We start from the raw sequence: 72,089 nt of genomic DNA on the forward strand, positions 1-72,089 counted from the left end.
TACTCTTTTAAATGGAGTTGAATTAAACATGTTTTAATCACACAGACCCATGTTTAATTCACATGGACAAACGATTCAAATAGACGACAGACGATAAGACAGGTTAACCACTTACACAAAGCTACAGGCAAAGTAACACTTGATCTAATCCTGGATAAAAATCCAATCTCAAGTAGTACTGCATTGTACTTTGATATCCTGCATTCTATGAATGCTAAAACAAATGAAAAGGTCAGCACAACTTCCTGTTGAGGGTTGAGAAGTTTTTAAGAAAACAGTAACCTCAGACGATGTATTATTTCGGAATCAAGTTCATGTGCACATGTGGCACACTCCATAACCTTTCGTATACATATCTGCACCTGTGCATGAGCCAAACCGCTCCATTAGGCTTATTGCTGCTACCAGATACCGGATCATCTAGACAGGAGGCGGTCAGGGGGGAAGGAGATTAAGGAAGGGGATTGGACAGGAGGGAAAGAGATCGGGCATAATAATCTTCATATCTCTATAATCAACTGTCTGATGATACCCAATCCACAAATGACTGCAGATAGTCAGGTCTCGTCTCAGCAGTTAACCGCAGAGCATATCTAAAAATAGCTACATGATTGACTGATTGATTTGTTTTATTATTATAGTGTTGGTCATCTTCAGGATGCCCAGCCCACATGGACTTATAAAACACTGCATTTGCTGTAGCTAAATAAATAAATAATGTATATATATATATGTTCACCACAGGAGGTTGGTGTCACCTTAATTGGGGAGGAGAAGCTCGTGGTAATGGCTGGAGCTGATTTCCATGTGTTTGATGCCATTCCATTTGCTCAGTTCCAGCCATTATTGTGAGCGGACCTCCCCTCAGCAGCCTCCATTGATGTTCACATACAGTATACAGTATATACGGCAGTGACATACAATTGAGAAAACAAAACAAAAACCTTTTAAGTATAGAACTTCTCTTGTCGCGTCTTCCAAGATTTGGAGATCAAATTTGCAACCAGGAACACTTCTTCTGAATTGTCATTTAAGGTTTTCTTCAGCACTACTACAGAATAGTTCTGTTTTTGTTGTTACCAGTTTTTTCAAACAAGGTTTCTCTTAAATCATCATATAATGTACAGTAAAATAAAAAGTGCAGTTCATCGCAGACTGTACTGTACATAGCCACTCTTCTTTGTTTGTGGCATTGCACCTACCTACTTCCATTTCCAGAGGAGGTATCCCGGTTCTCAACTGGACACACAAGGACCTTTGGTTTCTGGTTAGGTGAGAGGTGACATGAGGTTCTGGATCCTAGCTGTCAGTTGACCATTTCTCTTTCTAGTTTAGGGTTCATTTGTGTTTGATCACTTTGATATTGCATCATAACTTATTTCTAAATACAGTATGTGTTGTAGATCAGCTTCCTTAAATATGTCATTGAGTTCCTTTGTCCAAGGGTAGTTGTGTTTTATCCTAGTTGAAAACCATGTTTGTTATTCTGTCTTCTGGCATATCAATAACATGGTTCCATAACCTAATCATTTCACTCCTCTGACCCCCCTTTCATGGGCTCCAAAACCATGTCTCATTGAATAGCAAGGCTTGGGGCAAACTTCTGCACTGCTAAAAAGCATTGTATGGCTCTATTCTGAATAGAGGTTGCTGTTTTGGCTTTTTTTTACAAACCCAGATTCCAGCAGCATAGTTCAATATAGGACACACATATGAATTATAGAGCTGTGAATATGTACCAAGGTCTTTAGAGATGTTCAATTTACTAAGAATGGACCCCAACACTCTACTTTCAGAGTCAGATATGGACTTGATACCCTCCTCAAAGGCCATATATTGATCAAAAAGGAAACCAGGGTATTTACAATGCACTCAGGAAGTATTCAGACCTGTTCCCTTCTACCACGTTTTGTTACATAACAGCCTTTTTCTAGAATGGATGAAACAATACGTTTTCCTCATCAATCTACACACAATAGCCCATAATGACAAAGCGAAAACTGCTTTTTAGAATATTTTTCAAATGCATATAAAAATATTTAGGAAAACCTGTTTTTGCTTTGTCATTATCAGCTATTGTAGGTAGATTGATGAGCGGAAAAAAACAATTGAATAAATTTTAAGAACAAGGCTGTAACGTAACAAAAGTCTGAAAAGGTCTGAATACATTCCGAATGCACTGTATATGAGCAAGTGTCCTTTAGAGGTATTGCTCCAAAATAAAAGTCATGAATACTTCTTACTCTACCCTTTACTCTGAAGTGCATTATCTGGGTTTTATTTTGGTGTGGGTTTTACTCTGGTGTACCAGATCTCCATACTACAGTCTCCAGTCAGGCCAATACACTCAGGACCTTTACTTTCCACAAGCTCTGTTGAGGTAATCACATTCAACCCCACACATGTATTCAGACAGTTGTGGGATGTTACAAAACAGTTGACGACTAGTTTTCCCTTTGTTGATATTGATGTGAAATGTATCATTTTGTGGTGATAATCTACCATTCAGAATGTCTCACTTGGAATCCTTTAAGAAGCCAATGAACTTTTCCCCATGCCTATTTCCCCACATTTCGAAAACAATTCTTACACATTTTCAAACTTGAGTAAAACCCCATACACAGTATCGTAACACAACTACATGTGCTAACAAAGCACCATACACACCTGGAGCGGCAGGTAGCCTAGTGGTTAGAGTGGTGGGCCAGTAAGCCAAAGGGTGATAGATAAAATCCCCAAGCTGACAAGGTAAAAATCTGTTGTTCTACCCCTGAACAAGGCAGTTAATCCACTGTTCCTTGGCCTTCATTGTAAGTAAGAATTTGTTCTTAACTGACTTGCCTAGTTAAATTTTAAAAACACCATACAAAAAAGGTGCTATCCAGAATGTTAAAGGGTTCTTTGGCTGTCCCCATAGGAGAACCCTTTTTGATTCTGTAGAAAGGGTTCTACATGGAATCCAAAAGGGTTCTACTTGGAACCAAAAAGGGTTTTCCTATGAGGACAGCCAAAGAACACTTTTGGAACCCATCATTAACAAATCATTAATTTCTTACCTTCTTAAGGACTTACCTCTTCATCCATATCCTATCAACTGCTGATCATCACAATCAATGTGACGACCTGCATCTACACAACTGGATAACTGCTCACCTGTATCCCTACCCGACCTCTTCATTTTCTTTATAACCGTGCTGACTTCTCTGAATCTTCTCCTCCGTACCTGCTATTGAGGTGACCTGAAGATCACGAGGTCAATCCCTTGTACTCTGCTCCCTTTATACCCCATGTCACCTCTTTAAATAAGCATGAGAACACCATTCAGTGGAAAGTGAACTTGGATTTAATTAGAACAGGTGAAAACAGAGAAAGCTTTGTGATTATACTGTAAGAGGAGAGACACAGTGATTGAAGTTTACTTGGTTAGGATTCAGACAGGTTGGTTATGTTGAAAGGTCTATGTTTAAAGGGGAATATTGTGATTCTTGTGGCTTCTCGGTCAGTGTCAAATGTTTTGGGCAGATATTGACTGTGGTTTATTCCTCTAAAAGCTACACGGAGCTTGATACATAGTGTATGTAGGATCTGGAAAACTTAATTACACACATTCTCAATTCAAATACGCTTTTTTGCTGCACAGGATATGGTTTTAACTTGTTTCAGGGGCCTACCCTGTAAATACCTAGTGGTTCTGACAGCTCAACGGTTTCAGTATTATGCTAGGCCTGTGAAATGCATTAGTGCATTCGGGAAGATATTCAGACCTCTTGACTTTTTTCACATTTCGTTACTTTACAGCCTTATTCTAAAATTGATTCAATTGTTGTTTTTCCTCATCAATCTACACACAATACCACATAATGCCAAACCAAAAACAGGTTTTTCGACATTTTTGAAAATGTATAAAACCTATTAACCTGAAATATCAAATTTACATAAGAATTCAGACCCTTTACTCAGTACTTGAAGCATCTTTGGCGAGTGATTACAGCCTCAAGTTTTCTTGGGTATGACGCTACAAACTTGACACACCTGTATTTTTGGAGTTTTTCTCATTCTTCTCTGCAGATCCTCTCAGGTTCTGTCAGGTTGGATGGGAGCGTTGCTGCACAGCTATTTTCAGGTCTCTCCAGAGATGTTCGATCTGGTTCAAGTGGCTGGGCCACTCAAGGACATATGAAGACTTGTCCCGAAGCCACCCCTGCATTGTCTTGGCTGTGTGCTTAGGGTCGTTGTCCTGTTGGAAGGTGAACCTTCTTCCCAGTCTGAGGTCCTGAGCAGGCTTTCATCAAGGATCTCTCTATACTTTTCTCCATTCATATTTTCCTTGATTCTAACTAGTCTCTCAGTCCCTGCCGCTGAAAAACATTCCCACAGCATGATGCTGCCACCACCATGTTGTACAGTAGAGATGCTGCCAGGTTTCCTCCAGACGTGACACTTGGCATTCAGGTCAGAGTTCAATCTTGGTTTCATCAGACCAGAGAATTTTGTTTCTTATGGTCTGAGAATCCTTTAGGTGCCTTTTGGCAAACTCCAAACGGGCTGTCATGTGCCTTTCACTGAGGAGTGGCTTCTGTCTGGCAACTCTACCATAAAGGCCTGATTGGTGGAGTGCTACAAAGATGGTTGTCATTATGGAAGGTTCTCCCATCTCCACAGAGGAACTCTGGAGCTCTGTCAGAATGACCATCGGGTTCTTGGTCACCTCCTTGACCAAGGCCCTTCTCCCCCGATTGCTCAGTTTGGACGGGCAGCCAGCTCTCGGGAATCTTGATGGTTCCAAACTTCTTCCAATTAAGAATGATGGAGGCCACTGTGTTCTTGGGGACCTTCAATGCTGCAGAAATGTTTTGGTACACTTCCCCAGACCTGTGCCTCGACACGAGCCTGTCTCGGAGCTCTACGGACAATTCCTTCGACCTCGTTTTTGCTCTGACGTGCATTATCAACTGTGGGACCTTATATAGACAGATGTGTGCCTTTCCAAATCATGCCCAATTAATTAAATTCACCACAGGTGGACTCCAATCCAGTTGTAGAAACATCTAAAGGATGATCAATGGAAACAGGATGCACCTGAGTCTCATTGCAAAGGGTCTGTTTTTTATTTCAAAAAATTTCTAAGGCTGTAATGTAACAAAATGTGGAAAAAGTAAAAGGGTCGGAATACTTTCCGAATGCACAGTATATGGTGCACATGGTGGTGGATACTATACTGTAGGCCAGGTCTGCCTTGATACCTCATTCATGGTGTGTAGGTATGAAGTGTATCACATCACCTACAGATGTAGGATCTTAATTTGATCACCTTGTTGCAGGAGAACTTTCCTGCAATGCATTTGTATTTGAGGTCAAAAAGGTTTTTTAAGCTTGTAATTTCTGGTTTGACATTTCAGAGTTGATTTTCCCTTATGAAAAGTATATTAATTATAATCCACATAATAATTCACATTTCCTGTTACTACAGGATTATTTTCCTGCTGTAGCAAACTGGCTCAAATTAAGATCCTACACCTGTAAGAGTTTCATTGCTTTATCCATGTCATGTGTGTCCAACATTACTTGATAGATGATACGTGTGGGGTCCCAACATCTCGTATATATAAGCATGGTCTTTCTCAGATTTCACTGCCATGGCAGGTGTATTCCTATTGCACCTAATAGTTATGGTATATGGTGACTCAGTGGGACTTGATCATGATATACAGATGCCATATCTACATTTTAGCCAGTTTCAGACAGCAGGAAAATAATCCTGCAGCAATAGGAAATTTGCATTTTTATGTGGATTATAATTTATGATTATAAAATATAAAATGTTAAAGTGGAAATTACAAACTTTAGAAGCCTTTTTAAACCTTGATTACACTACAAGTTTGCATTTCCTTCAACAACAGGATGGTCAAATTATGATCCTACATCTGTAAAGGCAGCAGTAGCTGCCTTCCGTTAGTGATTCAGTGAGCGGACAGGACATAGACACCACGTCTGCTTAATTATTGAGGCACTGACAGTAGCTTTGCTTAAGGAGCTAATTGGAGCAGACAAACCAGAGGTCAACTGACCCGAAACGAGACGGTAAATTGGTAAATTCTACACCATGTGGTTGCGGACCATCCATTTGGAGCACATACAGGTTTATTTTCATTATGCACTAAACGGAAGAAAACTGACTGAAACACGGAGGAACTACTTGGACTTGTCATAAGAGACGTTCATTTTCTGTTGCATGCCCTAATGATCATGGCCCGGATGTGCCCATCAACTGGAGACAGAAGATGAAAAGATAGCATTAGCTGTCCTTCATTGGGAGAAACTTCATTTTCCTGTCATGTTTAATTTCACTCCCTCAAACAGATTATAGTTTGATAAATACTCCAAATGCTACGCACAGGGCACACACTGGTTGAATTACATTGAACCAATGTGGAATACAAGCTGAATTGACATCTGTGCCCAGTGTGTGTATTCAATTGCCTATAATGCTATGCTGCATTTCCCATTTGCAGTGTTAGTACAGTAGATTTTGGCTGTGTGGTGATTGGAGGGTTAAAATGATTGGTTGAGAAAAATGCCTGACCAAAATCCATATTTCTGTGTAAATCAGATGTTTATATATAGAAACAAAATGAGCAAGACAAGCAGAAAAGCCAAACAAATTTATTTACAGACACAATATAAAGATGATCCAGAATATAGGTTTTGTATCACTGTTCAAGCTGTATTCATTCTATCCATTCATTTTCAGACCAATTCTTCTACTTAGTTCTTTTTTTACTCTATAAAATGTATGATATTTTGTGATTCTGAGTCAAACTGAAAAGGTTTAATGTGCTCATACAGATTGAATAAATGTACCTTGTGCATTTTATCTTTTACACACAATCTGTGTGACTGAGTTACAGGTGAAAGAATCGTCCACATTTTTTAGGAGTAATGTCTTTTAAATATCATGGTAATTTGGGGCATTGCATGTACAGAAGAACAGTCCTATGTTTTCAGTTCAGTCAGCAACGTTCCTCTTCTCTGTCACAGTTAAACACAATAAATATTCATAGAAACATACAGCATTCCAAGGCCGAGATCCACAATGCTTTCAAGGGTACATTGTCACAAAGGGAAAATGACACGATGCAGTGACAATAATTATCTTATTTCAAAATGGGCCGATAATAGTCATTCCTTTCCATCATCTGTGAAAAAGTGCATCCATCACTCAATTCTCTTTTAAAATCTATTCAAGGTTCGGTGATGTAAAAGGTTCCATCTCTCGCCGTGCACTGGGAGCTTTAGCAGAAGCTGATCATTGTAAACATATTTCAGTGGTGGTTGCAGGCACACACAAAGCAAATAATACAGTATCATCATGCACAGCATCACGAGTATGCAAATGGAATTATAGAATATTAAGTCATTTCAACAGCAGAAGTGAGCCTTTTCTTAATGAGGTTACACTGTCAGCAGACAGTTAGACCAAGAGTTTGTTTGATATGATCATCCGTTAGATAAGTGATGCAGGGGTGAATTGCATATCTGAGAGAGGATTTGTACAGTAAGGCAGCGTGGTTTTAAGACATGAATGACAGCGACAAATCAGATTGCTCAACAGTACCCAATAACTAGGGCCAGGGTATCTTTTTTTGACTATGTGACCTGACCAGGAAAACCTCAAAGCCCTAGTTACAGGCTATAACATAATATAGGCTACAACTAGGACCTAGAGTGTTCCCAGTCAGGTCCCAAGGTGAGGAAACACTCCTGGCCATGCAGAGTGACTAGGACTGTCTGTTCTGGAGGTCAGAGATTTTACTATAGTGGTGGAGATTATAAAATATTAAATCATCTGGCCTTTGTCCAAAAACAGCGAGCAATTAAAACACCACCATTTCACATCAATAATATCCAAGGATATATTCCAGCGTTTGGCAAGGTAGTTATACAGAAGAAAGTGGACCTGTGAAAAAGGTAATCTCTGGTCAGGAGTGTTAACAGTGTTTTATATGAAATATTTACCCATGTAAAACAGGTTAATGTAGCTGGACAACAGAAAGTTGAACTGTTGGATCTTTGAAGATATATTTTGGATTTGCTACAACATCAATAGTGTTCAGGCTTTTTACACAGACATACATAAAAGCTGCCTCACCCACAGTGTCTGAGAAAGATAGCACATAGGTGGGTGGGAATCACAACACAGGAAGTGGCAAAGACAAGGTACAGGAGGAGGTGAGGGACACACAGAGTGGCCCTATATCAGTGTAAATACTTGTGCAACGTTGAGTTCAAATCTGTACAGCAGTAGTACCACCGAGCCACTAAGATTTCACAAAAACGACATCACTAGGAAAGACCACTTTACATTAAAACAAGCAACCTACATTAACAGAATCAGAAATACCGGCGGTCATTGGAGTTGCTTTTTCAGCAAGAGAGTAAGAAACACATTAAGTAGACAGTGTTTGCATTAAAGCAAGCAACCTCCAATTCATGGAGCTACTGTAGAGAGCCCAGATATACGGTGTGAGTTTAAAAGGCTCTTGTCAACTGTAAGAAAAAAAACTTTGTACCTTTCAATTAAGATATGAAAAATGTACAACAGACAAAAACAGATGGTGACAGACAACAGACAAAAACAAATGGTGACTCCCCACGATACATTGCGGTTTGGGCGTGACTCTGGTTCACAATCACGTGCAGGCTCCCGAGTGTACATGGAGGATGCCTCGCGTGTGCATGTGCAGGAAGTTAAAGATCTCGTGGGGCATAGCGTGGAACCCGGGGCGGGGCTTGACGTTGTCGTAGTAATGGTGCGTGATGAAGATGCCTGAGGGGTTCATGGGAAATGCCCAGAAGCCGTATAGGTGGACCTCCTCGCACAGTTCCATGGCGGCGGTGACCAGCATCAGGCCGCTGCTGAGGCGTTTGGCGCGGACACCCTGGACACCCCAGAAGCGCTGGACGTTGAGCAGGTACTGAGGATGGAAGAAGAACACACCCCTCTGGGAGTCAAAGTCGTCTAGCATGTACTTTACTCGGAAGGAGACATCAGTGTTACGCGTGTTGTAGAAGGCGGGTAGGACCACCGACGAGTTCTCATAGTTCTGAAGAACCTCATAAAATGGCCGCCGCCACTTCTCTAGCTTCTGGAACCTGGTGGAGGAGGAGAGTCGAGGTAAGTGATTCGTGTTTAAAAGGAGGGAAAGGGGGTGTGTGTTTGAGAGGAGCAGATGTGAGTGCTGCAGCTCTGTACCCCAACATTACATTTCACTAAGTGCACACCCATTGTAACTGCCTCTGTTAATACATTTCAAGTCTAGATGTTCTGTCTGTCTGTGTGTGTGTGTGTATGTGTGTGGCACAATGACAATGCAATGGCAATATACTTTTTTTGGTGACATAGCCTACAGTACCTCTCTGTTATAATACTTGGATTAATCGTCACCAGATCTGTTTTGGAGCCAACATCAGCAGAATACTTCTCGCTGATGGGTGGTATGTTGCATCTTTGAAGGAAGGAGAATTATTCACATTATTCAATGCAGATTCTGAGAAGACCTGAGCAGATTGAAAGTCGTTCAATACTAGATCTTGCCATGTGAAATCTGCAGACCAAAATAAATCAGCTCAAGTGATGCTGGTAAATATTTTTAGCACTACGGGATGAAGATGCTGTGTACCTAAACACAAAATCTGCTGAGTCAATTTCCTTCCCACATTTGCTGTTCTTGATGATTCCTCCGTTTCCAACAACAGCACATTTCTTGAACTGGGACTTGGAGTACGGCATGTCCTTTAAATGAAACGGAACCAGTGTCAGTTCCATCACTTTAGGGTGGAAGGTATAGCATTGGATGCATGGATGACAGGTAGTCTTACAGGATGCTATACTATATATTGTTATAGTTGGAACACTCACGTCGGGGAACATCTTGAAGACCTCAGTAGTGATGGGCAGGATGCCACTGGTGTCCACCTCATACCTCAGCTTGGTGCCTGCTGGGGTGTTCCTCTTGGTGGTGAACAAGAAGGAGGGTGCATTACAGCAACGCGACAGAGACATCCTAGTGGAGAGAACAAAAGAAGGACGGCGTTCCTGTCGGATCCAAACAAACTGTAGTCGAACAAGGCTGCTGGAGAAACGAGCAACACAGCAGGCCTGGTCCTTGAGGAACAGAACGTTGCACCCCTGCAATAGAAAGTCTCTCTAGAAGTTGGGTTACAGTCACACAATAAAGATTGCTCAGATGTCTCTCTCTATATATCAGGCTATGCGATTGGTACTATAGGTCGATCTCAAATAAAACGTCACAATAAGGTGCAGAGCGTTGGATTTTCCTGCTGGGGGGCAAGCTGACCCCTAACTTTACTAAAACCATTGACAACTGTGTGCCGTTTTCAAGGGATTGCTAAATAAAAGTTAACTATTAGGTTGTAATGTTTATATTTTAATATACTTGAATTACCATGCAAAACAATTGTGCACATTTAGCTCCGTCAGACTTATACAGTAAGTAGCTGCATGCTTTTCAGTGAACATCAATTGATCATGTAATTTCAGATATGTGAGGGACGATAGGCTATCATTAATTGGATATTTGAGTGATATAAAATAAAAAGTGAACTATACCTGACAAGTATGAGTGGTTTAGGTTTTTCCCATCCTTTGTGGGCTCTGAAATTTTGTACAGTTGGCTAAACATAGTAATAATTCGATATTTTGTTGTAGGCAGAACACATCGGAGTAGGATTCTATTGCATTGAAATGCATGTCCCAGCCCGTACTCTACACAGACCGGCATAGCATAACCAATCAGAGCTTCAGTATCCCTATATGCAAAAATACCATTGCCATATATGGATCTGTGCCATTCACTTTGAATTGGACTGTGTTTACAGAATAAGCTGTCGTGAGTAAGCCGTTTTGAGATCAGAGCGAGAGCTGTATGTAGCTGTGTGTGCACATTTGATCATATCCTTTGCTAGTTAGTGAGTTATTAACCCAGTTATAGCTAGTAGTCAGCAATGGGGGAGTGATTGCTTCCTAAAAGAGCACAAAACATTACATTCCTAGACCTCTTTGAAAAGCAAGTCAGGTAAAGGGCTTGCTTCTCTTAAAGGTGCCGTATTGAATAAGCGAAGTAGCCAATAAGCAGAGGGTAGCATCATTTGTCTGATTTTCTACAATAATGGTATCGAATAATAATGCATTTTATTGTGTAAAGTGGTTTCTTGCATCAAACAACATTTTCAATCACCTCCTTGTCTGAAGGACAAGTGGATAAACAGGTTAATGTGAATCCCTACAATCCCTTTTTAAAAAGTCTCATGGAATGTAGGCCTACATTGAACACCACACATTTGCTGCTACTGTAGACTGAATGATAGAACAGCTATTGTCGTGTTAAAATGTTATGGGATGCATTTTCTCTGTTGTTTTTGATGGTAGGTCACTCTGGTAGGCCTACATTATGATCAAATAGCCACAGTAGTCTACTTGATCAGTGTCTGAAACTGTAACTTAAAGCGGGTACAGCCTCAGTGTTCACAGTAAATGTGCGCTGGAAGTTGCACAGAATTTTCACAACGTTCAAGTTGTGCTCAGCAGACCTGAAATTTGCTCAGTGCCCAAAAAATGTGGGGGAACATTGGGCTAAATTAACTTTTTGTCCAACCAGCGTAGGCTTACTAATCATGAAAAGCATTCAGCTACTTGAGGTGTAGCTCTGATGATAGAAATAAATGTGGAATAATAGGACATGTGTAGCTCTGATGATAGAAATAAATGTGGAATAATAGGACATGTGTCGCTCTGATGATAAAACTAAATGTGGAATAATAGGACATGTGTAGCTCTGATGATATAAATAAATGTGGAATAATAGGACATGTGTCGCTCTGATGATATAAATCAATGTGGAATAATAGGACATGTGTAGCTCTGATGATATAAATAAATGTGGAATAATAGGACATGTGTCGCTCTGATGATATAAATAAATGTGGAATAATAGGACATGTGTAGCTCTGATGATAGAACTAAATGTGGAATAATAGGACATGTGTAGCTCTGATGATAGAACTAAATGTGGAATAATAGGACATGTGTAGCTCTGATGATAGAACTAAATGTGGAATAATAGGACATGTGTTGCTCTGATGATAGAACTAAATGTGGAATAATAGGACATGTGTAGCTCTGATGATAGAACTAAATGTGGAATAATAGGACATGTGTAGCTCTGATGATAGAACTAAATGTGGAATAATAGGACATGTGTAGCTCTGATGATAGAACTAAATGTGGAATAATAGGACATGTGTAGCTCTGATGATAGAACTAAATGTGGAATAATAGGACATGTGTAGCTCTGATGATAGAACTAAATGTGGAATAATAGGACATGTGTAGCTCTGATGATAGAACTAAATGTGGAATAATAGGACATGTGTAGCTCTGATGATAGAACTAAATGTGGAATAATAGGACGTGTAGCTCTGATGATAGAACTAAATGTGGAATAATAGGACATGTGTAGCTCTGATGATAGAACTAAATGTGGAATAATAGGACATGTGTAGCTCTGATGATATAAATAAATGTGGAATAATAGGACATGTGTCGCTCTGATGATATAAATAAATGTGGAATAATAGGACATGTGTCGCTCTGATGATATAAATAAATGTGGAATAATAGGACATGTGTAGCTCTGATGATAGAACTAAATGTGGAATAATAGGACATGTGTAGCTCTGATGATAGAACTAAATGTGGAATAATAGGACATGTGTAGCTCTGATGATAGAACTAAATGTGGAATAATAGGACATGTGTAGCTCTGATGATAGAACTAAATGTGGAATAATAGGACATGTGTAGCTCTGATGATAGAACTAAATGTGGAATAATAGGACATGTGTAGCTCTGATGATAGAACTAAATGTGGAATAATAGGACATGTGTAGCTCTGATGATAGAACTAAATGTGGAATAATAGGACATGTGTAGCTCTGATGATAGAACTAAATGTGGAATAATAGGACATGTGTAGCTCTGATGATAGAACTAAATGTGGAATAATAGGACATGTGTAGCTCTGATGATAGAACTAAATGTGGAATAATAGGACATGTGTAGCTCTGATGATAGAACTAAATGTGGAATAATAGGACATGTGTAGCTCTGATGATAGAACTAAATGTGGAATAATAGGACATGTGTAGCTCTGATGATAGAACTAAATGTGGAATAATAGGACATGTGTAGCTCTGATGATAGAACTAAATGTGGAATAATAGGACATGTGTAGCTCTGATGATAGAACTAAATGTGGAATAATAGGACATGTGTAGCACTGATGATAGAACTAAATGTGGAATAATAGGACATGTGTAGCACTGATGATAGAACTAAATGTGGAATAATAGGACATGTGTAGCTCTGATGATAGAACTAAATGTGGAATAATAGGACATGTGTAGCTCTGATGATAGAACTAAATGTGGAATAATAGGACATGTGTAGCTCTGATGATAGAACTAAATGTGGAATAATAGGACATGTGTAGCTCTGATGATAGAACTAAATGTGGAATAATAGGACATGTGTAGCTCTGATGATAGAACTAAATGTGGAATAATAGGACATGTGTAGCTCTGATGATAGAACTAAATGTGGAATAATAGGACATGTGTAGCTCTGATGATAGAACTAAATGTGGAATAATAGGACATGTGTAGCTCTGATGATAGAACTAAATGTGGAATAATAGGACATGTGTAGCTCTGATGATAGAACTAAATGTGGAATAATAGGACATGTGTAGCTCTGATGATAGAACTAAATGTGGAATAATAGGACATGTGTAGCTCTGATGATAGAACTAAATGTGGAATAATAGGACATGTGTAGCTCTGATGATAGAACTAAATGTGGAATAATAGGACATGTGTAGCTCTGATGATAGAACTAAATGTGGAATAATAGGACATGTGTAGCACTGATGATAGAACTAAATGTGGAATAATAGGACATGTGTAGCACTGATGATAGAACTAAATGTGGAATAATAGGACATGTGTAGCTCTGATGATAGAACTAAATGTGGAATAATAGGACATGTGTAGCTCTGATGATAGAACTAAATGTGGAATAATAGGACATGTGTAGCACTGATGATAGAACTAAATGTGGAATAATAGGACATGTGTAGCACTGATGATAGAACTAAATGTGGAATAATAGGACATGTGTAGCTCTGATGATAGAACTAAATGTGGAATAATAGGACATGGAGGATTCCAGATTTCCTGCATATTACCTACTGATTCCTTTTTATTGAAAACTAGTTCCTGGAATTTTGCAACGCTAGTCAAACTAGATGGAGATGGATCAGGTTGATAATGAGTAGAAGTACAACAAAGGAGGAGGCTAATGTGTGTGATGTACGGTAGAAGACCATTAATAACGCAATCTCTGTGATGCCTTGAGGGTCAATTGTGCTTACTTGAAGTTGTTAGTCTCCACCATGTTCTGCTGCCACTTGCACACCTGCAGGTTCCTCCATCTCTCAAACAGCTCCGACGTCTTCACCCTGGCAGGCAGCCAGGGAAACCCCACATAAACACCAGACAAAGAGAAGAGTCAAGTGATCCATGTATGTTTAAGAATAAGGAAATGGTCCTATACCAGACACTGAGTGTATAAAACACTAAGGACACCTTCCTAATATTGAGTTGCACCCACTTTTGCTCTCATAACAGCCTCAATTTATTGGGGCATGGACTCTACAAGGTGTCGAAAGCGTTCCACAGGGATGCTGGCCCATGTTGACTCCAATGCTTCCCACAGTTGTGTTAAGTTGGCTGGATGTCCTTTGGGTGGTGGACCATTCTTGATATGCATGGGAAACTGTTGAGCGTGAAAAACCCAGCAGCGCTGCAGTTCTTGACACAAGCCAGTGCGTCTTGCATCTACTAACATACCCCGTTTAAAGACACAAATCTTTGTCTTGCCCATTCACCCTCTGAATGGCACACACACAATCCAGGTCTCAGTTGTCTCAAGGCTTAAAAATCCAGCTTTAACCCGTCTACTCCCCTTCATCTACATCATAGCTTTCACCTGAAGTCACCTAGTCAGTCTATGTCATGGAAAGAGCAGGTGTTCTTAAATGTTTTGTACACTCAGTGTAGGTTCAGTATATGGTCACAATGAGGGGGTGGAAACTGCACAGGTATATAAAACTGACCAACAGGGGGACAGGGCTGCATGGGGCTACACTACAGCATGCTACGTGGCTCTGCTCTATAATATGAATATTAAACACGCGCTGAGGTGTAACATGAGAATGACACTGGATTTTGTGGCTCTGGGATTAGCATTGCGCCCAGGCACTCCCTCTGACTGACGCCTTGAGTCCACCGTCTTGAGGAGAAGATGGTGATAGCCAGAAATAGGTCTCTGAATATCTCCCCTTGAACTGACATTCCCCCTTGATGACTGTGGCATTTGACTTGCTCAGGGAGGTAAAGCACCAGAGGGCTTGATGTAGTGTAATGAAAGCCAGTCACTGTACTGTCACTGCTGGCAGAGCCATGGGTGGTTGTCTGTCTGCTTCCTGGCACACTGCCCCTCAGCAAGCTCCTCTTACAGGTGTGATAACTAGCTGGAACAGCCTCAAGAACACGTAGGACGGTGTGGAACAGCTTCAAGAACACGTAGGACGGTGTGGAACAGCCTCAAGAACACGTAGGACGGTGTGGAACAGCCTCAAGAACACGTAGGCCTGTGTGGAACAGTCTTAAGAACACGTAGGACTGTGTGGAACAGTCTTAAGAACACGTAGGACTGTGTGGAACAGTCTTAAGAACACGTAGGCCTGTGCGGAACAGTCTTAAGAACACGTAGGACTGTGTGGAACAGTCTTAAGAACACGTAGGCCTGTGCGGAGCAGTCTTAAGAACACGTAGGCCTGTGCGGAACAGTCTTAAGAACACGTAGACCTGTGCCGGAGTCTGTTCTAGAGGTAGAGCTGCTGCTGATTGTACATCTCCATGGCGACAGCAGCTCAAAGCCAGTCTGGACCACTTTCCCATCTATCTTATTTGTCTGTATCTACCACACTATCATCAAATCATTCTTTACAACAATAACAAATAAAAGAACAAGGGATGGGCCTGAATGTTGGAACTGAGTGCACAGGCTTTGTTGTTTCATCTAAGATCTGAATTAGAAACTAATTTCAGAAAGAACACAAACCAGCAAGACACACAGCCCCTGGAGGACCATATCTGCCCATCACTGCATTCCTAACACAGGCGATACACTCACATGGTCAGGACTTTGACATCCATAATCTCCTGTCTGAGCTCTTTACATGCAGTGGAGTTGTAGTCATAGGATCCATCGTATGAATCCAGATACCTGGAGGGATTGTCACAGTCAACATAACGATTACACAATAATCAACAATAATATGGAACAGACTGGGCCACAAAACACATAGCACAGTGGGTTCTGGAAAATATGTGATAAATTGTGATACACTTAACTGTATTCCATTACAATTGGCTATACTTTATGTATTATTATTATTCATCTTTAATGTAAAGACATTGTTGTGAGATGAGTGGCAGGTGTGATATCATTCCTATGGGTAGGGGACCCACAATATGTATCCTGGACACTTTTTTGTCACCAACTACCAAAGTTGGTGACAAAACAGAAAGTGATACAATTTCTCTGTTTTGTTTTCAGATTTTAAACATTCATTATTGTATTTTGACATGGGAATTTGGACTTGACATGGGGTACAACAATTAACACTGACATTCTCTTAACAAAAACAAGAGTCATTGTAAACAACAAAAAGTGTGAAATACATAGTGAGAAAGGGGGGGTGGGGGGGGGGGGGGTAGAAAAACCTTGTGGTAAATTGTGAGAAAATATGATCAGATCCTGATGGCAGGAGCACCTAGAACGCACAACCTTTATCATGGAGGTGTGTCTGTGTCTTATGACATGTACAGTATGTTGGTTAGAGTGAACTGCACAACTGTACAGTATGGAAAATGACTATTGTATGATGCCAATGGCGAATAATGGGCAGGCTGTTTCACTGCATAGGGCAGACACAGAAAACTTACCCACATGGCACAACTGGTTACAACGACGTCATTAGGACGTCGCTTATGCCGCTATAGTCAAGTTGCACACAGCTTTTATTTTCCATGTCTTTTGAACAACCAAGAAGGCCTCTTTGTCTGGTTGTATTAGATCTGATTGTCTGACCAGATAACAACCAAAATATGACATCTTTCCCATGATGGCTTGGTCTTGTCATGAAAGGGCGTCTTTATCCAGTTGTAACAAATACCTATTTGTTGTACTCTGGTTATAAGATGTGTTCTCCACCAGTTTACAACAAGAACATTACATCTTTAAGACTTCATGTGCCACATGTTGCTTGCTGGGTAGCCTGAGGTCATCAGTCCCTGTGTGGGCTAACCATAGCGTGGTCTCGTTTTTCTACAGATCTCTATGCATGTAGAAATAAAACTGAGGAAGATCACATGAAAATCGGTTGGTCCTACATTTGTACTTATTACCTATCTGGTATGAAAAGCACACCCACATACATACACATATACATGCACATGCATACACAATTATCATGTACATACTGTACACAGTCATCATTCTCACTCAGATTCAAACCATTTCAGAAGATTTTACACCTCATTGAACTATACAAATACTTATCATAGATATATTGAGAAATCTTGATTGGACAGATACAACCTTTTACATGCTTGAGAGGCTTGAAAACCTCTTAACAAGAGGTTTCGGACAAGGAAATAAAGAAACATTATACAGGAAATGGTATAAAACAAAACAAACATATAATAACATCTGTTTAATATGGTGGTAGTGATTGTGTGACATTTGAGACAAACACAATGACATATAAAGAGAAGTAAACTAAAGAAAAGTGAAGACATGGTCGTCATTTTAGATGACAGAAAGGATTCGACCAAGATTTCGCAACTTCTCCTCCCTTTTGAGATCATCATCACCAGCTGCAGAAACAAACCCAAATCTGTGCATCCCTGTCAGGCCAGGCGGAGAGCCACACGAGAGAGTCAAATCTCCCTCTAGGTGTATTTAAATAGGTTTGTAATGGATAATGCTATTGATCCATGTATAAGCTTTGGAAAGGGCTGCCCTCTCTGGCGCCTGGGCTGGTGGAGTCAGCCTCAGGGGCACCAGGAAAGGTGGAACGCTAAGGGCTCCTAATACATATTGAGAAGGTGCTTTCTATTCGGAGCATCTTTGAAAGTAGATAGCAAATAGGTGATGTTGAGTATCTCACTACAGTCACTCCCAACAAATGGAATTCTGTCTACTGGAGGGACAGAGGGAGTGGCTGCCCAGCGGGCAAAACTGGTTGCAATGACATTTTGTACTGTTGTTTTTTTTACCAACCATCAAAATATGTCCATCTGGTTGTAATTTGGCTATACGACCAGATAACAACCAAAAAATGTATTTCCAATCACATCTTCATGTCGTCTTTACCTGGTTGTAATCTCTACCATACCAGAAAAACTATTTACAGCCAAAAAAATTATATCACGTATCAAACTTTGTCCGCTGGGTGAGGGGTAAATCAGTTGAATCCAAGATGGCAGTGATCACAAATGTACAACACCAATGGATGAATTTGTAGAGCAAATACTATCTCAGTGAGATAGGATGAGGTGGAGAATGCTTGTGAAAAATATGACTGGTGTGGTAAAGCATGATTGATGTGGCTGTTGAAATACATTTCATTGAGGTTAAAACACAAAAGGACAACATGGGTGACATGACAGAAAAATGCATTTGAACAAGATGCTGGGACAAAATCAAAATGAGAAAGGAAAAATGAAGCTGGTAATGCAGTGTATTTTGGATTGGCTTGTTATTGAGTAGATACTGAAGTGACCTAGAGCAGCATGTCTCTATTGAAAAAAACCTTATGTAAAACATACCTATTTCCTATTTAGACTGAGATCTATAGCATCTTAGCTTCATTTGGTTAAGCGCTAATGATGAAACCAGAATAAGTATTGTAGCCTAGAAGAGAGGACTGATTGTTATTTTAGATCATCCATGACACACGGGCTTTCTGCCATCCGTGAGGGATGGTCAGATGGAAAAGGGCCTATTAATAACCCGCGTGTTATCACGCCTAGTGACATTAGGTCCTCGAAGCACTGAAGCCAGAGACCTGCTGGGAAAGTGTCATATTTTTGTCTTCTCATAAGAGGAAAACAAAAGGAAAGGTAATCCAGGTAGGTAGCAGAGAGAGACGATGCAGATGTGAGAAGAGGAGATAGGGGAACAGAGAGACGTGTCCACTATGTATATGACATACACACAGAGCTGTGCAGAACGCATGAACACACAGTTTGAGGAGGAAAGGCGTTTGAGAGATGGATGCTGAATGGGACACAGAGGTACAAGGAGCAGCCGTGGTCCAACCAGCTTCTCGGGGGGATGGGCGTTAGGGTTTGAGGGTCACGGAGGGAAGGGGGGGGGGGGGTCAGACAACATGCAAGAGCAAATCTGGAGTGCAACCACCACTGAAAATATGACAGTTTAATCCTTTCAGACCAATGAAAAAGAAAGAGGCATTCTTGGGTTTCTGTAAAAGTACTTAAAATGCCTTCAGACTGGCCTACCTTGGCGAGCGTTTTTTTTTCTTCTTAATATCGGCTAGGCAGGGTGTGACTATTACGGAGCTCTGTGAATCTGGCTGAAAATTCTGACGGAAACATCTGTCAACATGCAGACAGGTAAGTTAGTTAAACGTCAGTGTGAATGGGTCCTGTGTCATCATCACCCTTGCAAACATCTCTACCAGGATTCCTCAGAAATGCAAAACAAGCAGAAGCAAAAAAAGAGTTAAGTATGTGTTGCTGACTTCGTCTCTCTACTGGTTAGTTAGTACAGCAAATTGGTTGGTTATACTGGTTATGCATTACGAGTGGAGGCTTCTAAGGCCCAGGCCACACATGCAGGGGGCTGGGACATCAGCAGGAAATGGCATGTTCTCTCTCTCTCTCTCTTTTTTCTTTCTTTTTCTCACAGGGGTGTTGTACAGTCAGTCAATTACGTTGGAAATGTACCTTTTCTTCCCATTTCTGGCAGGCTTCAGAGATCCATCATCCGAGAAATTAACAGGGCCGGTCCAATTTCCTGTCTCGTCTCCTTTGAGTCGGCTAAACTGTTGCGCACTATTAAGAAAATTAGTCAGTTTATTTGGGGTTTATTGTGCGTTAAGTACCTGAGAACTAACAGTCAGCCAAACATAGACACGCACACAGACCGATACACAAACACTTCCATGTGTGCATGTATGTACACAAACGCACACACACTCCTATACACAATGCACATTTGTGCAAGCAAGCACACACAGACACCATACAGAGGGATCAGCATTTGGCTTAGTATACCAAATCAAACATGGTTAGAATGAACCTAGATAATGTGTGCATGGTTGAAGTGATGACGCATCTAGAGTGTAAAAGGAAAAGTGGCACTCAGTAACACATTTGTAATAAATTAATAAAAACACCCGGTCACCACATATTGATTACAGAATATTAAAATGAAGAGGGGCAAATAATTAAATGTACAAATGTGCCTTGTACGTCAAATCTTACCAAAGAATAATGATAGGCTACATAGCGATTATTATTTTATTTTTTTACACAACCAAAAATGTGTTTTAAAAAATCAGAAGGGGATAAATAAGTCCAAGCTCAGACTGAATAACAACGTGCATACGAGTCTGGCCATCTGGTGTGGTTCTTGGTGCCGATTCCTCACATCTGAGAATGGCATGCAATGCAGACGCACTAATGTCTCAGCTATCTCTGCTGCAGAGCAGTGGAACAGAAAACACACTTGGGTTTAAAACAGTGTGTATCATTTGTTATGTTTCTTTATGACATGAAATAAAGATGCTTCACTTGGTCCATTCATTGTGGTTAAACAGGTCAAACTTAGGTTAGTTGACAAAACTCCGTAGTCTCACACAGGTCTAAAACCCCTAATCAGTCACCATTTCCGGGTGGTTTGTCCAATCTGCAGAATATCTTAGTTCTGTAGGTATAGAGTACTTTTCCCATTAGGCTCATGCACAGTCTGAAAAACCAAAATGCATTATATAAATCTGAATCACATGTTTATGGTTAAGGGGTTACATAGAGAACAGACAAACTGAAAGATACTTAACGGTTTACAGACAAAAGCGTCATTAAGACCAACATTGAAAGGTGCATAGCACCTGTACCCTCCCAAGCCACAACGCTGACCCCTACTAGACTAGACTCATTTCATTCAAAGACTAACTGTTTTGCGTAAGAGGGACATGTTTGATTTAATTCATCATATGTGTAGAGTAAAGGCATGACCCAACTCACAAAAAAACTAAAACATTTGAGCATTCATGCCATTGTGCATTTAATCCTTTGTTTCTGGTCCATTAAGGCCTGGTGGACAGCACAGTGTAGCACTACAGTGTACTGGCAAATAATCTTACACATAAAGCCTATCTGTAAGCACATTATGTGATCAAATTAACACTGCTTTTTGGGACGCATGTCATTATTGCAGGAGCCACTTAAAAACCTCAATGACACCCCCCCATGGCTGTTGCAGTCAGGGTGGAGTGCAATAAAACAGGACATGGATTTAATGGATCTGGATCTTCTATGTGATGCTCCTAAATTAAAGAAACCATGCAGCGGGTGCAGCCACTGCACACCTGCAGACCATCAATTATCTACAGTAGAGCAGTAGAGGCTGGTGGGAGGAGCTATAGGAGGACGGGTCATTGTAATAGCTGGAATGGAATAAATGGAACGGTATACAACCACGTTTGATGCCGCTCCATTAACTCCATTCCAGCCATTACAATGAGCCCATCCTCCTATAGCTCCTCCCACCAGCCACTGCTTCAGAGGGATGCAGTGTCTCTAAAAAGGCCAAACAGTTTCTTTCCCAACAAATTAACTGCTGACTTGGTTCCTAAAAATACTGAACCTGACCTATCTGATCCACCATTTCATCCTAATTAAAATCCCTGATGTCACACGGCAGTGTTGATATTGGTGAAGTCGCCTCCCGGGTGGTACAGTGGTTGAGGGCGCTGTACTGCAGCGCCAGCTGTGCAACCAGAGACTCGCGCCCAGGCTCTGTCGTAACCGGCCGTGACCGGGAGGTCCGTGGGGCGACGCACAATTGGCCTAGCGTCGTCCAGGTTAGGTAGCTGTTGGCCGGTAGGAATATCCTTGTCTTATCATGCACCAGCAACTACTGTGGCGGGCTGGGCACACTATGCCCATAGTGGGCACCACTATGGGTGGGTTAGCGCGCACTGTGCCCAGCCCGTGTTTCCTCCGACACATTAGTGCGGCTGGCTTCCGGGTTGGATGCACGCTTTGTTAAGAAGCAATGCGGCTTGGTTGGGTTGTGTATCGGAGGACGTATGACTTTCAACCTTCGTCTCTCCCGAGCCCGTACGGGAGTTGTAGTGATGAGACAAGATAGTAAATAATTGGATACCACCAAATTGGGGAGAAAAACGGGCTAAAAACAAAAACAAACAAAAATATATTGGTGAAGTCATTCTACAGACATTAAAGAGCTATTGCTATCAGTTTTTCTTCCTGTCCGTTGAGCTAAGCGTCTGTCAATTTTAATATTATATTAGGCGTACCCAAATCATTGAGGGTAAAACAAAGTCTTCAAAATTAAAAAGATCACAGCTGCAAAAATATTAAATAGTATTGGAGGACTTTGCTGCTGGTTATTCTCACATACTCTGTCGTCAATTTATTTTACTAGGCAAGTCAGTTAAAAACAAATTCTTATTTTCAATGACGGCCTAGGAACAGTGGGTTAACTACCTGTCAGCTCGGGGATTTGAACTTGTAACCTTTCGGTTACTAGTCCAACGCTCTAACCACTAGGCTACCCTGCCACCCCACTGTCATTATTGCATTGAAGCTTAAGTGTACCTTGTCAGCTCGGGGATTTGAACTTGCAACCTTTCGGTTACTAGTCCAACGCTCTAACCACTAGGCTACCCTGCCGCCCCACTGTCATTATTGCATTGAAGCTTAAGTGTCTCTAGTATTATCTTTTCCAGACCCACAGAATTTGGCCAATTGCAAAAATGGTTTACTGAGATCCTGGGGCATGAGAGAATCTCATGAGATTGAGACTCATGTACTCAGGCATCGTTTGGCTGGGCTACGTGTTGGGAGGGGTTGGACCTGTTGCAACGACTTTAGCTTGTTGTCATCGTTTCAGCATGGGGGGACGAGAATATCTCACAGTGACATAATTTTCAAGACTTTCTCTCTCTCTCTGTGTTACTGTGTAGCAAAATGGCTGCCGTTGTTGCCCACTGGCTGGGTCCGTTGTGACTGTAGCCCATTCCCCTCTGTTCCAGTCGGTGTGCTAGGAGTGCGGTGCAGGAAGGCAGATAGATAGGTAGATAGAGATATTGCTGGGGCTGGATTCATGCCATCTCAGCCATAGTGTCAGGATGCCATGAATCCATAGGATGTCATCAGAGTAGTCCGCGCAGGACACACACACAGGTGAGGGGGCACAGTTAGAATGCAGCACATGTATGTTTGTTGTAAGGCAAAGTCATAATGCACTGTCTGAGGGGGGGGGGGGGGGGGGGGGGGGGGGGGTTTAGTGGGACAATTGTTCTTATTTTCTTATTTTGGGAGGGGGGGTTAATTATCTGAAGATGAAAATATCTCTGCTTCTCAGCATCTGCTCGTCTCACAATGAAAAACATCCCAGAGGATAATGCAGAGTCAATGCCTTCCAGTGATTAATAATAACATCTTTCACTATGGGTGCTACTAGCTAAAATAGATTGCATAAGAAAAGGTCTAATCCCTATTAGAAAAGATATTGCTGTTGCAAAGGTGTTACAAAACCTCTTAGGAATGCATTGCAGCAACAGTGCATGGCTATGTGTGCATTGAAGCCCACAGGGTAGTAACTAATATTAAATATGACAATAACCCTGTGACATAACATGTAGAAATGATCAACATTTAGTGAAAATACTGATCAATAAACTGCATCAAGAGATAATTTTTGGTTTTTACTGTGATATCAGCAGATATCCAAGCCTTATGTAAGAAGATGCATGACCAGTACAGCTGAAAATCAAAGACAAAATCAAATAAAACGGAGTACACTGTCATAAACAGCTGGAGCACTGTGTATGGCATGAATGTGATGCTTCATTTTCAGAAAAATATCAAACAGAAATATCATGAGAATAGTGTCAATATGCTACTGGAAAATGGAAGGCTGATTGCTATTGTTCTTTTCAGCCATTTAGCTTATTTTCCCCTTCATGCAGCAAATACTACAACCACTAGGCTACTCCCACATTTACACTGAATTACAATAATGACAGTATTAATAGGCCTACAATTATAACAATAACAGAGACATTTGCTTCACAAAATTGAAAAATATCAGGCTGTCCCTTACATTTCAACATTATGCAATTGTTAACAATTGAGTCTTGCAACCTCCTCTTCAGATGAATGGCAAATAATTTTACTTGGGCCTATAGGCTACATCTAGAATATATTTCACAGCGCTTACCTTTTAATGTAGTTTTTGCCATAAAGAATCTGTTGTAAAAGTGTAACCAGTCCAAATGCGCAAATGAATATAAAACAAAGCGACCTATTGCCGAGTAAATCTCTACCCGACGTAGGGTCGGAGTATCCCATTCTTCGGCGCAGCATCCACTGTTGCCCAAAACTCCAGAATTAGCCTTCTCTCCGCGCAGCATTCAGAATCAATCACACAGGTTTATCGTGAAAGCATTCGTGAGGACATTGTCCAAATGTCTTTATGATATGTTTACTAACCTATCCTTCGCTGCGGTCACAGCATTGATCTCATTGGCCTACATAAATCATAGAAATATAGGCTACGATTCCGGAAGGAAAGTGATTTGGTTAGAAATTGTAGAATACAAATATTCTGGTATTTTGCAAGGCTGATGGTACACAAAACATGAAATGTTTCGTCAAAAATGCCTGACATTTCTTTGAGATCAGGGCGATAACCTCTCGAATGGGAGGTGCGCTCGATCGAGAGGCTGGACAGACAATGGCAGGCAATGCAGATGGATGGAATTCTTTCTTTTGCCCAACGCAGTTAAGCAAAAACCACGCCCGGTTATTCAGAGGGGCGTTCTACAACGCTGTGAGCTCTCTCCAGGTTCGGAAGTGAATATCACGTACCGCAAAATTCAGTCACTGATTAATATCAATAACATGGACCGAGCTAGCCATTACCGTCCCTCAGCGCTCAAAGATATATTCAATGGCTGTAACATAGCGTATTCAACTGAATGAGTTGTATTTGATTTAACCAGGCAAGTCAGTTAAGAACAAGTTCTTATTTACAACGCTGGATCAATTGTGCGCAGCCCTATGGGACTTCCAATCACGGCCAGATCTGATGCAGCCTTAGTCCACTGCACCACTCGGGAGCCCATGATTAGCGAATAAATATTTGAGAAATTATGAATAATAAGCATATGCTTTTACCTGATAATAGAATACTAATGATAATATAACAACTTCCAATAACGTTAAGTAGCCTAGGTTCATTTAGCGGACCTTCAATTGAAGGAATTCAGCAGAGTTCTCAGACATTATTACAACTTGAAACTCTGAAAATAAATACATGGGCAAATGTTACCAAATGTAACAGTATAGCTTCCGTCCCTCTCCTGGCCTCGAACCAGGGACCCTCTGCACACATCAACAACTGCCTCCCACGAAGCATCGTTACCCATCACTTCATAAAAGGCGCGGCCCTTGCAGAGCAAGAGGAACAACTACTTCAAGGTCTCAGCGAATGACGTCACCGATTGAAACGCTATTAGCGCGCACCCGCTAACTAGCTAGCCATTTCACATCGGTTACACAAACATGATAATAACAGGCCTGCTAATTGTTAAATTACACTTTCCATCCTTACCTTGGAAGGTCACTGTCTCTGCGCTGAACGCCTGTGATTGAGACAACGCTAGCTAGCCAATGGGAGCGTAGTAGAACGTCCCTCTGAATAACGGGGTTTGGTTTTGGCTTAACTGCGTTGGGAAAAAGACGCAGATATTCCAGTCTCATTTACCAGTGTTCCTTCCACCGTGAGGATGGGCTAGCTGAGTTAAATACTTAAGACAACATGATCAAAAATAATGAACTAGCCTAGCCTATATACGAAAGAGCTCAAGAATGGCGTGAAGTGAAGCACAGTTTGGTGTTGCTGATAATTGCAGCTTCTTTCCATTACAGCAGACTGGTCCAGAGATGCTGATGCTGATACTCTCTCTCTCTGTCTGTCTCTCTTGCTCTCTCTTTATTTCCAAACAGACAATCATTAGCTACTCCTAGACCTTTCACTCACTTCCGGTTGAACGCGGAACTAGGAAGAGCTTGGTTTTGTTGTTTAAAAAAAAAAAGTTTGTTGTTTTGAAAGTGTATTGGAAAGTTCTTAGTAGCTAGCTAACTTTTTAGTTTGGATCTCGCGACGCAGTTGGCATCAGTTGCTGGGACTGCTAGTCTCTGTTCAGTGATCCTGCCAACCAAGGAAAGGGTCCGAGGAGCTATTTGGGCTTGCTAGCTGCATATCAAGCAAGCAGGTTTTCTTGAGGGCTTGAACGCAGCCCGTGACGCGGTTAGCCATTGTGACTGGGACCATGGATTGTCTCTGGTTTATGGCTGTCTAGATCCCTGCAGTTTGTTGTTTTCAATCTTCCCTGTAACCTGCCCTGTCATGTACTAAACTGATACAAATTTCTGATGAATGGTTGAAAATAATTGGAAAATAGGAAGATTGTGAGAGCTGTACTGTTAGATTTCAGTCCAGCCTTTGACATTATTGACCGTAACCTGTTGTTGAAAAAACATATGTGTTATGGCTTTTCAACCTCAGCTCTGAATCCACAAAAAGGCAATCTATCTAATAGAAATGAAAGGTTTTAATTTAATGGAAGCTTCTCTAATGTCAAACATTTAAAGTGTGGTGTACCGCAGGGCAGCTCTCTAGGCCCTTTACTCTTTTCTATTTTTACCAATGACCTGCCACTGGCATTAAACAAAGCATGTGTGTCCATGTGTGCTTATAATTCAACTATATATGCATCAGCAACCACAGCTAATGAAGTCACTGAAACCCTTACCAAAGAGTGGCAGTCTGTTTTGGAATGAGTGGCCAGTAATAAACTGGTCCTGAAAATCTCTAAAACTAAGAGCATTGTATTTAGTACAAATCATTCCCTTAGTTCTAGACCTCAGCTGAATCTGGTAATGAATGGTGTGGCTTTAAGGAAGTGGATGGCTGCAAATGTTCTACTTTTAAACTCGGACAAAACAGAGATGCTTGTTCTAGGGCCCAAGAAACAAAGAGATATTCTGTTGAATCTGACAATTAATCTTGATGGTTGTACAGTCGTCTCAAATAAAACTGTGAAGGACCTCGGCGTTACTCTGGACACTGATCTCTCTTTTGATGAACATATCAAGAATGTTTCAAGGACAGTTTTTTTCCATCTACGTAACATTGCAAAATTCAGAAACTTTCTGTCCAAAAATGATGCAGAAAAATGTATCCATGCTTTTGTCACTTCTAGGTTAGACTACTGCAATGCTCTACTTTCTGTCTACCCGGATAAAGCACTAAATAAACTTCAGTTAGTACTAAACACGGCTGCTAGAATCTTGACTAGAACCAACAAAATTGGTCATATTACTCCAGTGTTAGCCTCTCTACAATGGCTTCCTGTTAAGGCAAGGGCTGATTTCAAGGCTTTACTGCTAACCTACAAAGCATTACATGGGCTTGCTCCTACTTATCTTTCTGATTTGGTCCTGCCGTACATACGTACACGTAAGCTACGGTCATAAGACGTAGGCCTCCTAACTATCCCTAGAATTTATAAGCAAACAACTGGAGGCAGGGCTTTCTCCTATAGAGCTCCATTTTTATGGAATGGTCTGCGTACCCATGTGAGAGACGCAGACTCGGTCTCAACCTTTAAGTCTTTACTGAAGACTCATCTCTTCAGTGGGTCATATGATTGAGTGTAGTCTGGCCCAGGAGTGGGAAGGTGAATGGAAAGGCTCTGGAGCAACGAACCGCCCTTGCTGTCTCTGCCTGGCCGGTTCCCCTCTTTCCACTGGGATTCTCTGCCTCTAACCCTATTACAGGGGCTGAGTCACTGGCTTACTGGGGCTCTCTCATGCCGTCCCTGGAAGGGGTGCATCACCTGAGTGGGTTGATTCACTGATGTGGTCATCCTGTCTGGGTTGGCGCCCCCCCTTGGGTTGTGCCATGGCGGAGATCTTTGTGGGCTATACTCAGCCTTGTCTCGGGATGGTAAGTTGGTGGTTGAAGATATCCCTCTAGTGGTGTGGGAGCTGTGCTTTGTGGGTGGGGTTATATCCTTCCTGTTTGGCCCTGTCCGGGGGTGTCCTCGGATGGGGCCACAGTGTCTCCTGACCCCTCCTGTCTCAGCCTCCAGTATTTATGCTGCAGTAGTTTATGTGTCGGGGGGCTAGGGTCAGTTTGTTTTATCTGGAGTACTTCTCCTGTCCTATTCTGTGTCCTGTGTGAATCTAAGTGTGCGTTCTCTAATTCTCTCCTTCTCTCTTTCTTTCTCTCTCTCTCGGAGGACCTGAGCCCTAGTACTATGCCCCAGGACTACCTGACATGATGACTCCTTGCTGTCCCCAGTCCACCTGACCGTGCTGCTGCTCCAGTTTCAACTGTTCTGCCTTATTATTATTCGACCATGCTGGTCATTTTATGAACATTTGAACATCTTGGCCATGTTCTGTTATAATCTCCACCCGGCACAGCCAGAAGAGGACTGGCCACCCCACATAGCCTGGTTCCTCTCTAGGTTTCTTCCTAAGTTTTGGCCTTTCTAGGGAGTTTTTCCTAGCCACCGTGCTTCTACACCTGCATTGCTTGCTGTTTGGGGTTTTAGGCTGGGTTTCTGTACAGCACTTTGAGATATCAGCTGATGTACGAAGGGCTATATAAATAAATTTGATTTGAAACATTTGAAAAGCTTATAGAAAGACTATAGCCTCCTTAATGACAAAAAAGCATCCTGCAAAATCCACACTTGCATCATTCTTTTGATTAGACTAGGTTGTGTTTGGTTGTAGGTTGAAGTTTTGGTGTTTTGGGCCCGAATCATTTTCCCTCAACACTTCTATCCCATGTTTTTTTTACTCTGTGTGTAGGCCCACCCCATATAAATGTCATACCACTAGGCCTACGTGTATTTCCTCTTTCCCAATAAGATGTTTAAAGTGAATTGGCATATTCCTAAATATCAATGATGAAAATTCTCAGTAGGCTATTCAAGGACTATTTGGGAGCATAGGCCTACTCAAAAAGGCTATAGGGAGGGAAAGAAATTGAGCTAGGGTAGACCGGGGCTAAATGTAACATAGTTACAGTGAGTAATGGTAGCTAAGACACATATATTGTTTGTATAAAATGTTTTTAATCAAACCAACAAAAAAAATACTCAAACAACATACATATCTCAGCTACCATTACTCACTGTAACTACGTTTCTGGGACATGCCGGTCGTTTACAATTCAAACCAAAAGTGTCAGAGGTGAAATGTTACAATTAACCCAGTAGGTGTGGTTAAATGTAACAGTCTTTGATCCTAAAAATAAGGGGTAATAAAACAACAAAATTATTTGAAACAAATATTTGGATGAAAACACAAAATTGATAAACAAATTATAATATTTTTTTTACCAACTTTTTCTCTCCAATTTCGTGATTACCATCTCGTATCATCGGTGCAACTCCCCAACGGGCTCGGGAGAGGCGAAAGTCAAGTCATGCTTCCTCCGAAACATGACATGCCAAACCACACTTCTTAACACGCGCTCACTTAACCAGGAAGCCAGCTGCACCTGTGTCGGAGGAAACTGTTCAACTGATGTTCGAAATCCACCTGCAGGTGCCCGGCCCACCACAAGGAGTTGCTAGAGCGCGATGAGCCAAGTAAAGCCCCCCCCGGCCAAACCCTCCCCTAACCCAGAGGACACTGGGCGAATTTTGCGACACTCTATAGGACTCCCGATCATGGCCAGTAATGCCACAGGATCAAACCCCAGGCTGTAGTGACACCACAACACTGCGATGCAGTGCCTTAGACCCCTGCGCCACTCGGGAGGCCCAAAACTAAATATTTTAATTTGACCAAATATTTATTTATTTATAATTATCATTCAAAAGAATGAATTTGACTTTTTATATTTTTCAAAGTTATTAACTTGGTTGTACTGGGATACTTTATAGGAAGAAGTTACATTTTATATCACTATGTGAATGTGTCTAAAAACAATATAAAATACCATAGTATTTGTTGTAGGTGCACTAACCACGATACAACTAATCTGAGTTTTGTGCGAAAATACAATAATTACTGTCAACTATACCACTCAAAATACCTTTTCTTACTGATAAAAATGATTGAAGTGATAATGCCAGAGAAGCCGGTGTTTGGAGGATATATTGACACTGGTGTTAGGCCCGACACGAAGTCCAAGGCTGGCTAACCATGCAAATATATCCTTCAAAGGCGGTCTTCGACTGCATTATCTTTCTTATAGAATGGGTTACCAACATGTGATTTCTATATTTTAATAAAAAAAAATGTTATCTTGATTCATTTATTCATACTATTTCATTCTTCCACAAGATATAGTACCGACACAAACCTAGGGTTGCTACCCAAGCCGGCTGGTCATTTGTTCTATTGGTTTGGTTGTTAGAGACATTCTACGGCTAACTTACAGCCAGAATAAGAGCAAAGTAGCTACCTTTGCATTAGTTTAAGCTGTTTTCTAGTGACATTTATTTGGATACATCCATAACAGGACAATGACTGTTAGCACACAGCCAAGACAATGCAGCAGTGGCTTCGGGACGAGTCTCTGAATGTCCGAGTGGCCCAGCAAGAGCCCGGACTTGAATCTGAGCAAACAGCTCTAGAGAGACCTGAATCGTGCTGACTTTGTTATGTCATTGTGCAATGACATTACGTAGAATACACAATAACGTTACTCAAATTGAAAAATATGATCTCTGAAAAATGATTTGACATGTTAGTTTAGATTTTTTTGTTCATTAGCATATAGTTTTATTTGTAAAAGTAATACACATTGTTATTTAGAAAGAACTCATTGAACAAGTACACATTATTTATTTTCTTTTTAACTAGTAAACCTACACATTCTGAACAAATATAGTTTTAAGCAGTGTATTGGTGTAACGGCTGTTGGAAGGAGAGGGCCAAGGTGCAGCGTGGTACGTGCTCATACTTTTATTTGAACTGAACACTGAAACAACAAAAACAAAGAACAAACGAAACCGAAACAGTTCTGCCTGGTGCAGACAAAAACAGCTACCTACAAAACACAGGTGGGAAAAGGCTACCTAAAAATGATTCTCAATCAGACACAACGATAGACAGCTGCCTCTGAGAACCACACAGAAATAGATAACATAGAATGCCCACCCCAACTCACGCCCTGACCAAACCAAAAGAGAGACATAAAGGGATCTAAGGTCAGGGTGTGACAGTAACCCCCCCAAAGGTGCGGACTCCGGCCGCAAAACCTAAACCTATAGGGGAGGGTCTGGGTGGGCATCTATCTGCGGTGGCGGCTCTTGTGCGGGACGTGGACCCCGCTCCACCTTAGGCTTGGCCCACTTGGAGGGCGCCTCTGGCAGCGGGCCCCGGGAGAGGACTCACCAGGCTGGGGAGACATACAGGCGGCCTCCTCCTTGGCCGAGTCACCGGACACACTGGGCTGTGGAGGCGCACTCGAGCGCAGAGCTTGCCTCACCTGTTCTGGATGGATGCCAGCTTCCACCCGGCAAATGCGGAACGCTGGCACCGAGCACACCAGCCTGTGAATGCTCGGCCAAGACACAGTGCGCATCACCCCATAGCACGGGGCCAGACCAGTCACATGCTTGCCCCAGTAAGCACGGGGGAGTGGGCTCAGGTCTCCAACCTGACTCTGCCACACTCCCCGTGTGCCCCCCCCCCCGCTCTCCTGGCTGCCTCCACCTGTTCCCATGGGAGGCGATCCCTTCCAGCCAAGATCTCCTCCCATGTGTAGGATCCCTTGCCGTCCAGAATGTCCTCCCATGTCCAGTCCTCTCTTCCACACTGCTTGGTCCTTTGGTGGTGGGTAGTTCTGTAACGGCTGTTGGAAGGAGAGGACCAAGGTGCACCGTGGTACATGTTCATACTTTTATTTGAACTGACATGAGAACGAACCAGTTCTGTCTGTTGCAGACACAAAAACAGAAAACATTTACCCACAAAACACAGGTGGGAAAAGGTTACCTAAGTATGGTTCTCAATCAGAGACAACGATAGACAGCTGCCTCTGATTGAGAACCACACCCGGCCAAACACACAGAAATAGAAAACATAGAATACAACATAGAATGCCCACCCCAACTCCCGCCCTGACCAAACCAAAATAGAGACATAAAAGGATCTCTAAGGTCAGGGAGTGACAATTGGTAGTTAGTTAACATGCTACCTAACTGATCAACAATTATAGGTACAAGGTATATATGCTATCTTATTGAACAAGCAACTTAACTCAAATAATGATGCGTGCTAGGCATCTCTCTCCAGGTTGCTGTGCTGCTTGGCTGGCTAGCTGCTTAATGGTTTCCTCTAGATATTGCCACTGTTCTCGCACACACTGCAGTGCACACTGCCACCATCAGCTGTGTGTCTCCACCAGTTCCAGAAAGTCCACTCCTTGTGTACGTACTGTAAATATGATGAATCATAGATTGGCAAGGAAATCCTCTTCATCTTCACTGTCCAACTGCATTGTCACGGAGCTGGAACCAGCAGTAGAGGATGCAGTGGCCTGCTGAGGATGCAACAGTACGCTGCTGTGGTGCCAAACTGCTGCTGAACTTCACCTGGTAGTTTATGCTGGTAACAGGTATCACCAGCCAGCGTCAGTCCATACCACACCAGGAGTATGGAGTTGAGAGTGTGCAGTGACATTCTATTTCTTAACTTTGACTTGACCACACTCATTTGGCTGAACAGCCGTTCAAACTCCGCATTTGAGTGTGGCAAGGAGAGGGTAGTGAGTGTAGCTTTGCACAGTTCTTAAAATGGATTTGACCCAGAAGAGTCTGTGTAGTTATTGACTTCACTCCAAAACTAGACTGTATTTTCAGTTGAGTCCCGCCAAAACAGATGGATGTTTCTCCATTGGGAAACAATTGTATAAATTGTTTGGGGCCGGTACCCCAGTAGCTCAGCTACTTTAATCATTTCAGTGGTGTCTTTATTGTGCTTTAGCGTTTCCTTAACACTGAACAAGGCCATGTGTCACAAGGCTTCAAGGTTGTCTGGGAGCCTTGCTTGCGGCTCCTTGCTTAAAGCAACAATGTAGTTGATGCACCGTCTCTGAATGACCTTTTTGTCCTCTGGCGCAAGACTGAGTTGGTACACCGTGCTCTCGAAAAGGTACCGAAGGTATGGTGATGGACTGAGATGTCCATCAATGGCATACTTCAGGACATCAATTTTTGCCATAGAGTTGACTACTCTGCTGCAAATTGATGTTAAGAGGTGTACCAGATTGTCCAAATGCTTGACAGGATCTGTTTGCTCTCCCTCAAATGACTTCAGTGCAACTTGTACGTCAGACAGGATTGATTTCAAGAATGTCAGGTAGACACATAGTTGGTCTTGTCCATGTACATGGTGAGGAGCACATCCACCATGTAGCAATGCTCACTGGCCTTGGTCACCTCAAAGTGGAGCTTCAGTTCTTCCCACCGGCTCAATATATGAGTTACCGCAGGCTCAATCGATAGCCAACGTGTGGCACACACTTTGGTGATATACAGGGGTTTCTGGCCACAATTAATGGTGGCATACACTGCTTTGTACGCCTCGCACCATTTTGGGGAAATCGAAAACCATTTGTAGGTTTCCCTGATTAAGTACTCAACACTCCAAGGGATGGTTTCTTTGGATGCTGCGACAGACAGCCAATTGTAAAGAATGGCCCACACAGCGGATGAGTACTGAATTGGGCAATGCACATTCTTCCTTTAAAATCTTGTGCACCTCAGTCATCACAGACGCATTATCAGTGCCAATACCCTGAAGATTCTCTTTTTTAAGGTTACACTTCTCAAGAAACTCAACTGCCGCCTTTGCTATTGATCTGGCATTGCCTCCCTCCAATTCATTCAGACCAAGAAAGGTGGACACAACGGTTATTTTTTTAGCACTGAAATACCGAATCACCACACCCAGGTATTTCGAGACACTGACATCAGTGGACTCATCCAAAAGGAGACTGAACTTCTCATTCCCCACATCTGATGTTACTCTTTTGAGAAAATAAGGAACCAATACTCCCCTAATCATTTCTGTGCACTTGGTGCAGTGCATTTAGACGTTTGTTGCTGTCACGGAATCTGAAAAGGCAGCTTTGCAAGCCATACCTAAATGTTTGCATGCTAGCAGCGAACAATGCTCTGCAATGGCCATTGGCATAGTAGCTTCTGATCTTTTGCAGTTATCCACTTTCTTAACCAACTGTGGTAATGTAGACTGAGTTGTGGGGTTGTACAGTTTTGATTGATTTTACAGTGCCTTGCGAAAGTATTCGGCCCCCTTGAACTTTGCGACCTTTTGCCACATTTCAGGCTTCAAACATAAAGATATAAAACTGTATTTTTTTGTGAACACAATCATGAAGTGGAACGACATTTATTGGATATTTCAAACTTTTTTAACAAATAAAAAACTGAAAAATTGGGCGTGCAAAATTATTCAGCCCCCTTAAGTTAATACTTTGTAGCGCCACCTTTTGTTGCGATTACAGCTGTAAGTCGCTTGGGGTATGTCTCTATCAGTTTTGCACATCGAGAGACTGACATTTTTTCCCATTCCTCCTTGCAAAACAGCTCGAGCTCAGTGAGGTTGGATGGAGAGCATTTGTGAACAGCAGTTTTCAGTTCTTTCCACAGATTCTCGATTGGATTCAGGTCTGGACTTTGACTTGGCCATTCTAACACCTGGATATGTTTATTTTTGAACCATTCCATTGTAGATTTTGCTTTATGTTTTGGATCATTGTCTTGTTGGAAGACAAATCTCCGTCCCAGTCTCAGGTCTTTTGCAGACTCCATCAGGGTTTCTTCCAGAATGGTCCTGTATTTGGCTCCATCCATCTTCCCATCAATTTTAACCATCTTCCCTGTCCCTGCTGAAGAAAAGCAGGCCCAAACCATGATGCTGCCACCACCATGTTTGACAGTGGGGATGGTGTGTTCAGGGTGATGAGCTGAGTTGCTTTTATGCCAAACATAACGTTTTGCATTGTTGCCAAAAAGTTCAATTTTGGTTTCATCTGACCAGAGCACCTTCTTACACATGTTTGGTGTGTCTCCCAGGTGGCTTGTGGCAAACTTTAAACGACACTTTTTATGGATATCTTTAAGAAATGGCTTTCTTCTTGCCACTCTTCCATAAAGGCCAGATTTGTGCAATATACGACTGATTGTTGTCCTATGGACAGAGTCTCCCACCTCAGCTGTAGATCTCTGCAGTTCATCATGGACTTCTTGGCTGCATCTCTGATCAGTCTTCTCCTTGTATGAGCTGAAAGTTTAGAGGGACGGCCAGGTATTGGTAGATTTGCAGTGGTCTGATACTCCTTCCATTTCAATATTATCGCTTGCACAGTGCTCCTTGGGATGTTTAAAGCTTGGGAAATCTTTTTGTATCCAAATCCGGCTTTAAACTTCTTCACAACAGTATCTCGGACCTGCCTGGTGTGTTCCTTGTTCTTCATGATGCTCTCTGCGCTTTTAACGGACCTCTGAGACTATCACAGTGCAGGTGCATTTATACGGAGACTTGATTACACACAGGTGGATTGTATTTATCATCATTAGTCATTTAGGTCAACATTGGATCATTCAGAGATCCTCACTGAACTTCTGGAGAGAGTTTGCTGCACTGAAAGTAAAGGGGCTGAATAATTTTGCACGCCCAATTTTTCAGTTTTTGATTTGAAATATCCAATAAATGTCGTTCCACTTCATGATTGTGTCCCACTTGTTGTTGATTCTTCACAAAAAAAATACAGTTTTATATCTTTATGTTTGAAGCCTGAAATGTGGCAAAAGGTCGCAAAGTTCAAGGGGGCCGAATACTTTCGCAAGGCACTGTATATGCTTTGCTGTAAAAACAATGTTTTTTTGATGTCATACATTTTTGCAAGCATATCTGATTTGCAGTACTCACAGTATGCCCAACAATCATCCCCAATTACTGGCTTCAGCTACAGACTCCTACTCTTTTCTGTACTTCTGGCTGTACAGTTTTGATTGAGACATGTTGATTGATGTTGTAAGTTCTGTTCAAGATCAAACATTTGTGACCAAATATATTCATTGGGTGTGTCTCCTCGAACGCACACTACTGCTGCTACATTCAGCCAACAATGATTTACAATTTGCTGAAATTGCTGCTGGCCTGCTGCTGCCTGTGCACGAGCTAAGCGTCTGCTACTGACGTCACTCACAATGCACTTTTGCAGCCAGGCACGTGTGTTGTGACTGAGTGTGTGACAGAAAAATAGTTTTGGTGTCATTTAGAGGGAAAATGCATTTTAGCGTTTGAGTAACTTTTCAAAAGTTGCTAAAAGTTCCAAATACATTTTTTAAAGTAGCTAAATGTGTTGCTAGGTGCTGTTTGAAAAAAAGTTGCCAGGGTACACTGAAAAGTTGCTAAATCTAGCAACAAAATTGCTAAATTGGCATCACTGGTCTCATCCCCGACTCTCGATATGTTCATTACTATGGGACAGCTGGAGATCGAATTTGAATATTTAAACATTGTTTTTAATGTCAGAGAGACAGACAGCAATGTTTATACAATTCTCGGGAGCATAATGTCACAATATACACGTTAGAAATATACATAATTCTGTTTGTGCCATTGAAAAACTAAATGCACAACATAAACTCAACTGAAAGTCAGTCCACATCACATGCTCATTCAGTGAGTCCATGTCTATTTATCCAGAATGGATCCCTGTCATTTTCCCCTCCTTCCGCTTTACAAATCTGTGAATAGCAATGTGGCGGATACCCAGCAGGAATGCACTTAAACTTTACAGTTAAATTGGTTTCAGAAGAGGGAAAGCATACAGGAGATGAAGCTGCTTTAGATCATTGTCCCTCCTAGCCACCAGCAGCTGAATGGCAACATCTGGTGGCAAGAATATATATTACACTCAAAAGCATTTGACGTTGCAAACACATCAGTTATTAAAATATATATATTTTTCATTTAACTATTATATAACCTATGATGATCACAATATGACATTGATTGACAGATTGAAATGTATTATTTGCGTTGTATGCTACTGCACTTTTGTAGTCTTTCAAAGCAGGACTTCTGTATTGACGAACATTGTGGACTCCTTATCTTGATAGGCCAAGGAAGAAATCTGTGAATTCATATCAATTTCAGAAGCAAACTATAGAAGTGGCCCAGATAGAATACTTTAAAAATTATATCCTTCCCTCTTCCTCTTCCCTTCCTTGGAGTAATCACTGATTCAACATGATTGGATGTGTGTAACAGTGAAGAAGGAAGTATGCATTTTAAAGTATTTAAACATGGCCCGTACCTGACATGAACAACAAAACAAATTGATCGGATTTGCCATGAGTAGTGTATTAAAATCAATGTTTACATCCTTAGTACTCTGTCGGCTATTTGTTGAAATAAACGCTTATCCTAATTAAGGGGGCTTATTTTACTGTTACACCGGAACAACCTCGATTGGGATTTAATGCAAGACCAAACGCTTTTCCGGTCTCTTTTCACCCACCCATAAGAAGAAAATGGTGAGTGGAAAAATAGTCAGAGATGTATCGTACAACATCTATTTCTGTATCTGTTTATTTTAACACACATTGTTGCGATTTGCGACTTGTAATCACAAATAATGGTTTCTCATCGATATTGTTTTTGATGCAACGTTAGATGGTGTATAAAAACCTTGAATGTTTGCTTGCCTAAAAACTTGCTGGCTATCTTGCCTATTCAGCTAGTTAGCTTGCTACCGGAAAAGTAATGTGCTCTTTCAACTAAAGCACACTTTATTTCGGGTGTGAAGAATTTACTATGCGTTATTCACGAGACTTAAATAAATGTGAACATGTATATATCTAACTAGCTCAATGACCATCTACCGGTAGTTAACATGGCTAACGTCAACTTTCTAGCAAAGGAAGCATTGCTAACGTTAGCTGCCTTGCCTCAAGCAAACACTGAATTAAGTTGCCAGGAATTTGACTAGAAACGTTCGTAGTCCATCTTGATTATCTTAGCATACAATGACACTCTGCAAATAATTACCAGTCTTGTCAATTATGTTTTCAATACAAATGTCTTTACACATGAATTTCAGTGATTATTTCATGTTGGCTGAGACATGATCCCGACTTCTCCGTTCATGCTCACTGGATGACAAAGATCTTTGGCTAAATTATGGATCTTATGTGTTTCAGACGAAGGGTACATCGTCCTTCGGAAAGCGGCGTAATAAGACGCACGCTTTGTGCCGTCGCTGTGGCTCCAAGGCTTACCACCTTCAGAAGTCGTCCTGCGGGAAGTGTGGGTATCCCGAGAAACGCAAGAGAAGGTGTAAGTGCCATTCCTTGAACAATCAATTGATTCATTGTAAAAACTGCTATATTGTAAACAAGATGTCAGACCTGTGGGCATTCTGTCTCAACTTGTTGAATAATGAGGGTTGTTACTGCATTGTCTTTCACTTCATACCTTGTTGACTTGTTAGACTATTTGACAAGTGCATGCAGCATCACACAATTAATGTTTACTGCCCAGTGTCTTGTCAATGATGTTTTCAATACAAATGTCTGAACATATGAATTTCAGTGATTCTTACTTTGTGACTGAGACAAGACCCCAACCTCTTCAAGTATGCACATTGGTTGACAGATCTTTCCATAATGTGTGCCCCCACATCTGTTGACAGGGGTGAGGATATTTGGGAATGTTTGCCTTAAACCTTTGGTCCTGCTTTGTGACAATTTGTGTACTTTTTTTGTGTTTCTGTAGACAACTGGAGCGCTAAGGCCAAGAGGAGGAACACCACTGGGTCTGGCCGCCTGAGACACCTGCGAGTCGTCTACCGCAGATTCAGGTGAGGACTCATATAAAGCCAGCGGTACACAGTACTGCTGAGATTTTCCTTTTTCTTAATTTCCTGGAAAACCAAGGTCATTCAGTAGGGCACATGGTAAAATGTTTGGATCTGAAAATTGCATTCTTACTGGACAAGTTCAAGTTGGCCGCTATTACCCTTTCAACGCGTTTTCTCCTGTTTCCAGTCTACTCTCACTGCGACCCTGGTTTGTGTGGACTCCAGCCAATCGTTAACATTAGTGCAGGGGTGTCAAACTAATTCCACGGGGGGGCAGTGTCTGCAGGTTTTTTTTTTTTTGCGTTTCTTTACTAATTGGTGACCTTGAATGATTAATTAGTTAGGGTGGGGAGAACCAGCAGACACTCAACCCTCTGTGGAGAAATGAAAACCTGCAGGACTGGCTCTCAAGGGCCTTGCTAAAGACATGCTAAAGACATGCAGGTCATTCTACAATGTGAGTTAAACTGGTTGTTGATGCTCTGTTATATGTGAATCGATCTGAGTCTGGTTGTGGCCAATAAGCCACTGCTATCCCCCTGTTTGCGCTGTTACAACTGTTGCTTTGAAATAATGCTAGCGGAAATGAGCTTGCCAATTGTGTCAAAATAAATGTCTGAACTGATGACGCCGGATTATAAAAATATATATTTTTTTTTAAAAGATCTTTACTAAAGCAAGCTTCACTGCCCCATCAGTTGTGACATAGGGGTCCCTGAGAAGAGTTCTGAAAACCACTGACCTAGGAGCCATGTAGAACTACGTATTCTGCCACATCTGTTTATGGCCATCTGTTACGTAGTTGGATCAGCACTAGCATATGCATCCAACAGACTTCCACAAATAACACCACAAACTGTGAAGACCACCTTAGTGACTGTCAGAAATGTTGCTTATTACCTTAGGTGATCCGTAAGGTTACAATTAAAGTCTTCTACATAATGTACAGATGTCATGTTTTCTTTCCCCATCCTTTTCAGGAATGGGTTCCGGGAAGGGACCACCCCAAAGCCTAAGCGTGCTGCAGTGGCTGCCTCCAGCTCGTCCTAGACGCACTTTGGATTTACTTGTTTAAATAAATGTGCTGTTGATAGTTTTGAGTCGTCTGGGTTTTTTCTCAGTATAACATGAATCATCCATTTAATTACTTCCACAACAGATAAGCGTTAACTGTGCAGTGCACTGGGGTTCACCAATCCCATTTTTCTTATCCAACCTTTTATCTTTTATTTAAAACAGGTTTTTCTGTCTACTTTCACAGTTGTTCCAATTTAGTGCAAGCAGTCATTACCATGCCACTGCTTTAATCATTGGTTGACAGCCTCTAACAGCTGTGGAAATGGTATGGATAAGAACTTTTTTATAGTTCTGTGGTGAGATTATAAAATATGCCCTTTAGCAGACTTCTTTCCATGACTTAGTCATGCATACATGTAAGTATGGGTGGTCCTGGTAATCAAACCCACAATCCTGGCATTTCAAGTGCAAAAGCTTTAGGTTCCAAGTCAAATCCAATTTTATTGGTTATGTGTTCAGATATGTGATTATCAAATCAAGCTGTATTTATACAGCACATTTCAGACATGGACTGCAGCAGGATATGCTTTACTGGAAAAAACAAATGCTCCCCAGTGGCCTAAGGCACTACAGTCCCTGGTTCAAATCCAGGCTGTATCACATCCGGCTGTGGTTGGGAGGCCCGTAGGGTGGTGCACAATTGGGCCGGGGTAGGCTGTCATTGTAATTAACAATTTGTTCTTAACTGACGTGTCTAATTAAAAATATGACACACTGAATGACTAAAAAACTGCTGAAATTGTTAGATCTCATGTCCACAGTTTTGGCCCCCCTCGGGTACACTTGACAGGCTATTCCAGAGCCTGGGGGCATAACTAAAGGCTGCCTATTGGTCCTAGGCTTTGGGATAGTTAAAAGGCCCGTGGCTGACGGAACTACTGGGTACATATGCTTTTAAATTGTCTTGGCATGTTTTGGGGTGCAAAATTGTGGATTGGTTTAAAGAATCGTAATGTATTCTAGAACTCACAGGCAGCCAGTGCAGAGACCTTGAAACCGGTGTAATGTGTGCTCTCCGTATGGCCTTGATCAGTACCTGTGCTCCACATTCTCTGTTTTGCACTTGACCAATCGCTTTCGTGGGTAGACCAAACAGGAGAGCATTGCAGTCAAGCCTGCTTGTAATAAAAGCATGGATGAGACGATCTGCCTGAGAGAAATTGACGTAATGTTCCTCACGTGGTAAAAAGCTATTTTGGTCACGTTCCTATTGTGTGATTTGAAATTAAGAATCTAAAATAGCACCTAGATTTTTTTACCTGGCATCTTCATTGCCGGTGAATGAAAATGCGCAGCTAGATTCTCAGCGGTTTGGCTCTCACAATAAGTACCTTGTTCTTGTCTTGATTTATCTGGAGGGAGTTGTGAGCCATCCAAGTATTTAAATCACAAGAACAGTCGTAATTTCTTTGTGACGCTAAAATCCTAACACTGCCAAAGGGTTAACGTATAAACTGAACTGTACCAGACCCAAAATCAAACCTTGTGGAATGCCACGTGTTTTCTTGTGAGTTATGTTCAACAAGGGTGACAACTTGACCGGTTAAATAGGTCCTAAACCCAAAGTCGCCAAACAGAATGTCCATACAGCTGTGAGCATTAGTAAAAAAAAATCCAGGCTGTCCCACCCCTTTTCTGATAGAGTATGAAAAGCTGTAGTGTGGGGGGCTTCAGTAAGAGCGGCACTAGGGTCTGATGACAGCCATGTGTCAGTGAGAAACATGCAGTCAACTTTGCGCTCAGTAATAAGGCCATTCACGGGAAAGGTTTTACTAGTGATTGAGCTAACATTTAAAAGTGCCATATTCAATGAGTGTGATGCCTGGGGCATCTGCCTCGAGGTAACCAATGGAATAACAACCACATTTATTAAGGTTACAACCATGTTTTCTGACAGTCTCCAGTCTATCAGAATGGTAGGAGATGACCGTTTGTATAAACTTACTAGAAAGCAGAGGTAAAGGAACATACATTAGGCTATTCACAATAACCATAGTGCTATTTCAACAGGAGTTGATATGCTTTCCAAGTCCTATGTTGCTTATTCTGGCAGGGAGAACTGGAGCAGTACCAGACCCTGTCCCTGAGTCTCTAAACTATTTGCAATGTTGCTGGAAATAATCCTGGAAACCCTATGACTGTACTGAGTGCCACTTTCCCTTTTACACTTCAACCATGCACACATTATCTAGGTTCCTTCTAACCATGTTTGATTTGGTATACTAAGCCAAATGCTGATCCCTCTGTATGGTGTCTGTGTGTGCTTTCTTGCACAAATGTGCATTGTGTATAGGAGTGTGTGTGCGTTTGTGTACATACATGCACACATGGAAGTGTTTGTGTATCGGTCTGTGTGCGTATCTATGTTTGGCTGACTGTTAGGTCTCAGGTACTTAACGCACAATAAACCCCAAATAAACTGACTAATTTTCTTAATAGTGCGCAACAGTTTAGCTGACTCAAAGGAGACGAGACAGGAAATTGGACCGGCCCTGTTAATTTCTCGGATGATGGAACTCTGAAGCCTGCCAGAAATGGGAAGAAAAGGTACATTTCAAATCAAATCAAATTTTATTTGTCACATACACATGGTTAGCAGATGTTAATGCGAGTGTAGCGAAATGCTTGTGCTTCTAGTTCCGAAAATGCAGTAATAACCAACAAGTAATCTAACTAACAATTCCAAAACTACTGTCTTATACACAGTGTAAGGGGATAAAGAATATGTACATAAGGATATATGAATGAGTGATGGTACAGAGCAGCATAGGCAAGATACAGTAGATGGTATCGAGTACAGTATATACATATGAGATGAATATGTAAACAAAGTGGCATAGTTAAAGTGGCTAGTGATACATGTATTACATAAGGATGCAGTCGATGATATAGAGTACAGTATATACGTATGCATATGAGATGAATAATGTAGGGTAAGTAACATTATATAAGGTAGCATTGTTTAAAGTGGCTAGTGATATATTTACATCATTTCCTGTCAATTCCCATTTTTAAAGTGGCTGGAGTTGAGTCAGTGTCAGTGTCAGTGTGTTGGCAGCAGCCACTCAATGTTAGTGGTGGCTGTTTAACAGTCTGATGGCCTTGAGATAGAAGCTGTTTTTCAGTCTCTCGGTCCCAGCTTTGATGCACCTGTACTGACCTCGCCTTCTGGATGATAGCGGGGTGAACAGGCAGTGGCTCGGGTGGTTGATGTCCTTGATGATCTTTATGGCCTTCCTGTAACATCAGGTGGTGTAGGTGTCCTGGAGGGCAGGTAGTTTGCCCCCGGTGATGCGTTGTGCAGACCTCACTACCCTCTGGAGAGCCTTACGGTTGAGGGTGGAGCAGTTGCCGTACCAGGCGGTGATACAGCCCGCCAGGATGCTCTCGATTGTGCATCTGTAGAAGTTTGTGAGTGCTTTTGGTGACAAGCCGAATTTCTTCAGCCTCCTGAGGTTGAAGAGGCGCTGCTGCGCCTTCTTCACGATGCTGTCTGTGTGAGTGGACCAATTCAGTTTGTCTGTGATGTGTATGCCGAGGAACTTAAAACTTGCTACCCTCTCCACTACTGTTCCATCGATGTGGATAGGGGGGTGTTCCCTCTGCTGTTTCCTGAAGTCCACAATCATCTCCTTAGTTTTGTTGACGTTGAGTGTGAGGTTATTTTCCTGACACCACACTCCGAGGGCCCTCACCTCCTCCCTATAGGCCGTCTCGTCGTTGTTGGTAATCAAGCCTACCACTGTTGTGTCGTCCGCAAACTTGATGATTGAGTTGGAGGCGTGCGTGGCCACGCAGTCGTGGGTGAACAGGGAGTACAGGAGAGGGCTCAGAACGCACCCTTGTGGGGCCCCAGTGTTGATGTGATTGACTGACTGTACAACACCCCTGTGAGAAAAAGAAAGGAAAAAAGAGAGAGAGAGAGAACATGCCATTTCCTGCTGATGTCCCAGCCCCCTGCATGTGTGGCCTGGGCCTTAGAAGCCTCCACTCGTAATGCATAACCAGTATAACCAACCAATCTGCTGTACTAACTAACCAGTAGAGAGACAAAGTCAGCAACACATACTTAACTCTTTTTTTGCTTCTGCTTGTTTTGCATTTCTGAGGAATCCTGGTAGAGATGTTTGCAAGGGTGATGATGACACAGGACCCATTCACACTGACGTTTAACTAACTTACCTGTCTGCATGTTGACAGATGTTTCCGTCAGAATTTTCAGCCAGATTCACAGAGCTCCGTAATAGTCACACCCTGCCTAGCCGATATTAAGAAGAAGAAAAAAACGCTCGCCAAGGTAGGCCAGTCTGAAGGCATTTTAAGTACTTTTACAAAAACCCAAGAATGCCTCTTTCTTTTTAATTGGTCTGAAAGGATTAAACTGTCATATTTTCAGTGGTGGTTGCACTCCAGATTTGCTCTTGCCTATGTGTTCTTGAGGCTGTTCCACACCGTCCTGCGTGTTCTTGAGGCTGTTCCACACCGTCCTACGTGTTCTTGAGGCTGTTCCACACTGTCCTACGTGTTCTTGAGGCTGTTCCACACCGTCCTGCGTGTTCTTGAGGCTGTTCCACACCGTCCTACGTGTTCTTGAGGCTGTTCCACACTGTCCTACGTGTTCCTGAGGCTGTTCCACACCGTCCTACGTGTTCTTGAGGCTGTTCCACACCGTCCTACGTGTTCTTGAGGCTGTTCCACACCGTCCTACGTGTTCTTGAGGCTGTTCCACACCGTCCTACGTGTTCTTGAGGCTGTTCCACACCGTCCTACGCGTTCTTGAGGCTGTTCCACACCGTCCTACGTGTTCTTGAGGCTGTTCCACACCGTCCTACGTGTTCTTGAGGCTGTTCCACACTGTCCTACGTGTTCTTGAGGCTGTTCCACACCGTCCTGCGTGTTCTTGAGGCTGTTCCACACCGTCCTACGTGTTCTTGAGGCTGTTCCACACCGTCCTACGTGTTCTTGAGGCTGTTCCACACTGTCCTACGTGTTCTTGAGGCTGTTCCACACCGTCCTACGCGTTCTTGAGGCTGTTCCACACCGTCCTACGTGTTCTTGAGGCTGTTCCAGCTAGTTATCACACCTGTAAGAGGAGCTTACTTTTAAAAAGTGCTGGTTGCTCTCACAGCAAATCAAAGTTGTCACAAAAAGAGACATTCCTGTCTTTGCAACATTTCTTCAGGTACTCGATCAGGGCAGAGAGTCGGCTGAAACATTCCTAACCCCTTCGGTAGCACGGGAGTGGGCCAGAGATAATTATTTCCTTCCCTGTACTTGTTTACAGTTCCTCAGATCTCCTAAAATGAAGGTTGTTTAAACCTACGTGAGTGACGGTGTCAATATTGGAGTAGTTGGCCAGAACGGTGGGCAGGAGGGAGTTGATGTCATGGACACATGCCCCTGGATGACAACAACCAATTTGGCAGAGCTTGAAGGTTTTTCCAAATAATACTGGGCAAATGTTGCACAATCTAGGTGTGGAAAGCTCGTAGAGACTTACCCAGAAAGACTCCCAACTGTAAGGTGATTCTTACATGTATTGACTCTGGGGTATGAATACTTATGTCAATTAGATATTTCTATATTTCATTTCCCAAAATGTCCCAAAGTGTTTTCACTTTGTCATTATTGGATAATGTGTGTAGATTGGCGAGATAAACAAATATATTTAATCTATTTTGAATTCAGGCTGTAACACAACAACAAAAAATAGTTAAAGGTTATGAATACTTTCTGAAGGTGTTGTATTATGACAAGAGACAATGGCAAAACCTGTATAGGCCTATGACATTTGAACTTTGTGCTCATGTAGAAATACCTGTCATTAGATGTAGGTCTTTACTACTAATGAATAGCAACTTCATTATAATATCTGGCCATCAAATTGTCTTTATGTACTAATGTACCACATTACAAAGGACTGGAGGCTTTAAAGTTATTTTTGGAACAGAGAGGGGACGCCTGCTGCAGGTTTTTTGTTGGACCTGGCGACTATCTACCTGTACAATAACTTTTCTGAAATGTACTTGGAAGAGAGTATACACAGTTTCAAAGACCCAAGCTGTGTTCTTGTCAACCAATCACATGATCAAGCAAGAAAACAGCAGATCATCTATGAATCAGTACCTAGGACAATAGAATGCATGATATACAAAATATACAAAAGCAGACAGAGATATTTAATCAATAATTGCTTTTACATATACCATGTGAACATTTCCTCAGAATAAACAAGATAGGATTGTAAGACTAGGGACCTAGAGAAACCACTAGATGTGGCTATCGAACACCAATAAGAGGCAATATATTAGTTATAGAAAACACTTCAAAAACAGTTCATGCTTGATTGGTGGAGAGTTTTTAGAACATCCACCTGCATTGTGCCTGGAGAAGACTAAGTTGAAGATGGCCATCCCCATGTGAAGGTTTTATCTGCTGTATAGCACAGAAGAATATGGAGGAGACGGGGTGATCAGCCTCTGAGAAAGAGATTTAAGATCATTTCTCCTTACAGCACTCTTGTGTTCAATAATACATGTTCTTATCTGTCTACTGGTTTTTCCCACATTTAGATTTTTGCATGGAGAAGAGAAGGTATATGATGTTAGAAGAGCTGCGCGTGAGGAACTGTTTGATAGTGTATTGTTTGTCAGTGGCAGAGCTGCTGAATACTTTAACTTTTTTACAGGAATCCCTACCTGTCGCATAAGGACGGCAGTGGTAGATGCCCGTCACCTTGTCCAGTCTTCCTTCATTTCTGTTACGGGGGGGGTGACGAAATGAGTACCAGCCCAAATAACGAAGACCCTGACATACCTGGCCCTGTAGTGTGAAAAGATAGGAGCTGCCTCTCGTGTTTCCGTGCTAGCCGTGTCCCCTCGTATCATCGCCATTCCTCTTTCGCTGTTTCCACCTGTTTCCATGGCAGGGTCTTGTCCCCTGCCATAACCTCCTCCCAGGTCCAGGATGTCCTCCACTCTTTTACCCAGGCCCAGGATCCCTGCTCCTCTTGAACACGCTACTTGGTCCTTTTTTGGTGTAACGGCTCTCGTGGGTTGAAGAAGGAGACCAAGGTGCAGCGTGGTAGGCGTTCATGATTTTTAATAAAACTGAACACCGCAACAAAATAACAAAGTTGAACCAAACGAAACAGTTCTGTAAGGTGCAGACACTAAACAGAAAACAACTACCCACAAACCCAAATGAAAAAGAACAACTTATATTTGATCCCCAATCAGAGACAACGATAGACTGCCTCTGATTGGGAACCACACCAACATAGAAATAAAGAAACTAGAATGCCCACCCTAACCAAGATAGAGAATAAAAGCCTCTCTATGGCCAGGGCGTGACACACTCATTCAAGGGTTTTTCTTTATTTTTACTATTTTCTACATTGTAGAATGATAGTGAAGACATGAAAACTATTAAATAACACATGGAATCATGTAGTAACCAAAAGTGTTAAACAAAACTAAATATATTTTATATTTGAGACTCTTCAAAGTAACCAGGGGTGGAAAGACCCTGGATCATTGTTACTCTAACTTCCGCGACGCATATAAGGCCCTGCCCCGCCCCCCTTTCGGAAAAGCTGACCACGACTCCATTTTGTTGATCCCTGCCTACAGACAGAAACTAAAACAAGAAGCTCCCACGCTGAGGTCTGTCCAACGCTGGTCCGACCAAGCTGACTCCACACTCCAAGACTGCTTCCATCACGCGGACTGGGAGATGTTTCGTATTGCGTCAGACAACAACATTGACGAATACGCTGATTCGGTGTGCGAGTTCATTAGAATGTGCGTTGAAGATGTCGTTCCCATAGCAACGATTAAAACATTCCCCAACCAGAAACCGTGGATTGATGGCAGCATTCGTGTGGAACTGAAGGCGCGAACCACTGCTTTTAATCAGGGCAAGGTGTCTGGTAACATGACTGAATACAAACAGTGCAGCTATTCCCTCCGCAAGGCTATCAAACAAGCTAAGCGCCAGTACAGAGACAAAGTAGAATCTCAATTCAACGGCTCAGACACAAGAGGCATGTGGCAGGGTCTACAGTCAATCACGGACTACAGGAAGAAACCCAGCCCAGTCACGGACCAGGATGTCTTGCTCCCAGGCAGACTAAATAACTTTTTTGCCCGCTTTGAGGACAATACAGTGCCACTGACACGGCCTGCAACGAAAACATGCGGTCTCTCCTTCACTGCAGCCGAAGTGAGTAAGACATTTAAACGTGTTAACCCTCGCAAGGCTGCAGGCCCAGACGGCATCCCCAGCCGCGCCCTCAGAGCATGCGCAGACCAGCTGGCCAGGGTGTTTACGGACATATTCAACCAATCCCTATTTTTTTTTATTTTTATTTTATTTCACCTTTATTTAACCAGGTAGGCTAGTTGAGAACAAGTTCTCATTTGCAACTGCGACCTGGCCAAGATAAAGCATAGCAGTGTGAGCATACAACAAAGAGTTACACATGGAGTAAACAATTAACAAGTCAATAACACAGTAGAAAACGAAGGGGGGGTCTATATACAATGTGTGCAAAAGGCATGAGGAGGTAGGCAAATAATTACAATTTTGCAGATTAACACTGGAGTGATAAAAGATCAGATGGTCATGTACAGGTAGAGATATTGGTGTGCAGAAGAGCAGAAAAGTAAATAAATAGAAACAGTACGGGGATGAGGTAGGTGAAAAGGGTGGGCTATTTACCAATAGACTATGTACAGCTGCAGCGATCGGTTAGCTGCTCAGATAGCTGATGTTTGAAGTTGGTGAGGGAGATAAAAGTCTCCAACTTCAGCGATTTTTGCAATTCGTTCCAGTCACAGGCAGCAGAGTACTGGAACGAAAGGCGGCCAAATGAGGTGTTGGCTTTAGGGATGATCAGTGAGATACACCTGCTGGAGCGCGTGCTACGGATGGGTGTTGCCATCGTGACCAGTGAGCTGAGATAAGGCGGAGCTTTACCTAGCATAGCAGACTATACCAGTCTGCTGTTCCCACATGCTTCAAGAGGGCCACCATTGTTCCTGTTCCCAAGAAAGCTAAGGTAACTGAGCTAAACGACACTCACTTCCGTCATCATGAAGTGCTTTGAGAGACTAGTCAAGGACCATATCACCTCCACCCTACCTGACACCCTTGACCCACTCCAATTTGCTTACCGCCCAAATAGGTCCACAGACGATGCAATCTCAACCACACTGCACACTGCCCTAACCCATCTGGACAAGAGGAATACCTATGTGAGAATGCTGTTCATCAACTACAGCTCGGCATTCAACACCATAGTACCCTCCAAGCTCGTCATCAAGCTCGAGACCCTGGGTCTCGACCCCGCCCTGTGCAACTGGGTACTGGACTTCCTGACGGGCCGCCCCCAGGTGGTGAGGGTAGGCACCAACATCTCCTCCCCGCTGATCCTCAACACTGGGGCCCCACAGGGGTGCGTTCTGAGCCCTCTCCTGTACTCCCTGTTCACCCACGACTGCGTGGCCACGCACGCCTCCAACTCAATCATCAAGTTTGCGGACGACACAACAGTGGTAGGCTTGATTACCAACAACGACGAGACGGCCTACAGGGAGGAGGTGAGGGCCCTCGGAGTGTGGTGTCAGGAAAATAACCTCACACTCAACGTCAACAAAACTAAGGAGATGATTGTGGACTTCAGGAAACAGCAGAGGGAACACCCCCCCCCCATCCACATCGATGGAACAGTAGTGGAGAGGGTAGCAAGTTTTAAGTTCCTCGGCATACACATCACAGACAAACTGAATTGGTCCACTCACACAGACAGCATCGTGAGGAAGGCGCAGCAGCGCCTCTTCAACCTCAGGAGGCTGAAGAAATTCGGCTTGTCACCAAAAGCACTCACAAACGTCTACAGATGCACAATCGAGAGCATCCTGGCGGGCTGTATCACCGCCTGGTATGGCAACTGCACCGCCCTCAACCGTATGGCTCTCCAGAGGGTAGTGAGGTCTGCACAACGCATCACTGGGGGCAAACTACCTGCCCTCCAGGACACCTACACCACCCGATGCTACAGGAAGGCCATAAAGATCATCAAGGACATCAACCACCCGAGCCACTGCCTGTTCACCCCGCTGTCATCCAGAAGGCGAGGTCAGTACAGGTGCATCAAAGCTGGGAACGAGAGACTGAAAAACAGCTTCTATCTCAAGGCCATCAGACTGTTAAACAGCCACCACTAACATTGAGTGGCTACTGCCAACACCCTGTCAATGACACTGACTCTACTCCAGCCACTTTAATCATGGGAATTGATGGGAAATGATGTAAATATATCACTAGCCACTTTAAACAATGCTACCTTATATAATGTTACTTACCCTACATTATTCATCTCATATGCATACGTAGATACTGTACTCTATATCATCGACTGCATCCTTATGTAATACATGTATCACTAGCCACTTTAACTATGCCACTTGGTTTACATACTCATATGTATATACTGTACTCGATATCATCTACTGTATCTTGCCTATGCTGCTCTGTACCATCACTCATTCATATATCCTTATGTACATATTCTTTATCCCCTTACACTGTGTATAAGACAGTATTTTTGGGGGGAATTGTTAGTTAGATTACTTGTTCGTTATTACTGCATTGTCGGAACTAGAAGCACAAGCATTTCGCTACACTCGCATTAACATCTGCTAACCATGTGTATGTGACAAATAAATTTGATTTGATTTGATTTTTGAAGTAGCCAACCTTTGTCTTGATGACAGCTTTGCACACTCTTGGCATTCTCTCAACCAGCTTCACCTGGAATGCTTTTCCAACAGTATTGAAGGTGTTCCCACATATGCTGAGCACTTGTTGGCTGATTTTCCTTCACTCTGCGGTCCAACTCACCCCAAACCATCTCAATTGTGTTGCGGTCAGGTGATTGTGGAGGCCAGGTCATCTGATGCAGCACTCCATCACTCTCCTTCTTGGTCAAATAGTTCTTACACAGCCTGGATGTCTTGGGTCATTGTTCTGTTGAAAAACAAATGATAGTCCCACTAAGCGCAAACCAGATGGGATTGCGTATCGCTGTAGAATGCTGTGGTAGACATGCTGGTTAAGTGTGCCTTGAATTCTAAATAAATCACTGACAGTCTCACCAGAAAAGCACACCCAAACCATCACACCCCCTCCTCCATGCTTCAGCATGGGAATCACACATGCGGAGATCATCCTGTAAGGATCGACACTGGTAGACGAGAAACAAGTACAAGGAGTGAACATTTAATTAACAACGAACATGAAACAGGACAGGACAGTGTCAGGACATGAAAACATAACAACATTAATGCTGACACAGGGAACCAACGGAGGAACAGACAGATAAAGATGGGGTAATCAACAAGGTGAAGAAGTCCAGGTGAGTCCAATGAGCCCTGATGCGCGTAATGATGGTGACAGATGCACAGGGCGAGATCCAGATGCAGACACGGGAGGCAGATGGTTCAAGTCTCTGATATTTATTATAATCCAAGGGGCAGGCAAGAGAATGGTCGTGGACAGGCAAAAGATCATAAATAAAGTCAGAGTCCGTTAGGTACAGACTGGCCTCGGCAGGCTCGAGGTCAGGGCAGGCAGTATGGTCAGGCAGGCAGGTTCAGAGTCAAGGCAGGCAAGGGTCAAAACCGGGAGGACTAGCAAAAGAGAGATAAGAAAAAGCAGGAGCACAGAAAAGTAACCGAGCAAGGAAGAGTGTTCCTAGCATATTTCACCCAGACCAGGTGGTGGGTTTACTAGCAACGAGACACAGAAGTGTCGTCTCCATGTCTTGATTGGCTCGCTCCAACTGGCCGTTGGATTGGGGATGAAACCCAGAGGACAGACTGGCCGACGACCCGATAAGGATGCAGAATGCCTTCCAGAATCGGGCCGAGAACTGAGGACCCCGATCAGAGACCATGTCGACCGAGAGTCCATGGATTTGGAAGAGGTGCTGCACCATGAGCTGGGCCATCTCCTTGGTTGAAGGTAACTTAGGAAGAGGGATGAAATGGGCGGCTTTGGAAAACCTATACACCACCGTCAGAATGGTGTATAGGTTTCGATTCAATCAGATCAAGCGTTAACCAATGGTTGCTCCCACTGAGCACACACTGGTTGAATCAACGTTTTTTCCACACTAACTGTGACCAGTGGATTATCCCTACCGCGTTAGAAGTTCAAAACGGCGATAGAAAGTGTTGGCTATTGCATAATTTCATTTTAATTTGGATGGGGGGATTTAAAGCCTATCAATCCAATAGGGAGTAGGGCCTACAGTCTACAATAAAACATCACGCATTCAAGTGTTTGACTTTGCAGGAACTTCTAACGTGGCTACATGGGATTTGTAAGATAAAGTTGGGTGTTTTTGTTGCATCCAATGGCAGTGTAGGATATAAGGTAACACAAGGCGCCGCTTGTAGATATGACAGCTCTAACACACCTCCACCTCCAACACCACTAAAACAAGCGCTATCCAGGTGTCAGCCAACGCTTATTTTATTGAATCAAGCCCTACTCCAACACCCCTAATACAAGCGCTATCCAGGTGTCAGCCAACGCTTATCTTATTGAATCAAGCCCTACTCCAACACCACTAAAACAAGCACTATCCAGGTGTCAGCCAACGCTTATCTTATTGAATCAAGCCCTACTCCAACACCACTAAAACAAGCGCTATCCAGGTGTCAGCCAACGCTTATCTTATTGAATCAAGCCCTACTCCAACACCACTAAAACAAGCGCTATCCAGGTGTCAGCCAACGCTTATCTTATTGAATCAAGCCCTACTCCAACACCACTAAAACAAGCGCTATCCAGGTGTCAGCCAACGCTTATCTTATTGAATCAAGCCCTACTCCAACACCACTAAAACAAGCGCTATCCAGGTGTAAGATCTGGTGCAACCAATTACCTTCAGAAGTCATATAATTAGTTAAATAAAGTCCAGCTGTGTGCAATCTAAGTCACTTGATCTGTCACACGATCTCAGTATATATACACCTGTTCTGAAAGGACCCAGAGTCTGCACCACTAAGCAAGGGGCACCAACAAGCAAGCGGCACCATGAAGACCAAACAGATCAGGGACAACGTTGTGGAGAAGTAGAGATCAGGGTTGGGTTATAAAAAAATATCCGAAACTTTGAACATCCCACGGAGCACCATTAAATACATTATTAGAAAATGGAAAGAATATGACACCACAACAAACCTGCCAAGAGAGGGCCCCTCACAAACTCATAGACCAAGCAAGGAGGGCATTAATCAGAGCGTCAACAAAAATACCAAAGATAACCTGAAGGAGCTGCAAAGCTCCACAGCGGAGAATAGAGTATCTGTCCATAGGATCACTTTAAGCCGTACACTCCACAGAGCTGGGCTTCACGGAAGAGTGGCCAGAAAAAAAACATTGCTTAAAGAAAAGAATAAGAAAACACGTTTGGTGTTCACCAAAAGGCAATGTGGGAGACTCTCCAAACATATGGAAGAAGGTGCTCTGGTCAGATGAAACTAAAATGTAGCTTTTTGGCCATCAAGGAAAACGTTATGTCTGGCGCAAACCCAACACCTCTCATGGGAAACAGTTCAGAATTGAAGGAATGATGAATGAAAGGAGTGGACCAAAATGCAGCGTGGAAAGTGTTCATGATTTTTTTTTTTAAACACTCAAGCAAAATAACCAATGTGAAAATGAAAGCGAACAGTTCTGTCAGGTACAGACACTAAACAGAAAACAAGATCCCACAAAACCCAAAAGGAAAATGACAACTTTATATGTGATCCCCAATCAGAGACAACGATAGACAGCTGCCTCTGACTGGGAACCACACTCGGCCAAAACAAAGTAATAGAAAACACTCGAGTCACACCCTGACCTAACCAGACATAGAGAATAAAAAGGATCTCTAAGGTCAGGGACTGACAAGTGGCTAGATGTGCCAAGCTTATAGAAACATACTCCAAGAGACTTGCAGCTGTAATTGCTGCAAAAGGTGGCTCCACAAAGACTTTGGGGGGGTGAATAGTTATGCACGCTCAAGTTTTCAGTTTTTTTTTGTCTTATTTCTTGTTTGTTTCATAATAAAAAATATTTTGCATCTTTAAAGTGCGAGGCATGTTGTTTAAATCAAATGATACAAACGCCCCCCAAAAATCTATTTTAATTCCAGGTTGTAAGGCAACAAAATAAAAAAAATGCCAAGGGGGGTGAATACTTTCACAAGCCACTGTATGTTTGGATCCTGATGAGTCATTCACTCAGAATCAGTCAGTTGCCATACCCACTGTGTGTGTGTGTGTGTGTGTGCGTGTGCGCTCGCGTATGTGTGCGTGTGCGTTTGTTCTTTGAAGTTCTTTGAATAACTTTTGATTGTAGGTCAATCATTCTTCACTTTTAATGACTAAAATATGTGTCTCTCAGAGTAAATGGTCATACATCCCACTGGGGGTTACTAGTCCAACGCTCTAACCACTAGGCTACCTGCCGCCAAACATTAGGCTGTCAATCATGTCCAATCACCATGTCCATGTTTCAAAAGAATAACTTATTATTCTTTGGAAGAAGGACACAGGGGTGCGACGCTATTTAGTTGACTCAGCCAACCACCTGGGAAAAAAGAGCCACGTCCAGACAGTCTGCGATCAAGACAGAAGCTGGGGAACAATATTATGTTCCTAAACCACCACTATAGTCTCCAATAGTGTTATTTTTCACATTGGTGAATTTAAGATCCATTAACTCAAGTGAACGATTATGGTAGCATAATTATAACATATAGAAGAGTTGTTAAATTGAGTTTGGTTTATTACTGTACTATACTCCGTTAACTTGTTTATGCAATTAGCATCTTAAATGATCTGTTATCTGTTGCGGTTTCTTGTGGACTGCATATTACCTGATATAATTCTAAATATATCACATCCCACTAGGCACAGACATCTATTCCACATTGATTCAACATCATTTAATTGAAACGAGATGGAAACAACGTTGATTCTACCAGTGTGTGCCCAGAACCGAAAGGTTGTTCTGCCCCTGAACAAGGCAGTTAACCCACTGTTCCTAGGCCGTCATTGAAAATAAGAATTTGTTCTTAACTGACCTGCCTAGTTAAGTAGGTAAGGTAAAAACATTTTTTTTTAAATGAGAGTAAAAGAGTGCCATCCTCTACCAATTGAGTCATACAGGACCACAATGTACAGATATTTCAGTTTCAGGTGAGTGCAGCATATAATCAAGATTGAGATGGCAATAATTGAAAGATATTTACTACAGAGCAGGTGCTCTGCGTTCTATATAGCCATGTTGTTCAGCATTGTGTCGAACATGTTTAGTTTTGTTGCTGTCTTAAGCTACTCTACCTCTTCTTTCTGACTGCCTTAATCAGTGGAATTGAACTGGACAGCCACAGATGTGGGTGGCATCATTGTTTAAGGGAAACCTGTTGGTTTTGCTGCTAATTTTCCTGCAGGATTTAGAAGAAAATAGAAATATGTATGTACGTTGAGTTTGAAATGGAAAGTGAAACCATGACACACACATATAAAAGCAACTGACCTACTCTCATCAGTAGCACACACCGCAAATAAACATGAGGACAGCAACTTTGATCCTGTTTTGTGCCACAGTCTTTGGAGCTGGACTTGCTCATTCCCCTGGCAAGTAGGCTATTTCACCTGTAAACGGACATTTGTATATTTCCCATTGTAACTTTATTTCATGTGTTTGATAAAGAAATGATCTTCCTATTATTTTATTACATATGTACAAAAGGCACATTTTGCCTTATTCATATAGATAATGTAAAACCTGATAAATGAATAGCAGATTCAGATGTTGAAAAGCTGGTAATAACAATAACCTTCACTTTTGGTTGTTGTTTTAATGATAGCGCTGTATCTCTTATCCTCTGTTCAATAGGAGGAGGATCTGAGAAATGTCAATGCAGGGAAATGCAGTCTGTGAGGATAAAACACATCCAGAAGCTACAGGGGTACCCAAAGACGCTATTTTGTGGAAAGACAGAACTTATGGGAGTATTACAAATGTATAAAATATGTATAATTATATTTAACACATTGTGTGTGGAAAGAAAATACTCAGAAGTGAGACTAAACATCTTGTTTTTCTTTGAAGTGTCACAATGAGGAATGGTAAGACAAAATGTCTGAACCCAGACGGCAAGCAAGGAAAAAAACTGCTGTCGAAAAAAGGTTCAATTATTTCCCATGAACCTTTTCCTCAAATGAAACTTGCAATAAAAAATAGTTTTCCTAAAGTAAAACGTTCCTAACTTGCATTTCAAAGCAGAGAAGCAACAGAAGAAGCCAAAAGGAGGTCAGGGAAGAAGAAACAAAATAATTAACATCCTTGAGTTTCACTGAGTTGGTAACAAAAATAGAAAATAGACTAGTCTGTTTTACTTTATTCACCTGTTTCTATGTTGTGTTTAGCCTCACTTCAGAATTGATTTTAGCACACTTGCACGGAGGTAATAGATTTGTTACAAATGTGATTTGAAGCAAGCTGCCTTCATAAAGGTTCACCCATATCACAACATCTGCGGTGTACTTGCATTAATTATGTAGATAGAAAAAGTCGTAAAATCTATTATTTTAAATCCCAAAAATGATTTTGTAAGTATTTTTTAACTTTCTTGTGTATATGCACAGAGGGCGTTTCTTTGTTATCAGTTGTTGAGAAGTTTTTTATACATTTGTTTTCTGAATAAAATAATTGAAGTCAAATTCAGCTATTTCTCTTTTCCGTTTGTTTCATTGCTCATGGTATAGCAGTAAGAAGAGGAGCTCAAAGCATTACAATCACCTGATAATTACTTTGATCAAACAAGTGGCTATTTTTTAAATTGAATTTTTATTTTTTTATTTCACCTTTATTTAACCAGGTCGGCAAGTTGAGAACAAGTTCTCATTTACAATTGCAACCTGGCCAAGATAAAGCAAAGCAGTTCGACACATACAACAACACAGAGTTACACATGGAGTAAAACAAACATACAGTCAATAATACAGTAGAAAAATAAGTCTATATAAACGATGTGAGCAAATGAGGTGAGATAAGGGAGGTAAAGGCAAAAAAGGCCATGGTGGTGAAGTAAATACAATATAGCAAGTAAAACACTGGAATGGTAGATTTGCAGTGGAAGAATGTGTAAAGTAGAGATAGAAATAATGGGGTGCAAAGGAGCAAAATAAATAAATACAGTAGGGGAACAGGTGCAGTAATCTGTGAGCTGCTCTGACAGCTGGTGCTTAAAGATAGTGAGGGGAATAAGTGTTTCCAGTTTCAGAGATTTTTGTAGTTCGTTCCAGTCATTGGCAGCAGAGAACTGGAAGGAAAGGCGGCCAAAGGAAGAATTGGTTTTGGGGTGTGACCCGAGAGATATACCTGCTGGAGCGCGTGCTACAGGTGGGTGCTGCTATGGTGACCAGCAGGCTGAGATAAGGGGGACTTTACCAAGCAGGGTCTTGTAGATGACCTGGAGCTAGTGGGTTTGGCGCCGAGTATGAAGCGAGGGCCAGCCAACGAGAGCTTACAGGTCGCAGTGGTGGGTAGTATATGGGCCACCTACGGACAAATTCTAAAATCATGAACCTTCAAGGATAGTCTCAGAGTTATTGACCCCACTTTGGGAAATGCCCCAACATCCCGATTGGCGATATGGGGGCTGAACATCACCCCCAAGTCTACTGAGAGGGCCCTTAGAGCAGTGGTTCCTAAATGTGTATGGTATACAGGTGAGAGGGGTATAGCACAGAAAATGAGTGGCAAGACCAGGGATCAAACCGATGCCATATGATATCCGGGGCGGCAGCACTAGTAGACTAGCCAACTGCACAGGCATGGATCATGTTGGAAAGAAAACAGTAGTAACCTTCTCCAGCCCACTCACACATGCTTGCTCTCTGACATTAGAGTTCTATGAAACTGGAAACGAGTCTTTAACAAAAGCAGAACCAGCAGGGCAGGCTCACTGGTAATCCCCATAGTTGCTCAATAGGCTATTGAGTTGATTGTTGATCACACACATATCACATATAGTCACCTCTGAAATTATTGCCACCCTTGATAAACATGAGCAAAAAAGACTGACAGGGAGAAAGGTTGTATCCACTAAGCCAACTTTTTTAAGGAGGTAAGGTCCTCAAATAAATAAGCAACTAAACATTAACAAAACAGGTGCGTTCACATTGGGGGCTGAGCATGGAAATGAGAGATTGCAATGAAACGTTCTTTAAAGAGATAGTTCACCCAAATTACAAAGTGACATATTGGTTTCCTTAGTCTGTAATCAGTCTATGGACTTGCCTGGGGGGAAAAATAAGTCCATTGTTACAGTGCCTTGCGAAAGTATTCGGCCCCCTTGAACTTTGCGACCCTTTGCCACATTTCAGGCTTCAAACATAAAGATATAAAACTGTATTTTTTTGTGAAGAATCAACAACAAGTGGGACACAATCATGAAGTGGAACGACATTTATTGGATATTTCAAACTTTTTTAACAAATCAAAAACTGAAAAATTGGGCGTGCAACATTATTCAGCCCCCTTAAGTTAATACTTTGTAGCGCCACCTTTTGCTGCGATTACAGCTGTAAGTCGCTTGGGGTATGTCTCTATCAGTTTTGCACATCGAGAGACCTCCATCAGGTTTTCTTCCAGAATGGTCCTGTATTTGGCTCCATCCATCTTCCCATCAATTTTAACCATCTTCCCTGTCCCTACTGAAGAAAAGCAGGCCCAAACCATGATGCTGCCACCACCATGTTTGACAGTGGGGATGGTGTGTTCAGGGTGATGAGCTGTGTTGCTTTTACGCCAAACATAACGTTTTGCATTGTTGCCAAAAAAGTTCAATTTTGGTTTCATCTGACCAGAGCACCTTCTTCCACATGTTTGGTGTGTCTCCCAGGTGGCTTGTGGCAAACTTTAAACAACACTTTTTATGGATATCTTTAAGAAATGGCTTTCTTCTTGCCACTCTTCCATAAAGGCCAGATTTGTGCAATATACGACTGATTGTTGTCCTATGGACAGAGTCTCCCACCTCAGCTGTAGATCTCTGCAGTTCATCCAGAGTGATCATGGGCCTCTTGGCTGCATCTCTGATCAGTCTTCTCCTTGTATGAGCTGAAAGTTTAGAGGGATGCCAGGTGTTGGTAGATTTGCAGTGGTCTGATACTCCTTCCATTTAAATATTATCACTTGCACAGTGCTCCTTGGGATGTTTAAAGCTTGGGAAATATTTTTGTATCCAAATCCGGCTTTAAACTTCTTCACAACAGTATCTCGGACCTGTCTGGTGTGTTCCTTGTTCTTCATGATGCTCTCTGCGCTTTTAACGGACCTCTGAGACTATCACAGTGCAGGTGCATTTATACGGAGACTTGATTACACACAGGTGGATTGTATTTATCATCATTAGTCATTTAGGTCAACATTGGATCATTCAGAGATCCTCACTGAACTTCTGGAGAGAGTTTGCTGCACTGAAAGTAAAGGGGCTGAATAATTTTGCACGCCCAATTTTTCAGTTTTTGATTTGTTAAAAAAGTTTGAAATATCCAATAAATGTCGTTCCACTTCATGATTGTGTCCCACTTGTTGTTGATTCTTCACAAAAAAAGACACGTGTGTATATAGATGGTGTAGAGGCTTGTCTCCCATATGAATCTTCTATGTGGTAAATGACACGTGTGTATATAGATGGTGTAGAGGCTTGTCTCCCATATGAATCTTCTATGTGGTAAATGACACGTGTGTATATAGATGGTGTAGAGGCTTGTCTCCCATATGAATCTTCTATGTGGTAAATGACACGTGTGTATATAGATGGTGTAGAGGCTTGTCTCCCATATGAATCTTCTATGTGGTAAATGACACGTGTGTATATAGATGGTGTAGAGGCTTGTCTCCCATATGAATCTTCTATGTGGTAAATGACACGTGTGTATATAGATGGTGTAGAGGCTTGTCTCCCATATGAATCTTCTATGTGGTAAATGACACGTGTGTATATAGATGGTGTAGAGGCTTGTCTCCCATATGAATCTTCTATGTGGTAAATGACACGTGTGTATATAGATGGTGTAGAGGCTTGTCTCCCATATGAATCTTCTATGTGGTAAATGACACGTGTGTATATAGATGGTGTAGAGGCTTGTCTCCCATATGAATCTTCTATGTGGTAAATGACACGTGTGTGTATATAGATGGTGTAGAGGCTTGTCTCCCATATGAATCTTCTATGTGGTAAATGACACGTGTGTATATAGATGGTGTAGAGGCTTGTCTCCCATATGAATCTTCTCTTTGTTCCAGACAGGGTTCAAATGCCTTCTGTTTCTTTTTTTCTGTTTTTCTGTATTTATTTATCTGTATATGTTATATATGCATGTTCAGTATGTGTATATGTATGTGTAAAAACAGTTGAAGTCAGAAGTTTACATACACTTAGGTTGGAGCCATTAAAACTTGTTTTTCAACCACAAACTATAGTTTTGTCAGGTTAGGACATCTACTTTGTGCATGACACAAGTCATTTTTCCATCTATTGTTTACAGACAGATTATTTCACTTATAATTCACTGTATCACATTTCCAGTGGGTCAGAGGTTTACATACACTAAGTTGACTGTGCCTTCAAACAGCATGGAAAATTCCAGAAAATTATGTCATGGCTTTAGAAGCTTCTGATAGGCTAATTGACATAATTTGAGTCAATTGTAGGTTTACCTGTGGATGTATTTCAAGGCCTACCTTCAAACTCAGTGCCTCTTTGCTTGACATCATGGGAAAATCAAAATTGTAGACCTCCACAAGTCTGGTTCATCCTTGGGAGCAATTTCCAAACGCCTGAAGGTACCACATTCATCTGTACAAACAATAGTATGCAAGTATAAACACCATGGGACCACGCAGTCGTCAGAAGATGCGTTCTGTCTCCAAGTGATGAACGTACTTTGGTGTGAAAAGTGCAAGTCAATCCAACAACAACAGCAAAGGACCTTGTGAAGATGTTGGAGGAAACAGGTACAAAAGTATCTATATCCACAGTAAAACGAGTCCTATATCGACATAACCTGAAAGGTCGCTCCAAAACCAACATAAAAAAGCCAGACCACGGTTTGCAACTGCACATGGGGACAAATATCGTACCTTTTGAGAAATGTGCTCTGGTCTGATGAAACAAAAATAGAACTGTTTGGCCATAATGACCATCGTTATGTTTGGAGGAAAAAGGAGGAGGCTTACAAGCCGAAGAACACCATCCCAACCGCGAAGCATGGGGGTGGCAGCATCATGTTGTGGGGGTGCTTTGCTGCAGGAGGGACTGGTGCACTTCACATAATAGATGGCATCATGAGGGAAGAAAATGATGTGGATTTATTGAAGCAACATCTCAAGACATCAGTCAGGAAGTTAAAGCTTGGTCGCAAATGGGTCTTCCAAATGACACCAAGCATACATCCAAAGTTGTGGCAAAATGGCTTAAAGACAACAAGGTCAAGGTATTGGAGTGGCCATCACAAAGCCCTGACCTCAATCCCATAGACAATTTGTGGGCAGAATTGAAAAAGCGTGTGTAAGCAAGGAGGCCTACAAACCTGATTGAGTTACACCAGCTCTGTCAGGAGCATACACCCAACTTATTGTGGGAAGCTTGTGGAAGGCTACCTGAAACGTTTGACCCAAGTTAAACAATTTAAAGGCCTATGCTACCAAATTCCAATTGAGTGTATGTAAACTTCTGACCCACTGGGAATGTAATGAAAGAAATAAAAGCTGAAATAAATAATTCTCTCTACTATTATTCTGACATTTCACAGTCTTAAAATAAAATGGTGATTCTAACTGACCTAATGTAACAGTATAGCTTCCGTCCCTCTCCTCGCCTCAACCTGGGCTCAAACCAGGAACCCTCTGCACACATCAACCATAGTCACTCGCGAAGCATCGTTACCCATCGCTCCACAAAAGCTGCGGCCCTTGCAGAGCAAGTGGAACAACTACTAGGTCTCTGAGTGAGTGACGTTACCGACTGAAACACTATTAGCGTGCACCACCGCTAACTAGCTAGCCATTTCACATTGCCCACACTAAGACAGGGAATTTTACTAAGATCAAATGTCAGGAATTTTGAAAAACTGAGTTTAAATGTATTTGGCTAAGGTCTATGTAAACTTCCGACTTCAACTGTATACAGTGTGTAGGTATGTATGTATATTATTTTACTGCTCTATGGATGTAATTATTGTTTGGATAACTTTATTTACTGTTATGTATAGATTTTGTTTTTACTCTTTATGCGATGCGCAATGCAGAGAACACCGGAATAAGAATTATTATTGAATTACCATAGTGAATTATTGTAATGTTTGTTTATGTGTCAATTCATCCCATAAGGGATGGGTTGCCAATTGGTGATTTGACACGAATTCATTCATTCATACCTGCGCTTCTAAAAGTTGATGTAACTATACTTTCCTGTGGATCTATTGTCTCACATTCCTACCGCCAAAAGGACCAACTGCACAGACAACCAGTAAAGTACCTTAAAATATAATTTTATTCAACCTTCTGGCTTGTAGAGGTCAAATGTCAAGGTGTTAGGGATCATTGCTAGACAGCAATTTTCCAGTCTTGCCATAGACACAGCGGTATCTCTCTGATCTCTCCCTCCTCTCACACTTTATTAAAGTCGCTTAAAAAATCCCTTTTCTGCTGGCTCCATCACTCGGATCGGGTTTGGATCGACCAGGCCTATATGGAACGGGTCTATTTGTCCTTGGGTCCGTTCGGAACAGCTCTCTATATTAAAATGTTTTACTTAAGGGGACGGGTGGCGTCCCAGAGACTCTGGAGGTCCGTGAAGACCTCTCGTCCATATAACTCATTATGTGATATGTTAAGCCGAGGGTATTCATTTGTATAAATGTGTATAATTATCTTTTCACTTTGAAATTATGGAATATTTTGTGTAGATCAATTACAAATATTACAACTACAACTATTTCAATCCCACTTTGTAACGCAACAAAATGTGAAAAAAGTTAAAGGGGGTGTAGACTGTCTATAGGCCCTGTACCCAGAGAGGTGTCCCTCAGCTTTCCACACCACAGCCTAAATCAGCCTAATTCAAATGACAGCTTACTAAGTATAGTTTGAATTCTAATCATATCAAAACGTTATAGAGCATTGTGTTCTTTACACCACCTTCACCTTTTATGACTCTGCATTAATTATGGTCTTTAGGGTGAACAGTGACACTTAAACAGGCAACTTCACTGACTTGGTATTGCAAAGTAGACATGATGGCATGAAACAGATTGCACAATGTGGGTACCAAACACTTTTATTTGTTAACAGAATATTGAACACATGGTGTACAAAACAACAACTATTCTGTTTGGATTTTGAATTATGGCAGTGGTTAACATTATTTATCATTTTTGTGGGGGATGAATAAACATGAATGTGTAGATCCTTCAATAGTATAACCAAGTTAGTGCTGTATCTGCGGACTATTAAGCTAAGCCCTGTGAATCAAAGGATGTGCATGCCACAATGCAAACATTCAGATAGATGAGAGGGTATGTCCTAAGTAGCATGAAGATATACATGATTTTCACTCATCTCCATGCATGAGGCCTCAACAAAAATGTGTAAATCGGGAACAGCTCAGGGATAACACAAAATCTGTTTCAAAGATCTGTACATTCATTTAACAATTATATTGATACCCCATCATGTATTACAATTTTATGATATGAAAAAGACATATTCTCTATGTAATAACTCATGTAATAACTCATGTAATAACTCATGTAATAACTCATGTAATAACTCACAAAATCACCAAGGGAATGTTCAACCTGTTCAACATTTTTGAATCAATGCTCAGAATTCTACCATGAAAATCACATTTTATTAAACAAGGTGTAGGATTATTTCCTGAGTAATTCTTTAATTTATATGGCAGTTATACACATCAAAATCTGTGTTACAGGAAATAACTGCGTGTTATCTATTTCTTTGCCTGGTAACTAATGATCTGTTTTCCTATTGGCCAATGCTTTAATTGTGTGGGGTTAAGCTTTATTGATACAGGAAGTGACAGACAGTTCTAGTGTGGTGGCTGATGGTGTTCAATGTGGTTTGACCATGAAAGCTACTAAATAATTATCAGTTTCCATGCAGCCTTTGTTCCTACAGAAATTCATCCTTCCACCTGCACTCGGATCCTCAACTTACAATGGGAAAGTGTTGATCTGGGTGTGTGTATTATTTTCTCTGTAAGAGGAGAGAGGAGAGAGAAAATGTTATCAGGGTTGGGGACAATTCAATTTAAATTCCAGTCAATTCAGAAAGTAAACCAAATTCCAATTCCAAATGTTTCTCATTGAAAAGCATAGAAGATAATTGGAATTTCAGTGTACTTCCTGAATTGATTGGAATTGACCCCAACCTTGAGTGTAACACTCAGCTTGCAACACAAATCCCCTAACTCTTGGTAGAATATATTGGATCTTTTAGGGCCAGCATTTAAACGGCTCTGTGGTGTTTAACTATAATTTCACTTTTCACTGCTGTGTATTGAAAATTGTATATACAAGTGCCTTTGGAAAGTATTCAGACCCCTTGACTTTGTTCACATTTTGTTACGTTACAGCCTTATTCTAAAATGGATTAAATAAAAACAACTCCTCAGCAATCTACACACAATACCCCATAATGACAAAGTGAAAACAGGTTTTTCGAAATTCTGCAAATGTATATACAATGCTCAAAAAAATAAAGGGAACACTAAAATAACACTTCCTAGATCTGAATGAATGAAATATTCTTATTAAATCCTTTTTCTTTACATAGTTGAATGTGCTGACAACAAAATCACACAAAAATTATCAATGGAAATCAAATGTATCAACCCATGGAGGTCTGGATTTGGAGTCACACTCCAAATGGAAAACCACGCTACAGGCTGATCCAACTTTGATGTAATGTCCTTAAAACAAGTCAAAATGAGGCTCAGTAGTGTGTGTGGCCTCCGCGTGCCTGTATGACCTCCCTACAACGCCTGGGCATGCTCCTGATGAGGTGGCGGATGGTCTCCTGAGGGATCTCCTCCCAGACCTGGACTAAAGCATCCGCCAACTCCTGGACAGTCTGTGGTGCAACGTGGCGTTGGTGGATGGAGCGAGACATGATGTCCCAGATGTGCTCAATTGGATTCAGGTCTGGGGAACGGGCGGGCCAGTCCATAGCATCAATGCCTTCCTCTTGCAGGAACTGCTGACACACTCCAGCCACATGAGGTCTAGCATTGTCTTGCATTAGGAGGAACCCAGGGCCAACCGCACCAGCATATGGTCTCACAAGGGGTCTGAGGATCTCATCTCGGTACCTAATGGCAGTCAGGCTACCTCTGGCGAGCACATGAAGTGCTGTGCGGCCCCCCCAAAGAAATGCCACCCCACACCATGACTTACCCACCGCCAAACCAGTCATGCTGGAGGATGTTGCAGGCAGCAGAACGTTCTCCACGGCGTCTCCAGACTCTGTCACGTCTGTCACATGTGCTCAGTGTGAACCTGCTTTCATCTGTGAAGAGCACAGGGCGCCAGTGGCGAATTTGCCAATCTTGGTGTTCTCTGGCAAATGCCAAACGTCCTGCACGGTGTTGGGCTGTAAGCACAACCCCCTACTGTGGACGTCGGGCCCTCATACCACCCTCATGGAGTCTGTTTCTGACTGTTTGAGCAGACACATGCACATTTGTGGCCTGCTGGAGGTAATTTTGCAGGGCTCTGGCAGTGCTCCTCCTGCTCCTCCTTGCACAAAGGCAGAGGTAGCGGTCCTGCTGCTGGGTTGTTGCCCTCCTACGGCCTCCTCCACGTCTCCTGATGTACTGGCCTGTCTCCTGGTAGCGCCTCCATGCTCTGGACACTACGCTGACATACACAGCAAACCTTCTTGCCACAGCTTGCATTGATGTGCCATCCTGGATGAGCTGCACTACCTGAGCCACTTGTGTGGGTTGTAGACTCCGTCTCATGCTACCACTAGCGTGAAAGCACCGCCAGCATTCAAAAGTGACCAAAACATCAGCCAGGAAGCATAGGAACTGAGAAGTGGTCTGTGGTCACCACCTGCAGAACCACTCTTTTATTGGGGGTGTCTTGCTAATTGCCTATAATTTCCACCTGTTGTCTATTCCATTTGCACAACAGCATGTGAAATGTATTGTCAATCAGTGTTGCTTCCTAAGTGGACAGTTTGATTTCACAGAAGTGTGATTGACTTGGAGTTACATTGTGTTGTTTAAGTGTTCCCTTTATTTTTTTGAGCAGTGTATATATATAAACAAGTATTCAGACACTTTGCTATGAGACTCGAAATTGAGCTCCGGTGCATCCTGTTTCCATTGATCGTCTTTGAGATGTTTCTACAACTTTATCGGAGTCCACCAGTAACATGATTTGGCACACACCTGTCTATATAAGGTCCTACAGTTGACAGAGCAAAAACCAAGCCATGAGGTCAAAGGAATTTTCTGTAGAGCTCTGAGACAGGATTGTGTCGAGGCACAGATCTGGGAAAGGGTACCAAAACATTTCTGCGGCATTGAAGGTCCCCAAGAACACAGTGGCCTCCATGATTTTTAAATGAAAGAAGGTTGGAACCACCAAGACTCTTCCTAGAGATGGCCACACAGCCAAACTGAGAAATTGGGGGAAAAGGGTCTTGGTCAGGGAGGTGACCTAGAACCCGAAGGGAACTCTGACAGAGCTCTAGAGTTCCTCTGTGGAGATGGGAGAACATTCCAGAAGAACAACCATCTCTGCAACACTCAACCAATCAGGCCTTTATGGAAGAGTGGCCAGATGGAAGCCACTCCTCAGTGAAAGGCACATGATAGCCTGCTTGTAGTTGCACCTAAAGACTCTCAGACCATGAGAAACAAGATTCTCTGGTCTGATGAAACCAAGATTTAATTATTTAGCCTGAATGCCAAGTGTCACGTCTGGAGGAAACCTGGCACCATCCCCACGGTGTAGCATGGTGGTGGCAGCATCATGCTGTGGGGATGTTTTTCAGTGGCTGGGACTGGGAGACTAGTCAGAATCGAGGAAAAGATAAACGTAGCGAAGTACAGAGAGATCCTTGATGAAAACCTGCTCAGGACCTCAGACTGGGGCGACGCTTCACCTTCCAACAGGACAACGACCCTAAGCTCACAGCCAAGACAACGCAGGAGTGACTTCGGGGCAAGTCTCTGAATGTCCTTGATCTCTGGAGAGACCTGAAAATAGCTGTGCATTAACGCTCCCCACCCAACCTGATAGAGCATCAGAGGATCTGCAGAGAAGAATGGGATAAACTCCCCAAATTCAGCTGTGCCAATCTTGTAGTGTCATACCCAAGAAGACTCGAGACTATAATCACTGCCAAAGGTGCTTCAACAAAGTACTTAGTAAAGGGTCTGAATACTTATATAAATGTAATATTTCAGTTTTTTTTATTTTTATAAATTAGCACAAAAAAAAGAGCTTTGTCATTACAGGGTATTATGAGAAATTGTTTTTGAATCAATTTTAGAATAAGGCTGTAACCTAACAAAATGTGGAAAAAGTCAAGAGGTCTGAATACTTTCAGAAGGCACTGTTTCCAACTTGAGTGACACCACTTAAAGTAAACAGCACTTAAAGTAACTGTCCAGTGAAAATACTTTTAAAAGTTCATATTCTGTTAACTCATACCCAAATAATGTTGTTCCAAGGATAATTTAGCTATTGGATTTTGAATTTTAAGACCCCTTAAGATATACAAAAAATATGTACAAAATGTATTGGATGAAACATTGATTTTGGCATTACTGCTATTAGCCAATAGAAACACAATGAATAACATATTCACTACATAGAACAGATAGTCCCCCCCAAAAAATCTAAAGGAAGTTTGTTCTTAAGTGTCTCTTCTATGTGAGAAATATAAGAAAGATCAGGAAACTATTTTTATTTACATTTACATGAATTTATCCCTTATTTTAGTTTTAAATACAGTGCCTTCCGAAAGTACCCATGCCCCTTGACTTATTCCACATTGTGTAGTGTTACAGACTGAATCAAATAAAATGAATCATCCATCTACACACAATACCCAATAATGACAAAGTGAAAACATGTTTTTAGAAATGTTTTCAAATGTATTTACACCCCTGAGTCAATACATGTTAGAATCGCCTTGGCAGCGATTACAGCTGTGAGTCTTTCTGGCTCTAAGAGCTTTGCACTTCTGGATTGTACAATATCTGCACATTATTCTTTTTCTATTCTTCAAGATCTGTAAAGTTGGTTGTTGATCATTGCTGGACAGCCATTTTCAAGACAATTGAAGTCAAAACTGTAACTAGGCAACATTTAATGACGTCTTGGTAACCAACTCCAGTGTATATTTGGCCTTGTGTTTTAGGTTATTGTCCTACTGAAAGGTGAATTTGTCTCCCAGTGTCTGTTGGAAAGCAGACTGATCAAGGTTTTCCTCTAGGATTTTGCCTGTTGTAAGGACCGACGCTGGAGATGAGAAGCAGGCACGGGAGTTGAACATTTAATGAGGAACAGACAAGTAACAGGAACAGCGTCTGCACATGGGCAAACAAGGACATATGACAATCAATGCAGAAGCAGGGAACATAGCGGTGAACCAGACAAATATAGGGAACGTAATGACAGAGGTGATTGAGTCCAGGTGAGTCCAATAATCGCTGATGCGCATGACGGGGGGAGGCAGGTGTGCGTAATGATGATGGCAGGAGTGTGGAATGCTGGGGAAGAGCGGGAGCAGGTTTGAGACCTGTGCTTAGCTCTATTCCATTTATTTAAATAATAAAATCCCTTATCCTTGCCGATGAAAGCATACCCATAGCATGATGCCGCCACCATCATACTTTAAAATATGTAGAGTGGCACTCAGTGATTTGCCCCAAACAGAAAGCTTTGTATTCAGGATATAAAAGTTAATTTCTTTGCCAAATTTGTGTTATTTTAGCACCTTGATGCAAATAGGATGCAAGGTTTGGAATATTTTTGGTTCTGTACAGTGTTATAACATCCTCAGTTTTCTCCTGTCACAGCCATTAAACTCTAACTACCATCTTTGTAGTGACTGGGTGTATTGAAACACCATCCAAATTGTAATGAATAACTTCACAATGCTCAAAGGGATATGCAACGTCTGTTTTTAACTATACAAATAGGGACTCTTCTTTGCGAGACATTGAAAAACCTCCCTGGTCTTCTTTGTGGTTGAGGGACCTTACAGATAATTGTATGTGTGGGGTACAGATATGAGGTAGTCTTTCGAAAATCATGTTTAACACTATTACTGCACACAGAGTGAGCCCACGCAACCTATGTGACTTGTTAAGCAAATTATTACTCCTGAACTTATTTAGGCTTGCCATAACAAAGGGGTTGAATCATTTTTTAAAAACACTTCAGCTTTTCATTTTTTTTGAATTAATTTGTAAACATTTAGGCCAGTAACACACAATCTCAATTTAATACATTTTAAATTCATGGTTTGACACAACAAAATTTGAAAAAAGTCAAGGGGTGTGAATACTTTCAAAATGCACTGTATATCTTTACAGCTTCAATATAATTTAAACATAACTCACAGGGAATAGTTATCATAAATGAACAACTTCCTTCATGTCACCAGCGTTTATGATGCGATGACGTCCTACTTCATGCTGAAATTCCAACGGGTACCCACTTAGTGTTTATGGGTAGAGTGTGTGCTCACCACGCAGGCAATGGAATAAGGATTATGGCATTGGATCACTGAAGTAAAAATATTTTAATGGTAAATTATTTATCTTACACTTCACACAACCTGTCATCCACTCTTTAAATGTTTCACTAAGCTCTCCTTGAGTACACAGAATGTGACTCTAGCCATAGTGTTAAGTGGTTTCTGTCATTGAGTAGCTAAATCATCATGGACTGTCATCGAGTATATGATTGTATGCAGAATATTGGCAGTGGCATTTTGGCAGAGAGGGACTCAATCCAGAAAGAATGATTGATGTTGTTGCAAAGTAGTTCTACCACAACTGTCATCATGAGTGGCTCTATGGACCTCATGTCATGGCTTTTATTTGCATTTGGTGGCGGCATGATTCAAACCATTAACAGGAAAGTTTGATTTGGAATGTGAGATGTCATAGAGTAGTCATAGAGTAGTCATAGAGTAGTCATAGAGTAGTCATAGAGTAGTCATAGAGTAGTATGAATGTTAACTAAATACATTAATAGGCTATATTTGATTTACAAGTAAAACACATTACTTTAAATGAAAGTACAGTGGATTTTTTAAATATATATTTTTTCATTTAACTAGGCAGGTCAGTTAAGAACAATTCTTATTTACAATGACGGCCTAGGAACAGTGGGTTAACTGCCTTGTTCAGGGGCAGAACAGATTTTTACCTTGTCAGCTTGGGGATTTTATCTACCAACCTTTAGTTTACCGGCCCAACACTAACCACTAGGCTACCTGCCGCCCCAATGTTACATGGATAACGTGTAACATTGCTTGAATAATGTAAAGTGCTCCTGTACGACCATGAATTAGCCTAGTTGTTAAGCAGCAGGGTTGGGCACTTAGTTTGAAAGCTGCTGTATTGGCTTGATCATTGGGGAGCCGCTGGTGCCTGTGAGACTCTGTGGATACCAAGGCTTTCCCTAAAGGAGTGAAGGTAACAGCCTCTAACAGGCTATTTAGATCTGCAATCCATCACAACAGACCCATAGAACTATACCCTGAGGGGCTTTAACATCTGTCATGATAACACTCTGAACAACAGTGTCCTGTCGAGTCTGCAAATGTTCTATGCCAGGCGAAATCGCGCCTCATTAGCTCATTGTTACAGATTGATCCAAATAAATGTCACTAGAAAACAGCTTAAACAAATTGCTGTTATTCTGGCTGTATGTTTTGACATGACTATAAGTTAGCAGTAGTTGGATAGCTATCAAGCAAGGGATAATGACGTTACCAGCCAGTATGGAACATTTAGAACGAACGACTGGGTCGCGTCTATAGCAACTGAACCCATAGAACGAATGACCAGCCGGCTTGGGTAGCAACCCTAGATTTGTGTCGGGACTATATCTTGTGGAAGGATGTAATAGTATGAATAAATTCATCAAAATAACTTTGTCTGGGGCCCAACAACACCCATGCCAATATATCCTCCAAACTCCGGCTTCTCTGGCATTACCACTTAAATATTATACTTATAATGTGCCTTCGGAACAGTGTGGAGTCAGTGGTTGAATCTAATCTAATTGTTACATCACAGCTTTCGGATAATATTGGATTTCTTTATAGGCCTACATTTATAAGATGTTTCCAACTTGTGTAAAATGTTAATTTAACAGTTTTTTTATAATGTAAAGTGAATTCACAAAGTCACCAAAGGTACAGTACATATGTTTTTACATTTCAAATATGTTTT

The 72,089-nt window shown here is 41.9% G+C and overlaps 3 protein-coding genes, 1 long non-coding RNA gene and 2 other non-coding genes across 9 annotated transcripts in view; 4 read left to right on the forward strand and 2 right to left on the reverse strand.

The window, feature by feature from the left end:
* Nucleotides 1-6,647: 6,647 nt before the first annotated feature.
* st8sia5 (ST8 alpha-N-acetyl-neuraminide alpha-2,8-sialyltransferase 5) lies at nt 6,648-25,439 on the reverse strand. Of its 3 annotated transcripts, XM_031802992.1 has the most exons (9): nt 24,707-25,439; nt 20,179-20,286; nt 19,732-19,827; nt 16,337-16,429; nt 14,511-14,597; nt 9,920-10,064; nt 9,681-9,793; nt 9,414-9,506; nt 6,648-9,153 (listed from the first exon to the last, which is right to left on the reverse strand). In XM_031802992.1, exons 1-9 carry the CDS (start codon nt 24,850-24,852, stop codon nt 8,691-8,693), a joined length of 1,344 nt encoding a protein of 447 aa, XP_031658852.1. In that variant the 5' UTR covers nt 24,853-25,439; the 3' UTR covers nt 6,648-8,690. The 3 variants fall into 3 exon arrangements, with proteins under 3 accessions (XP_031658852.1, XP_020314018.2, XP_031658853.1); XM_020458429.2 differs by lacking the exon at nt 19,732-19,827 and having other exon boundaries at nt 24,707-25,399; XM_031802993.1 differs by lacking the exons at nt 19,732-19,827; nt 20,179-20,286 and having other exon boundaries at nt 24,707-25,393.
* A 12,535-nt stretch (nt 25,440-37,974) lies between these two features.
* Nucleotides 37,975-40,517, forward strand: LOC109868608 (60S ribosomal protein L37). Of its 2 annotated transcripts, none has more exons than XM_020458291.2 (4): nt 37,975-38,096; nt 38,763-38,898; nt 39,337-39,421; nt 40,402-40,517. In XM_020458291.2, the coding sequence occupies exons 1-4, from the start codon at nt 38,094-38,096 to the stop codon at nt 40,469-40,471; spliced, it is 294 nt and encodes a 97-aa protein (XP_020313880.1). In that variant the 5' UTR covers nt 37,975-38,093; the 3' UTR covers nt 40,472-40,517. The 2 variants fall into 2 exon arrangements, 1 of the variants encoding a protein (XP_020313880.1); XR_004205042.1 differs by lacking the exon at nt 37,975-38,096 and adding an exon at nt 38,120-38,555 and having other exon boundaries at nt 40,402-40,511.
* Nucleotides 38,613-38,691, forward strand: LOC116356682 (small nucleolar RNA SNORD72). The gene has a single exon (XR_004205109.1). It is a non-coding gene; the product is annotated as a small nucleolar RNA SNORD72 (small nucleolar RNA).
* Nucleotides 39,104-39,182, forward strand: LOC116356681 (small nucleolar RNA SNORD72). The gene has a single exon (XR_004205108.1). It is a non-coding gene; the product is annotated as a small nucleolar RNA SNORD72 (small nucleolar RNA).
* Nucleotides 40,518-42,952: 2,435 nt separating the features above from the next.
* Nucleotides 42,953-44,776, forward strand: LOC116356643 (uncharacterized). The gene is made up of 2 exons (XR_004205071.1): nt 42,953-43,045; nt 44,699-44,776. It is a non-coding gene; the product is annotated as an uncharacterized LOC116356643 (long non-coding RNA).
* Nucleotides 44,777-72,070: 27,294 nt separating this feature from the next.
* Nucleotides 72,071-72,089, reverse strand: part of LOC109868116 (myosin heavy chain, fast skeletal muscle-like) — an 18,017-nt gene continuing 17,998 nt past the window's right edge. Inside the window, exon 39 of the mRNA XM_031803096.1 lies at nt 72,071-72,089. This exon is cut by the window's right edge and continues 283 nt beyond it. The gene's annotated coding sequence lies outside the window, so the exon portion shown is untranslated.

The sequence above is a fragment of the Oncorhynchus kisutch genome, linkage group LG23 (assembly GCF_002021735.2).
Source record: "Oncorhynchus kisutch isolate 150728-3 linkage group LG23, Okis_V2, whole genome shotgun sequence".
Classification (NCBI taxonomy): domain Eukaryota; kingdom Metazoa; phylum Chordata; class Actinopteri; order Salmoniformes; family Salmonidae; genus Oncorhynchus; species Oncorhynchus kisutch.

Coding starts and splice junctions, on each gene's coding strand:
- st8sia5 (XM_031802992.1), bottom strand. CDS start 24,852: ATGCTGCGCCGAAGAATGGGATACTCCGACCCTACGTCGGGTAGAGAT. Junction 20,287..24,706: donor GGCAAAAACTACATTAAAAG/GTAAGCGCTGTG, acceptor TTTTCTTAATAG/TGCGCAACAGTTTAGCCGAC. Junction 9,507..9,680: donor TCAGCAGATTTTGTGTTTAG/GTACACAGCATC, acceptor CTTCCTTCAAAG/ATGCAACATACCACCCATCA.
- LOC109868608 (XM_020458291.2), top strand. Junction 38,899..39,336: donor CGAGAAACGCAAGAGAAGGT/GTAAGTGCCATT, acceptor GTGTTTCTGTAG/ACAACTGGAGCGCTAAGGCC. Junction 39,422..40,401: donor GTCGTCTACCGCAGATTCAG/GTGAGGACTCAT, acceptor CATCCTTTTCAG/GAATGGGTTCCGGGAAGGGA.